General features: G+C 42.3%; 1 protein-coding gene across 1 annotated transcript; it reads right to left on the reverse strand.

Annotated features, from left to right (window-relative positions):
- Positions 1 to 2,461: 2,461 nt before the first annotated feature.
- Positions 2,462 to 38,512, reverse strand: IRS1 (insulin receptor substrate 1). The gene is made up of 2 exons (XM_075861483.1): positions 34,503 to 38,512; positions 2,462 to 3,495 (listed from the first exon to the last, which is right to left on the reverse strand). Exons 1-2 carry the CDS (start codon positions 37,732 to 37,734, stop codon positions 3,491 to 3,493), a joined length of 3,237 nt encoding a protein of 1,078 aa, XP_075717598.1. The 5' UTR covers positions 37,735 to 38,512; the 3' UTR covers positions 2,462 to 3,490.
- Positions 38,513 to 72,089: the final 33,577 nt, after the last annotated feature.

Below are 72,089 nucleotides of genomic sequence, written 5' to 3' on the forward strand. Positions count from 1 at the left end.
TGCGCGATCCAAGGAACATCCCCCTTCTTATTTTCCCCTTGAATGCCTTGGTCAATGCCCCACTCTAGACAATTGTGCACACGGTCAACATAATGTGATGCGGCCGGCACTAAAGACAGAACATGGGGGTGTTTTGCAGTGCCTTGTCTTCAGCGTCGGCACTCATTAGTGCAGTGCCGGCCGCATGACATCATCCTGATCGCGTGCGCACAGTTGTCAGGAGCGAGGTAATGGCTGTACACAGCTGCAGCCCTGCTCTAAGTACATTCATGTATATCAATACTAAGTCGTTTGGCTGCGCAGCGAAGTGTTGAAATACATGAATTAAAGGGATGGTCCGAGATAAAAGGAGTGTGTGTTAATGCTTGTCATTTATAAATGTAAATACATTTGTAATATACTTACATTTTCTAAAGTGCCCCGTTTCCAGATCCTGCCATGGGGTACTTGACAGGTGACGTCACACTCTGCACTGGCTCTGGCCACTGTGTTGATCTTCAATTATTTTCTGGGTTTACAATACGTCACTTGTGACGTGCCGTGTATGGGCTGTTCTGTTGTAACGCGCATGCACGGTCCCTGCCGTTCTCTCGAGAACAGCAGGGACCGTGCATGCGCGTTACGGTCTTTACAGCAGAACAGCCCATACACTGTATGTCACAAGTGACGTGTCATATACCCGGAAAAGGATTGGAGATCAACACAGCGGCCAGAGCAAGTGCAGAGAGTGACGTCACCCGTCAAGTACCCCACGGCAAGATCTGGAAACGGGGCCACTTTGGAAAATGTAAGTTTATTACAAATGTATTTACATTTATAGATTACAAGCATTAACACAAAGAATTTTAATCTCGGACAAACCCTTTAACCGTTCGAGGGTGCATGGCATAAAAAAAAATTGTATCTATATTTCGATGCATCGTGCAACCCTACTCTGTAATGTGTGATAAAAATAGCTTTTTATATGCCACATGCTTCAGCATCCACGCTCTGAGTTTTCGTGGTCTACCACTTTGTGGCAGAGCTGTTACTCTTAGACACTTCCACTTTACAACACTAGCACTTACAATTATAACTGGTGCAGATCTGGCAGATCAGACATTTCACTAAGTGACTTGTGGTACAGGTGGCATCTTAGGACAGTGGCCAGTTTTAAGTCATGGAGCTCTTCAGTACGACCCATACTACTTTCAATGTTTCTCTCTGGCGATTGAATGACTGTGTGCTTGATTTTATGCAGTGGGCGTGGCTGAAACACCTGAACTTAATCATTAGGAGGGGTTTCCACATAGCGTATGATCCTATAATTTTCATCAGTGTGGCTTTTACGTAAGGACTTGATACCTGAATGGGCATGCAGAGAATATGGAGCAAAAAATTATTAAGTAAAAAATAACACATCCATTTGGAGTGGAGAGCATTTCAGGACCATGATAAAGATGTGTTTTATTATAGGAGCACTATGGAAACGGCTTCTTGATCGGAATGGTTATAGACACTGATGAGTGTCTGGCACAATGATCTGTTCAACTGTGTCAATCCTATTAATGTGCTGGCACTATTATTTGGCATGCATACAGTGTCGATTAGCTGCAAGGTGGCACTACTGTGTGGGTATTATGTGGCCACAATAAAAGAGGACAGTCTGATGTGAGCATTACAGCTTTGAGCACTCAGGATGGGAACACTAGATTGTCTAGAGGCTGTAACTATGATTGTTTTTGGAGACGTGACAAGAAGACATCCAATAACGTTGCTATGGCATATGCTTGTATAATTTCATGATTGCGGCTCCTGTATGGTAGCTAGCCTATTGTACCTCCAAAAAGGGATATAGATTATACATACAGGTCAACCTAAATTATGTATGTGTGTAAGACACTTGTATAATTGCCGTCTATGGTCCTTTTCTTGTTATATGTAAGGTGGGATTCACACAGATTTATTTTTTTTGCCCCAAACCGCTGTAGCCAGATGTTGCTTTTTAAGTCGAAAGTAAAAAATGATAACTCCTAAATACACAGTATTTTTGTTCATGCCCTTTTTGTAGTGCTTGGGTCAGTGTTTTTTTTCTTTTTATACAAAATGCTCTGGGTCTGGCATTTTTCCATAGGAGTTAAAAAAAAATGTCATTAAAAAATGCATGAAACGCAAGTGTGTGGAGCCCTAAGGGCATGTCCAGACGTGGTGGAATTTTTTCCGCTGCAAATTTGCGGCAATTACGCAACAAATTTGCAGCAACATTTGCATATTTGACAGGTAATTCAGACGTTGCGGCTATCACAGTGGACTTGCCGCAGATTTCAGCCTTAGCATTGCAAATTCAACAACAATTCCGCCAAGTCTGAACATGCCCTAAGACTTCTAACCTTCTTACTAATGCACCAACAATTCCCATCTTATATAAAGACCTCTTATCCTTTAGAGACGGACAACAAAATACAACACATTTACCAGAAAAAAAAATTAAACAGTATCTAGTTTATTACATATAGAAAGATTTTCCAGAATTTACAAACAACCACATTGCTCATTCCAGGGAGTTCTCATTTATAGAGTTCAGCCAAGTTTTAATTTTTTATTCCCCTTTTCTCTTTTTTTTATTTTTTGTTTTACATTATTATATACAATGGAAGACTCTTGATTTCATATTTTAATTTTCTTGTACCTGTGCAATGAAAAGGTCTGTTTTTTTTTTTAAATCTTTTAAACCTGTGTAGGGTCGACAGTTCTGATAAACATTTTAAAAGAACTGGAGCCCTAACTGGCACAGAAGGAGTTAAAGCACATCACTGCCGGGAATGCAGAACTGATGCATTCTTACGTACGCTTATATTACAAAGGGTCACTAAATAGAACCCCAAAAAACAGTCCTAGTAATCTAGGACCTGCTTTTGCTTCATAAAAAGGAGGATAGTACCCTATGTATTTCATTAGCCATATTTTAGCAATTATCCAGTCTGTTTACAACAGAATACCTCAAATTCCCACATAAAAAATGGGCTCTAACAGAAGAAAGAACATGTATAAATCAAAACCTATGTTAAATATTTAATTCTCGTCAATCATTAACAGTTTTTTTTCGTACTTCATAATTTACACCAATGATCTGTAATACAGTTTTTCTTTCTTGAAATTTTCAGCAGCAAAAGTAAATTGAATGAATTGAGAACAATGTGCGAGGATGCAAGTCCATGCGCACCATGAGCCGGTGCTGGGAGGATCGGATCACTGAGGTGGTCTCCAAGGATGTAGAAGGAGCAGATTGCTTCTGTCCAGACGTCACAGTGCTTTTTGCTTGGCACAACAGAGAAGGTGCGGTACAGTCAGCTGACTCCTGAGGTTTGCGTGTGTAGTAAACAAAGTGAAGTGGATGCAGCGTACCATCTATTGAGGAGGATGTGAGGTCCTGGTTGTGATGTGTGGAGGCTACTGAGAGTCCATAATCCCTTGAGATTGAACGGGTATCTTGCTGAGGTTGTAGAGGTTGTTATTCTGGAGTGGGGGAAAAAAAAATATATATACAAATATTAATATATTAATTTAACATCATGTGTGAAGATATAAACTGTAAACTAGAATCAAGTCACTATAGTCTTAATAAAAGAGAACATTACTAAATCAAACAGGCACCAAAGACATTTGTTTTAGAGAGCAGTTTTAATCATTCTGTCCCTCTATTAAAGGGGGCTGTCTATCGAATAAACTTCATTCACTTGGGGTCCGTCAATATCGAAGATCAATTTAGGGCAGTGGTCCCAAGAGGCTTCAGAGCCACATGTAGCTTGCCACAGGAACCCTGAGTTATAACCATATGCTCTTACTACAATATGGCATCCACATTAACAATATGACAGACATATCCTATCGCCAAAAAAGTGACAATCTGGGTGGTGGAATACCAACGTGTTATTTACCTGCAAATTGAAATTCAATGACTGTTTCTCTACATTTAATATGTTAAAATTTTTTACTTAAATGGGGCTCCTGGCCATCACTCAAAATTGGGACTCTCAAGGTATAGAATGTTGGGGCAGCAGTGGATGCACCATGTATCTCTGTGGGGGGGGGGGGGGGTGACAAAATAATACTAAAAACAAACAAGGGCCCCCCTCTATAAGTTGATGAGGAAATAATTCTCGGAGTAACTCATATATGGATCACCAATGGAAAACAAGATCCGTCAACATCAATCTAACGTGTAGAAGCTGTGAGATGAGGCTTTTACAGTTTTATGGAAGTTGAAAGTTCGTATCATTGTGGTATAAAAATAAAAAAATCAGAGAATATAAAAAGCAACGTATGTTTCCTTAAACATAACATCCAATGCAGTCGTCACTGCTTATTACAGACTTATCAAGCGTTCAGCAACAATAGAGACGGGGAGTGCTAAACTCCGTGCTTAGATCAGTGTCTGGACTCACCATTGTTTCTCATCAACAGTCAGTATTTCCTTAACAACCTATAAAACAACGCTCAACACAAATGGCTTAGTGAGGGGATCTGGGGCTACAGTGAGCTCAGCGAAGGATCATTTAATGTCACTGACATCACTGCTGGCAGCTTAGGAACAGGGGAAACCTGTGTTTAATCTATCTCCTACTAACCGCCAGCAATAGCTGGAGTCCCCGATAATGCAGCTTTGTGGTTGGGCTGGACATTTTTGCTGGCTTACTCAAGCCTTCCTGGCAAGAGAAATATGTAACTGAAGGCTACAAAGGGTCGCATTTTTGCATTAGTCTTATGTTTCACATCTGCTTTAAGGTGCGTTTTAAAGGAGATTAAACTTTATTTCATCTGAATGCTAAAATATTGCAATTACCAAATAAGAAATGACTGTTTTGTGCACTATACGAATCATCATCATGCCATGGACCAGAAACGGCATATGCTGGGTACAAGTGACAAGTCTAGGACGTCTAATCCAGATTCAGATTATTTCATCAGTGCTAATTTCATAGGATGGTTGAGGCTGGAACGATGCTGGTTAACACTAAAAGCTACAGGCTCCTGACCCCCCGAGGTGGTCTCCGCAAGGCTGCTGAGAAACCTGCTGTACCAACGCAGGAATCTACTAAATCTTTTAAGCTTCTCACACGCTAAACAAGGTTGCCAATGTTTAGCTTGCAGTTTAAATGCTAAAAGAAATCTAATAGGTAAACGCGCTCGATAACCACTTCCTACTAAAGAACAACATTTATCTTACAAGCAGCCTAGTTGGTCAGTAGCCTTAGACATCAAATGATATATATATATATATATATATATATATATATATAAACCCCACACACACCACGCTGAGCTCATTCACAACTTTTGTAATGTGCAATATATAGGGAAAAAAATCGGAATACATTTGTTTTCTTTTAGCAGAGCTGGATCCCAGACGGCTTGAAACTCCTTTGTAATGCTATCGGTATGCATTTCTGGCAAAAAAGCAGAAGGAAAACTCGCCAAACCCTAATGATTTACCATATCATGTGGCGACATGCAAAAATAAAAACAAAATCTAAATGTTTTAAATAGTATAGGCAGACATTGTTCATTTAAGCATGGATGCCCTCTGCAAGCAAATCAAGAAATGACTTGATTCCCTCCATGTTGTGTTTTTTCCCCTCTGTTCAATACATTTATTTTTAATCTAATATATATATATATATATATAGCAGCTAATGTGGAATAGAGGGAACTGTCCCCCAATGCACCAACGGGAAGGTGGAAAGGAGTGCTACATGATGAAGTAGCGCGAGGACTCCAAGTCTTGCTTGCAGCACTTCTTACCTGAAACAAGACTATGGAACATAGAAGAGCACAGACATGAGCCCTATGGCTTCCAATTCATTAAGAGGCAGTGGTAGCATGCGCTTTTTTTTTTTTTTTTTGCATGAAGGCCATTGTCATCAGAAGAGATGCCTATAAAAGAAAACACTAGTACTCCTCCAGATGTTGACCTACATGGATCCAATGTGGAGTGTAAAACGAATGTGGACATCTGATATGATGCAATATTTAGGTAAGTAGCTTGCTTGTTTCTATGAGGAATGCATTTAGCAGACTGGCATGTTTAATGCAGATCCCGGTTATGCCCCATAATTCAGAGAAACTACGAATGAGGCCGAGAAAAGACGTCATGTCCGGCTTCATCTAGCCATCTTTGAAAGACTTGCGAAAGTGATCGTTAAAGTTCGGTTTCCATATGCGGAAGCCTTATCCTGGGCATTGCCTAATAACTTGGCCATTACCGCAGTGAAAGCTTGCAGAGCGGCAGACTTGTACCGTGCACAATTACGATTTTGGTTACAGTCTGCCAGACAATGCAAGCCTAGCAAAAGACTTACCAGAGGAGCAAACCACATGTGTCTAAAGGTTAAAAAAAACTTTATTTCTGGATACTGTACATTGCCTGACATCTAAATCCAGCTGGATAGCCGCTGCAGTGCTGGTTTTAAATTTACTTTCTAGCCGCCCGCATTTCCCTGCAACTGGACCCAGTACTTTCCGTGACCAGTTTGAGTAGGCCGCCAATTGGGCAGTCACCAATCCTCAATGTCTATGACAGAGATAGATATTGAGCGCTGGGGACTGCCCACTTGACAGTCTATTTGTACAGGTCACGGAAACTAACGGGATCGATTGCAGGGAAACGCAGGCAGGAAAAAAACCCGCGCAGTAACCAGTGCTGCAGCGGCTGATAAGCTATTCAGCTGGTCTTAGATGTCAGAGGACGTGACATGTCCTTCGAAGAAAAAAAAATCTCAGACCAGGTTTATTCACCTCTATCATATGTTTTGTATGTTTTCTATGATATGTTTTGATGGATCCCACGCAGTTCGCATATGCTTGCGATCAGTGGATGGAAACATTCTTGTTTACGGTCAGAGGTTGGAAATCCATTCCGATCATATGCTGCTCACACAACTGCAGGGCTGGTTAAAGGAGAGAACACGGAGGGCTTAAACAAATACTACAGGCAATCATCTCACACAGCGGTTCTATTTGATTTACTTTACATCAGGTCCTATACTAGGCGTAACACAATGCACCCATTGTGTCTAGCGTGTGACTTCAACAAGCCATGTCCATGGATGAGCTGGACAGGTTTTCATCCACTGACAGCAAGAAAACATTTTCATGAAGAGGAATAATGATTAGGCTTTATTTACATAAAACTAGAAGACTTCTTTAAGTGCATGCATGACAAAGAGGTTCTTAAAGAGTTAAACTAGGCGGCGTCTATCAAAATGAACAACCATTTGCCACATGGAAAGGCCTCACTGCAATGCGGACTGCCCAAAAGCAGCGTGTCCAATGTATTAAATAAGAGGAAGCAACCCACACAAGCGATCCAAGGAATCTGAAAGATGGAACAATATTATCGGGACGGAGGGGGATCAGTCTATGGTCACAGATAAACTAAAATACTCTACAACCCAATATGTTACTACAAAGCAAAGTGCAAACACAGACTCCTCAGATGAAAGCAGTCTTGCAGGTTTAAACTAGAAGCTGAAAGACTATATATAGAAGTGATGCCTCAGCGCCAAAGCTTTGTAACATGCAGCATCTTCAGCGCCAGCAAATGCCAGGATAAACCTCCAGAGGAATAATTGATGCAGGATAAACAACATAAAACAAGAACGATACACTATCCAAATTCAATGAAGCTTCAGTTCATTATCTACAGCACAGGGCGTTCTCACTAAATCACCCCGAAGGATCAATCATTTCCTGTCCTCTGGTGCAAATAGCAAAATCACAGCTGTCAGATAGTCGCATCCAACACATAAGAAAAGCGAAGTCTGGTCACATGCTACATATAGGTGTACAAGGGATCTATCGCACCAAGTATATGGACAATCCGTATGTAATCTAGAGATGATCAAATCCAAGGACCAGGTAACTAATGCACCGAAACAATTGCGGATAGATCCTTTTTAGGTTAATTTCTAAAAAAAATTAAAAAAAAGGATGCATAAAATTTCTTATTGTCTGGCTAATAAGAAAACAAAACAAAAAAAAACAGAACACAAACTGGTTCTTGGAATAATCTATTTGGCTCCTACAGTAATTTGACCACCCCCTCTGTGGCAGAAAAACGGACACACCCTGTACAAGAAAGCATTTTTTTAATAATTGACAAACGATTGGTGGTTAAATAAAAGTAGTTCTTAAGGGTCTCATGGACATTTCCATCAGGACGATCCTCACAGACGCGAGTAAACTCCTCCATGCCCAACTAGCGGCATCATGGTTACCTAGTCGTGTGCTAGTCAGCAATGCCTTCTGTAAAGATTTCTATAAAGAGTATTTACATTCACAGATCACGCTGCTTACAATGATTTTGACAGATATAAAAGTGCAGGACTTTTACTCCGTCCAAAAAAATAAACAGATGTCTAACGGATGGTTTATTTTTATCATGGATAGCAATGTAAAAACGGATATCAAACGGATTGCAATCAATTTAAAAAAAACGGACGCAATGTGATTTTTTTTAACGGATCTGTTTTTATTCCTATTCTGATTTATAAATGGATCATAGTAACGGATTATATAACGCAATTGTGAACTTAGCCTAAATGGGCCTTAAGAAATAGCGGTTTGAAAAGAACTTTATATATCCGTGCAAATACACCAAGCTTTAAATAAGCAACAACATTTTTCTTGAATTGCGCTAAGTTTTGCGAATGGTCATGCTACCATGATATCTCGCACCATCCAGTAAAAAAAAAAAAAAAGTATACGCTAAACATATACTTTTTTTTTTTTTTTTTAACATGGTAAGACAGATGAGACAGATGGCATCTGCGGGAGGTATCGGTTGTTTTTTTGCATGTTTGTTTACCATCTCACCCAACACACATCGGGATATATAGATCTCAAACAAACAAACAAAATAGCATATTTACTTGGGTGTGATTTTAATTGGTCAGAATAAAAAGATACCATACATAAAGTATTGTTCACAGATGACTGTTCTATACAATATACACAAAAGATTCAGAGTAATAAGCGATACATATAGCATAACACAAAAGCAACAAACATTCAAATGAACTTACAAAATTACAGGAACACGAAAGCAATCTAGGTGACATAATGACATCACCGCGTATGTCAACGTATGGATCAACAAATCCCAGACTCATTAATATGCCATATCCGTGTATACAACTCACCAAAGTTACCCACGTGAAGTGATCCCTGAATGCCATCTGGCATTGTAAGTCACATCTGAAAAGTATTTGTACCAAGCCCAAAATATGCAAAGGAAAAGTACATCATGAGAGACTCAAATTACTCCGTGGTCTCAAACGACTACAGCAAAACACTGCATTTATCATCAACAGCAAAACGTTCTCATGCCCCAAATATGTCAAGAAACTTTCCATACACAAGGAAAGGAGAAAGCCAAACAGCCACTTAAAGGGGCTTCAGCCATGTGCTATGAAAGCACCCTTAGTAGTAAAAAGAAACACTAGAATGTATAATCCAGACCAGCTCTGAAAAGCCACAAATCCAGCCCTACATCAAATGAGTAACAAGTGTCCCCGGGCAAGTGTGTATACCTGGTGCATGTGATCTTGCTGGAAAACCTAGGAAGAACTGGTTGGAGTTGGTTGGTAATCCATTCTCATTACTTAAGAAGCATAAACACTAGGAGAGCAACGTTTAGAAAATAAAATTATCTCGATAATGACTTTGGGTTAGGTGTGTTATGGCTAAAACCCTTGTATAATATGTTGCTTTAATAAAGGTTCAGTAGTTTTGTGATTAAACACACACATATAGTGATAGCTGGAAGGTAGTACAAAGCCCAAAACCCGATCTGCCAATAGCAGCATGCTAGAAGAGTTATCAGGTATTGGCCATTTTAGAGGTCCAGATAAACTGCAGGAATTTATGAATTCTGGAACGTGATCTTACTGGATCGCCACCAAGGACATGGCCGGCGTATGGCTGTGTGGTCGCATAGGGCACATAAGCAGTCCCTGATGATGGGGCACCACTGATGGCCTGGCACCTGAGGCTTGTGACCACCACAATTCTTGATATTAATTGTATTGCAGTATTTTTGAGGCATTGTATAGCATGGCCATTAAATTACTTTATGCATGGGGCTGCAATTTGATCACTATATGTTGCTACTTAGGCATTATGTGCATTGCTATTTAGTCACTGTGCTGTATTTTTGCAGTGGCCAATGTATGACACTGTTGTGTAGGCACCATTTGTTATGACACAGATCATTTAGGACTGGTATAGTCATTTAAACCAGATGATCGTTTACCATAGACGGGTGCCAACAGAAGGTACCCAAGAGCACCGTGCAACCTACAGCACTTCCAAAAAGATTTGTCCGGTTACCAAATCAGACCTGGTGTATTTACACCATACGATGAATGATAATGGATGATTATTGGGACAATACCAGAGAACATGATCAACATAATCTTGCTGTATAGAACGCCCCTAACATGTGCTGACAAACAGCTAAAGTGTGCTCCAAACGTGTACTTTCCAGAAACCAGGGACAAAAAAAAAAAAGAAGAGGTATATTCCCACAGTGCGGTCAATTGTGGTTAGATTCTGCAGTAATAAACTGCAATTTTACCGCACCGTGTCAATATACACAAATACTAAACTTCAATGGAAAGCAAACCAAAAATTTGGAGACCAATATATGATCCCCTGTGAAAGCTTCCCTTTAACCACCAGCATGCTCTGGTAGTATACAATGCAGCACAATTTAACAGATTTACATAGAGGACTAAAAGATCAAAAATCAGCCGAAAACTCGTGTTGCTTGCCACTAGAATTACGGTTATCAAAAGCGTGCAGTGGAGCTTACAATCTAGTCTTCCGATCATACAGATACAAGCCAATGCCTCCGGAAATCAGATAACTTATCAGTACAAGGGAGGAAATTGAAGCACAAACAGAAAGAAGAAGAATGGGGTGAGAACATACAAGCTCCTGTCTTATGAAAGCCATCCCTCGCCATGGGTCAATGATTGATCCACTTCTGAACATTTAGCGGTGCAATAAGCAATACACACTTTTTATCTAATAAAGTTTTTTAAAAAAGGGATAGTAAGACGTAAGAAGCCAAATGCATGGAATTATGTAACAGATGAAGAACCCGATAGGAATAGACGTCCGTGTATAATCACTAGATAGTCATTACTTCTATTGTACATCACAGGAGAGGGCCTTCCTATGTTTGACTTTGAATTGTGCTGAACTGCTCCTGGGATAAGTTCACATACAAAGTAAGGCAGGGGGCAGAGTGGGAGTGCGCCACCAATGCGAATTCTCATCTGACTATGTCAAAGCACTACTGCTGGAATGCTGCCAGCCGGGGGAACATGACGCACTCTCCAGCATCACAACGCATGTGGCCTCACAAGTGTGACAGATGCATTATTTTTAACCATCCTGGTGAGTGGTTTAACGGATGGGGGAAGGAAATATCCTATAACTGTTCATTAATTATGCTGTGAAAAAAAAGAAAAATGATGTGAAATGCAAACGGATCAGCAGTAGAACAAATCAATTACTTATTGTGCAACATGTGCAGGGGAAAAGTCTCCAGCCAGTGACTAGCGCGGGCAGCACTGAATCTTAGTTGACAGGAAAGAGCACATTTCCTACATACATCTTCCTAAAAGACGTAAACAAAAATAAATAAAAAATTATCTTGCACATCTTAAAAAAAAAAAAATATTCTACCAAAAAAATAAAAATCAAAGGCTTAGTACTGGGTAGTGTCCAGTCTATAATATCTCCAGACTACTGTCAAGACACACAAGACATATTCCAGGCCATAAGACTGCATGACTATTTCTATTCCATCTAGTTCTAGGCAAAGTGCTAATATATATATGTACACACACGCGCACACGCACACACACACACACACACACTTCTGGTACATACGATTTCTTGATTGCTTTTTTTAAGCACTAAAAAGGTGACCAAAAACGATTCTGATGTTTTAAAAAAACAAATTACGCCGTTCACCATGTAAGTTCAATAATGGTATATTGTAATAGATCAGACTTTTACAGACGCAGCGATACCAAACTATTTTATTTTTTACATTATGCTTGGGGGAAAAAAAAAATTATTTTTAACTTTGAATATTTTTTTACACTCCTGAAAATGTATCTAACTTTTTTTTTTCTTTTTACACATTTTATTAGTTCGCCTAGGGGACTTGAACCAGCGGCCACTTACTTACATGTGGAGTTACTGAAACAGCGTAATTCCCATAGTAGTGAATGGCAGTTATGGAAGCAGCGTAGCATGCGAACAAACAGAACCCGGAAGTCCAAGCTCATGTAGCGCTTTTGGTGACTTTGTCCCCGTTCTCCTTATCGCTGGGGGTCAGACCCCCAGCGATCACACGTGTATCCCCCTATCCTGTGGCTAGGGGATACATGCGTTTTAATGGCCAGGAACAGAGAGATTGCGGTTCCTGGCCATTAGAGCAGCGTCTCAGCTGTAAGATACAGCTGACACCTGCAGTGTATTGATCAGGCTCAGCACGTGAGCCCACTCCATACATCATCCCCCCCCCCCCTGCTCCATGATGTGCCGGCACTTCATGGGTTGGGAAGGGGCTAAGTAATGAAGTTGTCAGAGGGCCCAGCGCAGCCATATCCCCTGACGGCAGACTATAAAAAGCCAGGACTTTTTAGCAAGATTTATACTTGCTAAAAACTGCGTCTGGACAGACACACACACACACACACACACACACACACGTTGTCACCCTCTCCAAATCCAGTTAGTCCAAGCCTAACACTGCAGAGACTGAATAGAAAGACAGGACTTCACACTAGAAAAAAAACTAAAAGGAAATTGCATTTTACAGACAAGCAAATAACCAGACATTCGATACATTGGCAAATTGATTGTCCAGGATAGAGATTTGCTTTAATTGTACGATGAACTGGAAAACCCTAAAATTGGTTGTCCACTTTGGAAAACCACAATTTGTTTGAAGGGTCCCTTGGTTATAAGCGGTTCACAAAAATGCCTTCCTGCTGGGACTTCCAGCGATCAGCTGTTATCTTTGGGAAAACCAGACAGTAAGTGTTACATTTTCCTGCAGCGCCACCACTGTGGAATTTAAGCATTACACAGTGCCCATTCAAATCAAGAGAGAGACACCCTCTATAACTACTCTCTAGTCTAGCCAAGAGATAAGGATCCTGAAAAGGGGACCCCCCTCTATTTACTCCAGACTCCCTAATAGAGAATATGAAAGTGGGTTTTCTCAATTAGATGAATACTTTAAGCAGCAAATTGGCGAAACAGATGAAGCGGTTCAATGATCTATAAGATACTGTGAAATATAATGCAGAAGTAGGAAAAGCTCTTGGACAAGAAACATTTACAGACAAAACATGCTGCTCAAGTGCCACGAAGATTATGTAACGTAACCTGCCTGATCTAGAAAGAAGAGACGGTTTTACCACATAGGGAGCGGAGTTCTTTAATGAGGAACATGTATGCAGATCGTCATCCTTTTCCCCCATAATCACAACAGCTGCTACATGTTCTGAAACATTAAACACTAATTAACAGATGCCTCCTATTGTGCCTCGAACGCAGGCAGCACCATCCCAGTGCCATGAAGCTGTGGCATGTGATCGTTTTATAGCTAAAGCCATCATGAATGGGAGATCACAAGAACAGGCAGGCACATGCCCACAACTCTCTGCTGAGAGGTGCTGCAAGCTTCAAAGTGAACCTTCTCTTCAGAGCTGCCATCACACAGGGAGGGACGTGGAGATCTGCCAATGCTGCAACCCATTTTACCACACTGTCATGTTGGCCAATATTTACTTTTCTCATCTTTATCCAGAACAAAAAGGTGGAAGTAGACACAGACGCAAGTTACTGCAACGCTAGCTGTAATATAGCAGAAGTAAAACCACTGTAACGTGTCACCATTTAAAGCCTCAACGTAAAAGCTGCTGTGCACTATTTGTGTATACAATAGAGCGCAGGTAACCACACCGCAAAGCTCACGTAAAACAATGAACGCACACAAATAACCGAGGTTATTAATTTCAGAAATTTAGGTTACAAAAATAAAGCCAACAAGCGACTGCACATGTTGTTCAGTTAACTGCCACTCAGCAAGCTGCAGCGTCGAGATACGACTATGTATGATCCCAAAACAGGGCAAATGTTTAACTAAGGGCTCTGTTCACATCTGCACTCTCCTCCGGTCAGTCTGTTTTTTTACAGCAAGAATGAGGTTATTCTTGGCACTAAAAAAAAACCAAAAAAAAACAGAAACCCACCCATTATAAGCCAAAGCAGTCATGGATTCGGTAAGAATGTAAGCCATGACGCGGCTAGAACCACACGGGACAGAAATGCTGCGGATTACAGTCCCAGCCATGTAGATGAGATTTAAAGAGGCTCTGTCACCACAAATTTACTGCACAGCAGGTGTAGTCTCGCGAGATTACGCTGCAAACGTTAGTGAAGTGTCAGGATTCTGAATAGACATCCCGTCCTGGCTGGAGGTAATGTATATTCATTGTCAGGACACTTGATTAACGTTAATGTGTGTGTATGTGGCTGCACATAGTGATCTAGTAAGAACACGATGCTGCTGTGTAAATGAATTGAGAGAAAAGTGTATGACACGGATTAGTCAGCGTCATACACTTCTCTCCACAACGCCCACTTGGCCAAAAAAGTAAAACACGCCCAGTTGGGCATTAAGAAACTCATTAGCATAAAGCTAAAATAGGTCATAACTGTCAAAAATGATCGTTTTTCTAAATAAAAAGCACTGTTGTCAACTACATTACAGCGCCGATCACATTATGTACAAGATAGGGCACTTATAATGTGGTGACAGAGCCTCTTTAAAAACAAATCTCATCCACATGCTGCTGAACATTTTCCAGACGGAAATCAGAGCATGCTGCGGATCAAAACCAGGTATGCTCATTCCGTTCTGGATGTTCACTGTGGATTTTATACTTTTCAACGTAGAAGGGATGAAATCCGCAGAAAAATGTGCACAAATCTGTGGGGGAAATCAAATTTACAATAGTTTTACCAGACACGGTTCACAACTGTCTGTATACTGGAGTGCTGTGAGATGGTGTTGCGCATGCTGCGGGGCGTTACAAATACCCCCGTAAAGTAGCGGTCTTTTCCCACTGGCCTGCAGGCTTCTAATCAGGACAAATGCTTATAAATGGGTCAATTTTGATAAAACCTTTATATTAGGAAATTGCTCATATTGCAACTACCTCATATCATAAAGTAGCTCTACATCTGAAAGGTAAACGCAGATGAAGGTCTAAAGATTACCACTGGAATTTCTAAAGAAGCTTTTAAGAAAATGTAGTAGAATAATAAACTATACTCCACTTTGTAGCAGAAAGCAATTTGCGGAAGCATCATTCTTTAATGGACCCCAAAGCCAGTCATCCCTTAACTCCTCGGTAGTGAAATAGGCGGTTATCATTACAGGTAAAGCCCAAGGATGTTGAACTGAAATAAATGGAACTGCTCGGCTGCACAGGATTGCTTTCGTGTTGGTGGCCATTTGTAACGTGTGGATTGTGTGTATGAATATTTTATTCCAGCCGTTTTTTTTTTTAGATTGCGAACTTATAGGTCAAGTCCTGGCAGTTTTCATGTAGCAACCTTTAGAGGCCCTGATGGGTTTAATGCCATTCTTCATACATTCGCACCAACCCAAAAAAGCTGCAGTCTCACAATGTAACAGTATCTGCAAAACAGGGAATTCAGCTCCGCTCCCGGCGTCTAACATTGTAGAACATTCAGGCTGCCTGTGCTTGCTGCCTCCATGAAAACCAATACCACCAAGCTGCAATGTGTGTTGTTTATGTGGAGCTAAAGTTAGTAGCTGAAACCGGCACCGTGGAAAATAAATCAAAATGGTGCGTAGATACGATACAGATATGTTCCGAAGAGAGATATGAAGCTGAAAATAGGAGTAAAGTAGGAAAAAAATAAGCAGCCAATGTATCCAATGAGGGCACATGCCATGCTGCACAGGATAAGATTTTCCTATAAACTAGATACAATGGACCACATTTACCCAGACTGGTCATTTATTTTTATTTTTTTACCAAAATTGTCACCGGTTTCACATATTCTTAATAAATGTTGCTCAAACTAGGTCTCCTTGGAGACCATGGCAACTTTTCTAATCGCTTACCAAAATTTGTCAAGCGACGAGAAACAAAAGTTGAATTTTTACTTGCAAATTTTACAGCTAATTTATCACGTCACTAAAGTAAACTGCTTTGTAAATATGGGCCATAGACTTCAAATCAAATACAAACAAATTATCCAGTGATCCTTTATTTACTGAAAAGTAGATTATATAAAGTGTTGGGCGTTTGCTCAGTAGGAAACTTTTAGACGTAGTGGCCAACTAATTGTACATGGTAGAACTTGTATTTTACATTTACTCTTTACTATGTATTAAAGATGCATTCTAGAAAATAGGTTTAGATCATCAACGATATTGGTGTCGCTACTTTCCCCAGAGCCTCGCCGTAAACCCATAGAGATCTGGCAAGCTTCAGGACCTGTTCAGTAATACTCAGGATTCTCTGTAACCTGGAAAAAAGTCTACACAGTGGATGTCGAGAGAAAGTCGCACGCTGGTTGGATGAAGGGGATTTAATTATGAAGGGAATAGCAATAAAATGAGAGGCGATGTTGTACACCAACACCGAACCCCATAGTAAAGTATTGCATTGTACCTATTGAAGCAAAAAAGTGATGAGTCTGGTCACTGCAGCATCAATGAATTCTGCTGTAGCGGACGCCTATGTGCCAATCATTTAAAGACACTCCTTTTATTTCAATTAAAAAATTGCTTAGTAATAATGCGTCTATAATGGTGGTTAGGTCACGACTCTTTACTGGGTGATCTATTGATCCAACATCCATATTTCACCGTATCTTCAAAAAGAATTACCTGGGAGATGGACATAGACCCAATGGTTCAAAAACATTCCTTCATTTACTACACAAACCACTGGTCGCACTAACGGACAGTAAATAGGTACATAATAAATCTGACAGGTGCGTACAAACCATATGTACTTGGCCCACAGCCATTGGCATTCTGGGGCATGGAAGGGGTAAAGAATGGGGAGAGCTGATCTACTGGTTTTCCCAGCTATTTGTATGAAACTCAAAAGTTAAAGTATTTTTGTTAAAGTGGGGGGGTTACTCCATATTGATAGGATACTGTTCAGCCATTGAAGCCAGACGTACAATACAACATGGCACATACGTTAATCTTAAAGGTTTACATCATCCTAAAAACGAGCCGGTTTATTTAAACGAATAAAAGTGAAAACTCCTTTGAACAAGGTGCAATAACAATATATAAATGTGATAAATTTCGGCTAAACACAGAGGCGGTGACATAGCGTTCCCAAGCTGTTTGTTTTGCTCCGCTCCTGACTATTTTTAGTCTTTTCATTGAGATTGCTGCATTTTCTCCGTGCCTTCCTTTTATATCATCTTGTGGTTTTACAGTCTTTAGAAGTATGCAGAGCATTGAGAGCTTTATTTTCCCTGGGAAGAATAGAGCATAAAGCCGTGCCAAAAACATTAGAAGCAAAACCGCATAACAGCACCGTTTGTGCCACGCGTCAAATACCCAGAGTTACAGAGCGGCGAGGCAGCACAGAGTCTCGTCCATGTTAAATATATTGATCACTTTAAGGCAACGTTTGCACCAACTTCCTTCCTATACATTACACAAACTACATTTTGACAAGAATTTGTATACATCTGTGACAATGATGAACATACCATGAAATACTCTCCAGCATATACAGTGAATAACTGGCTAAAGGTAGGTAGCACAGCAGGAGTACGTATACCAAAGACACAAGTAAAGCCATGCATGATAAAAATGTTTTTTTTTTTCTTTTAAATGTATGTCATGTGAGGGGTCAAGACGCCTAGGGGGGGGGGGGGATTTAAAAATGGGACTCCCTATGTCATGTTTTGCCTTGTACCTTCAATATCTGGCATATGTCTGGCCAGCAGAACTCTAGGGGCCCATTAAACGTATGTGCTAAATGTATAGCCTGAATATAGTGTGAACAGAGCCATAATTGACCAAAGAAAACCAAAAGTAGTGGCTAAAGCTGGAAATACACACAGACTTTGTTTGATAGTTACAAGTCACCGTCCATAAAAACACAATGAGCTGTGTAACAGATGTGACTTTATAGATCGATGGTAATGTGCTGCAATTTAAATCTTTTTGCTTACGTAGAATAACATGTACACGTGACTGCCACACAAGAAAATATCACTTTCAATGGGGGAAAAAGAACTATAAAAGCAGTGTGGCCAAAGTTTCATAATGTTGAATAGTTGAGATTTTGGTCACTACTGTGCCTTACAATCGTGTTGTGCATTACACTAGCCTTGGGCTTTAACCGGGAGAATTTTCCAGATCCATATCACTTAAAGAGGCTCTGTCACCAGATTTTGCAACCCCTATCTGCTATTGCAACAGATCGGCGCTGCAATGTAGATTACAGTAACGTTTTTATTTTTTTTAAACGAGCATTTTTGGCCAAGTTATGACCATTTTTGTAGTTATGCAAATGAGGCTTGCAAAAGTCCAAGTGGGTGTGTTTAAAAGTAAAAGTCCAAGTGGGCGTGTATTATGTGCGTACATCGGGGCGTTTTTAATACTTTTACTAGCTGGGCGCTCTGATGAGAAGTATCATCCACTTCTCTTCAGAACGCCCAGCTTCTGCCAGATCACGCTGTGACGTCACTCACAGGTCCTGCATCGTGTCAGACGAGCGAGGACACATCGGCACCAGAGGCTACAGTTGATTCTGCAGCAGCATCAGCGTTTGCAGGTAAGTAGCTACATCGACTTACCTGCTAACGCCGATGCAGAATCAACTGAAGCCTCTGGTGCCGATGTGTCCTCGCTCGTCTGACACGATGCAGGACCTGTGAGTGACGTCACAGCGTGATCTGGCAGAAGCTGGGCGTTCTGAAGAGAAGTGGATGATACTTCTCATCAGAACGCCCAGCTAGTAAAAGTATTAAAAACGCCCCGATGTACGCACATAATACACGCCCACTTGGACTTTTGCAAGCCTCATTTGCATAACTACAAAAATGGTCATAACTTGGCCAAAAATGCTCGTTTTAAAAAAATAAAAACGTTACTGTAATCTACATTGCAGCGCCTATCTGCTGCAATAGCAGATAGGGGTTGCAAAATCTGGTGACAGAGCCTCTTTAAGTATAGGACAGGTACCGTGTACAGAGTCAACATTAAGCCATCGAGCCAGTAATATATGCATATTCCTATATGGCTGTATTTATACATGTATTCTATATTCAGATGACTTAAGACATAAAAACAAATAAAAGCACTGCAACAAAATGGAACTGTAAGAACGCTATATACGAAGCTACACGCAGAAAAAAACAGCAATATGTTGGGTCCATATTTTCACTTTATTTTAAAGTTGCTTGGGAATCCTTAGTTAGCAACTCTCAACAATCAGTGACGATTCTGTATACACCATGTGAATGGCGATTAAAATAGAGTAGGGCAGCACCGCGGAGTTCCCACAATAGGATTATAATATCTAGTATCAGCTACTAGGATATGGACAGCGCTCAGTGCTAACAGATAGCATATTTATAATGCGTAAACAGGCATTTCCAGCTCAGTAAGTGGTAATGTCAAGTTGTATGTCAACCTACGATTGGCATCCCATTGCCTAGGATATCATCCTGATCCACTTTTCTGCCAAAAGTTGAATAATAAGCAATTAAAATATTGGCTTCCCTCTAAAGGGTTAAAGCTTAAATTAGTAGACATAATAAACAGCGATGCGCTATAAGGGAGCAACAAAAACTCAACGGGAACCCTATAGATAAAAGTTATTTTGCCGCCACAGGAATTCACAAGATCTGTCTCCAGAAGATCCAGTTTATGCTTAAACCTCCAGCTTTGTGGGGGCGGAGAGCGAGCTATCAGATAGCTGTGAGCCGTGGCTCACAGCCATTAAATTCTTTGCTGCTCCCTGCTTTCCCTGCGTATCGTTTTCCGATCGCACAGAGCTTCCATCAGCTGCGTGACCTCACGTTTGAGGACACATTTTAAAAGTAAAGTCCTCTTGGGGTTTCCAGCTCACAGCCATCGTGGCTACACACAGAGCCAAACATGTGCGCTCCAGAAAGATGTTTACAGTCTAAATTCCAGTACAGTTCAACTGTATTACATTATGCTCAATTTTGATCACAAGTTACTAGGCAATAAGGAAAAAAAAATAGTCACATTATAAAAACGCTCTTATTTAGTGCACACGTCCTGCAAAGCTTACCTTCCTCCTTTACAGAGACTCCACCTTGGCTAATTTGCATTAGAATGTAAAATTATTCACATTTGGTACATTTAGTTCTTAGTTTTGTCCTATTGAACTACATAGTAGTGAAAAAGAAATGTAAAAAATTGTGTCAAACGACTCCCCTTATCTCAGCTTCCTGGACCTCTATAAAAGGTCAACTGTACTCAATCCTCAATTTTCAGGTTTCGAATGGAGTTAGATTTTAAAAGAGGTTGTCTCATGAGGACCCCTTTTCAAAAATAAGCCAACGCGGTGAATAGCGGATTGTCAGGGGTGAGAGAAGCCAGACCCTTGGCAATCAGGCGTGATCGCCGGGGGAAGCGGAGGCCAGCCACGCTATATCCACCGTAGCGGGACCAGCTCTGACACAGAGGCAGGGTCCCAAGTAAGGGAACCCTTTATGACAACCAAATACCCTAAAAGAGTATATTAACAGAAGTTGTCCTGTAAACATCACTCATCCACATTGTACTGAGCCAAGGTGCTTGTTGCCTTCCATCTGGAGCTGGTTGTTCTCCAACGCTGGACAGACACAGGTTTTCTACTCAACTTCATGGTTTACTATGAAGCTCACGGGCACATGGTTTAATGGCTCGTTACTGAAACCACACACTAGAACATGAAAGATAATCCTCATTAAGTCTAAAGGATACTTAGAAATACAGATCAGAAATGCCGGCACCTGTGCAGCGCTACGAGCCAGCACCACGCAGCCATTACGCCTTCTGTAGGGTGAGCAATCCCCGGTTACATCTTTTAAAGTCTTCAAATCTGAACAGCTGTTTAACTACTTTGTAGGTGAGAAAATAACAGGCATTGCAGACGATCCTAAATAGCTGAAACCATTGTTATGGAGTAGCTACAGCCACTTATTTCTACTCACAGAATTTGGCTCATTGCAGCGCAGATTGAACATTCATCACATAATCTGGACCCTTGGAACATCTATATTAGTAATTCAATTGCACAAATGATTATTACAGCACTCTGTCAAAGAGCGGCAATGGATATACATTGACAGAACGTATATTCAGGTCCATAATTACCAGTATATAAAAAAAAAAAAAAAAAAAACACAACCTACAAACAGGGAATACAGGAGGAGTAACTCACATAAACAAGCACCCACAGTACTTTAAGAATTAGAGTATTCCCCTCTTAGATATTTATGGCATATCTATAGGTTATGATAGGTGGGGCAAGCTTAGAAATGAATGGAGAGCGCTGTGGACATGCAAAGTCACCTCACCCGGTGGAATAGAGGGTCAGGGGACCCGAGGTGAGAGACCCCATCTTATCAGACTTATGGCTGATGACTAGATCCTGTGGATATGCCATAAATAGGAAAACCCCTTTAAGTCATAGGATGCATGTTATGTTTAAAAGGAAAACTTTCCAATCATTTTGCAACTTTAAATCTACTTAAAATGTTGTGGTTTTTTTTGTGCAAATACTTTGCTTTACTAATGCTGTACTCATTTTTTTTATTCTAGGTTTTATTCTCCATTTAGACAATGGTAAACTCAGAGTTATGCAGAATTCCCGTTACCAGGGAATTGTGGGAGCTTAGAAAAGTTACACAGCTAAGCGGTAAGGTCACATGACTGTCTACAGCCTAAAGATAAACCGCATACAAATTCCAAGAAGGAACCTGTATACTTTTTACTTTGGATGTGAATGGTATAGAATACATAGCATAAAATCAGCACAAGGCTCGGAATAGAAATCTACATAAAAAGTGGAGTAACTTAGTACATTTTAATTATGACATTTTGTGTGCAGTTTTCCTTTAAAGCACAGCTAGTTGGAAGTTAGGAGCAAACTGCCATCGCGCCGGTTTACTTGGCTGAATTGGAAAAAGTATTTAACAGGGAAGAATTAGAGATCTGTCAATTTGAGTCCTGTTCCTAGGGCCCCGCAAAGTCAAGGAGTCCGGTTGATACACCATTAATTTCATTACAATATCCCTAACCTAATCTCAGCCTTGTGTGTCTATACTGGCCTGCGACCAGACTGCTTTCTGCCAAGATGAATCGAGGACACGAATCACAGAAAATGTGTAATACCGTCTAGGAATTCAAGGTCAGACTGTTTAGAAAGGGTGGAGGGTAGTAAAATACTTCATGTTTTACATACTGAAAGAGAATTTAAGAAGGAAAAAAAAAAAAAAAGTGAGGTTGTTCAAACAAGATACACAAGTCCTGCCAGAACGTTAGGAATCCTAAAGCTTCCTCATATAACCCGATCTGAAATATGTTCCAAGACCACACAAACTGATGCTTTAAAGGGAACCCGTCACTATGTTCATGTCCTACATGAGTGACAGGGACATTGAGCTGTAGGTTTTAGAAGATACCATACCTTTAACAATGGCACGTTTGGTGCAAGCCAACAGGATTGGGCAGAGGTGTGCAATGGGTGGCTCTCCTCTCTCCCACCCTAAACACGGTTTTTGACAAACCTCTTCCTATACACATAGTGCACAATCCCAACCACGCAGCGACTTTACTGAGGAACAAAAGGTTTACATAAGGTTTCTTTATGGGAGGACGCACTCTATGTATATAATAACCTGCTCTCGGGCACCAAATTGTTACACATCAGACAGGTCACAGTTTGAGCACAAAGTCTGCTTACTTTTAGAAGGGTTGCTAGTCTCAGAGAACTCCTTTAATACCCGGAGTGGTGTTTTTTTTTTACCACAGTGGCCACATACTACATAGTAGTAAAAAAATGTAAGATATCCCATTTACATTAGGAGACAACGTATCTGCACTACTACCCCAAAGTGAGGTTAAAACAAACATGCACGTCCCTATAGGAGTATAGTGATCATCCATAAAGCATATATAGTTATATGCTGTATAAAGTGGACCGTGATGTTGCAGTAATGGACCTGCTTAAGCCATAGAAGCAACAAAATATGAAAAAAACTAAAAAAAACTATTGGCAATAAAATCTTCCGGAGTCTAGAATCTCCAAAGGTTATCTTTAAATGAATTATGAAAGGACACATTGCTAGGAGGCAAAAGCCCTGCACAGCTTCTACATAGTCTGAATACTAGAACAGCAGGACAATGGATGCTGGAACACATATGGCGAGTTGGCTGGACGCCATTTGTGCAGTCACTCACTACTGCTCTTAGTTTTATATTCCAGTCTCCAGCGATGTCCATTTAAAACTTATGAGGAAGCAGCATCTTCCACAGCTGCCTTCTCATTGCTTTTATGGCCCGAGACTAAAGATACATTTCCCTTGTAATTATCAGCGCATCAGATCTCTGGTACCACAGGCTAAAACACAAACCGGCAAGTTGGCTGGGCCCGGTAGTTGATGTGGTTTCTGACAAATGCTCTTGATAGACGTAGGAGAGGAGATTACAGTTCATTTTCAGTTTTTACCTGGACTACGTGTTTTGCAAAAAAAAATAATTAAAAAAGTATAAATCCATATAAAAAAGACAAAAACTCCAAAAACATCCACCGCTATTCAGAGATGATTTACTAAACTCAGATTCCAATGCAATGTCCTACTGAATAAAACTCTGAAGCCCTGAGGATGAATAGACATTGCCACCCAATTAGATCAGAATGGGAAGGCTTGAGGGACTTTGTGTGCGCCTGATAATAGCAAGCCTCTGCCCCAGAGATCCGGCCCAACAAAGGCCTGTGTGAAACAAGCTTTGAAGACACAATAACATTCCTCTGCTGAGCTTCAAGCCCCGCGGGCTCAGCAGCGCCAAAAACAGCCACTCGCTCTTCCATATTCAAGCACATTCCTAACCAGAAGTTCAAAGGACTACAAGATAACATGACAAAGCTGCACCTTTCTGCTGAAAAAATTAAACTGTTAAGAGCAACACGGCATCCCTCTAACATATTAAATATCATGCAACTGCACTTTTCTTACATCAGAAACTTAAAGGTGTTGTCCCACCATTAAATATCATTCAAAGATCCTAAAAAATTAACAGTGTTTGTCATTTCAATGATGTGAGAAAAAAAAAAAAAAAGAGATAGTGAAGAGATATGACAAATTACATAATATGGCACCACCTGGTATTTAAAGTGCAAAGCAATGTGCACGTCCACATACTGAGCAGAGCTGCCCAATCGGCTTGGTATAGTATTCATCTGTTCACTGCAGAGCAGCTAACAAATTGTTCCTTCCCTGACAAGCAGGGAAGAAAGGAGAGTCTCTGCAGTAGCATGGTAGTATAGGGGAGGAGACTCGTTAATATAGTAAAGCTCTGCTTCCTGACCGTAGATATTAACCCTGCACATGCCCACTCAGCCTTTGTTTTACGTCACTATATTTTTAGGATTTTCTAAGGCATTGCATTCGGCAGATGTTAAGTCTATATCTTCACTACTCTGGATCCCATTTTACATCTGCTTGTCTGCAGGGAAAGTAAAAAGGTACTATATTGTCAGCTGCCAGAAGGGGAAGGAGACTCCCCTCACAGCACCAATATGAAAAGGATTCCTGGGAGAAACCCTTTAAGACAATTCTCTCTCAATACTAGATTAGGCTTTGTTCACATATCCATTCCGTCAGAATAGAGCCCCGACTGACACAAACGGAAGCCATAGGTTTCCGTTTCCATCACCATTGATTATAGTGGTGACGAATTTGGTTTCAACGGTTTATATGGGCTCCGTTCCGACGGAAAGCTCAGACGGAACGTCAGAAAGGAGCCCTGGTGCAGAGGTGAACGAAGCCTAACCCATTATCCTGTGCAAAACGACTATTGGTCGTTTATGGCCATAACCATATTTTACTCACATTCCAGAAAGTTTCTTGGTATTTATAAGCCAAAACTGGAAACTGAAATGTTTGCTTCCAATGACATCACTGCAAATTCAGCTGCAGTCATCCTGTCATCATGAAACAAATATATGTCACTTGACCACGATGATCTTGCCTTCAGTGACAGCACTAAGGGCCGCGTGTTAGATGCCCGTTGGCTGCTGAAAAGACCCAGTTAACTCTGAAGTGCAATAAAAGGAGACACCGATAGCACAAATAGATGATATGAACACAAAACAATATCGGCTTATTTAATTTTCTACATGACAATGCTCTGATGGCCAGGACAGACGGCATGAGACAAAATGCTACATTGTGTGGTGTTGAGCCGTATTTGTTGGCTGCAAAATATGTGGAGGAACATGTTTAATCCCCAAATTGTTGAGCATTTATATTACATGATTTTGCATCATTAGGCTATGAAGCAATGGGGGACGTTGAAACCATCATATTGCCACAGAGGAAAAGGCTAAAACCATAGAGACTGATGCAACTAGAACATTAAACCCAATTGTATGCATTATTCTGCCCATTGATGTCCCTTTTTGATATATTTATCACTGACATCAAAAAATTGACGGGCTTTGCGTTACTCATTAAATGTGATGCTAAATTTAAATGGGAAGTCTGCAATACATTTTTCACATTCTCCAGTTTTTATAACCTGTTTCCGTTTGTGGAGGGATCTCACTGTAAAGCATGCCCCAATCCACATTCAATAGGAGCATTGGAGGCTCCTAAGCAGTCTGCTCCTCTGGACGAGGATCTGGGCCTCAGGGTATGCCTCAGACAGGGCACCTCTTATTACATACACATGCTATAAAAAGGAATTTGAAGAGTGGTTGTTAAAATTATACAACCGCAATGTTTTCTACACAAAAAATGAGGTATCCGACTTTTTGGGAGATCCTGATTGTCGTTAGTGCTTGTAACTTAGGGCCTGTTCACATCAGCGTTGGGTTCCGTTGACCTTTCCGTCTGAGGAACCCATCAACGGAAAGACAAAACGTAAACCATAGCTTCGTTTGCATTACCATTTCAATGGTGATGCTTCCGTTGCTAATGGTTTCCGTTTGTCTCTGTTCCGTAAGGTTTCAGTTTTTTTGACGGAATAGCGCAGTCGACTGCACTATGGTTTACAGCAAAAACGGAACCGATTAGCAACGGAATCATTACCATTGAAATCAATGGTAATGCAAACGGAAACTATGGTTTCCGTTTGTCTTTCCATTGATGGGTTCCTCCAACGGAAAGGTCTGACTGAACCCATCAACGGAACCGAACGCGGATGAGAACACCCTAAACGTGCTTTGTAGAGCAAAAAAAAAAAAATTTAGAGGATGTTCCGTTTAAAAGATACGCGACTGCAGACGCCAAGTGCCGACTTTAATCTGCTGGGAAGATCACTTAATAAAAGATTATATCTTCTCATATCTGTGGCAGGGGGAACCGCTGCCGCCTGCCTGACGAACCCTTTGTAGCAATGAGGGATTTTCTCAGACATTGTGCTAATTAGGTAACTGCAGGTGGGATGGCAATGTGCAGCTGGCTGTCAGCGTTGGGAAGCGCAGATGAAACCAGTGAAGCCCGGCACACGTGTAGCAGGAACAGACAAGCACAACCGCCCAGCAAATCTGACTTGTAAAGGCTTCGTTCCAACATACAGTATTAGAGGGCTAGAACAGCTGGACATTGGCTGATAAGTGGGCACATTTCACACGAATAGTCTGTGGTTTCCCGTACAGGATTCTCAGCTTGACAGTTGCATCCGCCCATGAATGGAAAGTGATCAAGTGATCAGAAATGCTCACTGTGGTGCAATGAGGTTCTAGGACAAATTAGTTAACTCTTTGCAATTACACGTTCCTTCTGTTTATTCACAGAAAAGATAAGGATAAGATCCATGCTGTGCCGGGAAAGGAGGGGTATAGAAAAAACAAATATGAAAGCACAGGAAATACGAATCAGCAAAACAAGGAAGCAATCGTCAGCTTTATTCACGTCGTATTATAAAATCGTGTACTGTATTAAAAAAAAAACACTAAAGAACGTGCCCAAATGTTTAATTTATAAAATTGGAATCTCTAATAGAACACAGATTTCTAACATAGCAAAACATTGACAAGAAAAATAACACAAAAAGAGAACATCTCCCAGCTACTTTAACGATAAATCTCTAAAGACATCTTCTGAGAGTGACCTAGATCTGTCAGATTTAATCAGAAAATTGCACGTCAATACATCTCCAAGCTCCCCAGCAAATAAAGTAAACAAACGAAACGCTCATTCCCATCTCACAAGAAATTAGAGATTTATGTAGCAGAGGGCAGTTTCCGGAGACGTGACTTTAAACTAAACTATTTACATTTTGCTCCTTTTTAAAGAACTGGAACGGTTATTTTAAAGGACCATTTACTGAAAATACATATAGTGCTAAATATAGCGAAATCGCTCACGCAGCTGAACGTACCAGAGGTTACTTTTGCTCAGAAACCAAAATATAACCAAAAAGCAAATGCTTGTTTTACCTTAAAGAAGCGAACGTTCCTCGCAAAAGCGGTAGCTACACAAAATGTAAGGAGGTGGAAACTAAGTAATCAATAGAAATAGTGCAGGTTGGACAATTTTGGAACTGCTACATTTAATGATGCCAAAGCGTAGCGCCGGATGGGCATGCTACATGGATGGAAAATGATGTTTTACACTCCGAGCTGGGCAGCTCGGAGTGTAAATTACTCTTTAAAGCCCAGATCTACTTGAAACCTGAGTGTCTATTCCCTTAATAGCATTTGTACAGGGTTAAGGAGTTAAAAATAAAATCTTAGTCCCTAAAGAAAGTTATTTATTTTTTTTAGCCATGGAAAAAATAAAAATCGCTGGGGTCGAAATTGTTCCCTCCACGTCAAAAGGTAGACACAAGGATGTCTAAAGCCGCTCTACAGTGTGAGGATCGCATCAAACATCTAGAATCCTGTGAAGGTGACATGAGAGGAGCAGGATGCCTGAACTTTTAGGCTTGGAGTGGAATTAGGCTTTAAAGATCAGTCAGTAGCAGTTTTAGTACTTCCAACCTACATGTCATATTTATACATGACAAAACTTCGTTAGCGCACACTAACCTCAGATACATCATTTTAGTTTTCCTCCTTCGATTTTTTTTTTTTTCTCTAGTACACACTGGGAATTGTCACCGTAATAAAGCAAACTAGACTGGGATTTAATCTTACACCAAGATTTGGATGAGGTTTCCTCCATTCCACCAAAAATAAAAGCAGAGTAAAGTATCCTCCTCTCTTCTGTGTGGTGAAGAACCTAATCATTGCTTTACAAGAGAAGGAATAGCCTGCCCAAGGCAGAAGATTACCTAGAAGACAGAGCCGTAGACCCATCACAACAGAGCATCAGGGGGCTGGAGCTGGAGCCATTATCCTGCCATTATCATCCAAAAACAAATCAAGTTTTAGTGCTGAAAGTTAATGGAGATGCTCACCTTTCCACATGTAAAAAAAAAAGATCTAGATGAGGCCGGATGCCAACTGTGCAGTAGATTGTTGACTTTCGCCAAAGGTCATGTTATGCAGCCCTCCAATTGCATGGGCTACATGACAAGCTGGGTCAAGTTACAGGAGGTTCCCATGAGAAAAGGACTAGAATATTTGTTGTAAGTGTTAATAAAGTCAGTCTATGGTATAAAAAAAAAAAACCTAAGAGGATATAGGTCATTCTTATTTAATATGATGGCACCGGATAAGGATCAAAATCAGTAAACCAATAAGTTTCAATTCAGGATTTTGCTCTCCACATTCCAACATATAACAACTTAACAGCATTTGTTTGATCTAGGAAACACCATATCGGTCAGAGCGGAGGAAGAACTCCTCTCCACCCCCTGGTCTCTTACTGACATCTCTACATCCATCACCGGATTTCCCTCTAATAATGGAGAAGCCCATCCTCCACAATGGAAACACAAATTTATCTGGACACAATTACTAAAACCTCCAGAGCATGCAGATACCTTTCCAAGAAGTCACCGAGCATGAGGTTTGGATGTCCCTCTATTTTAATTTGTAGTTACGGAAATGTCATTCTAACACATATGGACACACAACGAGAGGAAACCGAAGCAACTACAGCTATTATAGCAGATTTAATGGGATTCCATAGGCTTGTGCCCAGGCTATATAAAGCAGCTAAAGTATGATCAGAAGAAAGTGTCAGATGCAGCCATAACCTGCCACATGAATGCAGTAATAAGACCCCGCAGGTGTCAATGGAAATTTCCACTAACGCATAACAGTAGTGCAACATTCAAATCAGACTTCTATGGGCAAAGAACAACCTGCGAAAACTCCCAATCGGACTAGAGCTGTATGATAATCTGGAGTTGTGTACTGAACAGCAAGTCACGGTCTAGTCTGACCATTATATAAAACTCTGTACATGTACTGCCCATATAAAAATCACATAGTCCAATGATCAAAGTCTGGCACAACATATAAAACGCTATATAGTAATGAATCTTTACTAGGTAAACAGTAGCAAACTGAGTTTTCAGTGAGGATTGCATTAATTCATGATCTCAGCCGTTTTTCTTTTCACAACAATGTGGCAGAAGTATAATTCTAATTCATGCAAAAAAAATAATAAAAGAAAACTCCTAACCAATGCTGATCAGAAATATAAAATCTCTTTTAAATGGCAATTTTGGTGTCCCCCCCCCCCCCCCCCCCATTAACAGGCTGAACATAAAAATTACAGTGGATGTCTCATCTAGAAAGTGGCTTATTAAATTGAGGCATGGCGATCAGTGGTTGGTTATACATTGCCCCTGCAGGAGAAATGTATTATTACATGCAAAACTTGGATTTGCCAGAACGAGAGACACTCTTTGTTAGCAGCTCTTTGCTTTGCCAAATAGAGTGGTCCTGAGTGGAAGAGCCACCTCTGAAATCCTTATGCCCTAACAGGTCATAAGAAAAGGGTTTGTCTTCATGAGATAACCCCCTTTAAAACAGCCTAAAGTTTGGACATTGTAGACCGTTTGAGCAATCATATCGGTTAAGCAACTTTTATAGGTGTAAAAGACAAACTGGATAGTGGATTGCACTGTATGAAGTTATTAAACATAAATAAATCACATATCAATGACAAAAGCAAAAGATCTTTGTCTGCAGAAGATGTGAACGAATTCATAGCACTGTTTGCTCTAACAATATTACAGAGGTCTGGGAATGGAATGGCATTCCTGCGGTTTAATTAAGTAAAAAAATACTCTAGTAGATTGGCCTGAACATGGGAAACTGATATACCATTCTCAGCAGTCAATCACGTCTTTAGCCTTTTGCTGGTTTGGAAAGAGAAAAGAGCATGGCCTATGAACAGAGGCTCAAAAAAAAGGAAGGCGGCTTGCAAGCTACTCAAAACAAGGAGGAAAACAGCATGTGACAAGTTTAGATCGATCCAACATTCAGCAGAAGTGGAGAAAATACAACAGATCAGCATCTTTGCAGCTACTTTTATACCAAAAGCCAGAAACAACTGAACGGATATCACAGTCATGTAAACGAGCAATAAAACGTCACTGCAGTGCATCAGATTACATGCAAACAAAACCTACGGGTTTATTTGTAGCAATTACCGCTATGATCTGACCGATCTTATGAATGATCGATTCCATCCTAAAACTTACTATGGTCCTGTACACCACGACTCACCAACCAGCAGAACGAGGACATGAATCAGTAGGTCAAGCACTAGGGAGAAGTAAAGTCATAGAAATTTGATATAAGTTGGACATAATGACCAATTTCCACTACATCCAAATATCAGCTGGAAATCTCACGACCATTCAGAAATTTTCCATCCATGCCCGATCGGATTGTGTTCCGGAGCGATTGTCTTCTGACAGATTATCAGGCTAACCGCAGGTAGTTTGGCGTTTGAACCTCCCCTGGCTGTGTTATCGGAAAGCGTCCAATGCTAACATGTATTATTCTAAACAATACTGTACAGTAGAAGTATGTGAAATACAAAATACATTTTTCACCTAAAAAGGAAAATGTACCCATTAACCCACTATTTGACAAAGGCATAGACACAAACCATACATCGTGTCAATATAATCTGCAGAAACTATATCTAACTTATTATTTGCTCTGGAGATACAATGATTTTGTATTATTGTTCATGCAAGAAAATGTTAGCTGGCATGGAAAGTATTGCCAACCTGGATAGAAGAGTTCTAGAGACAGTGTTGCTATTAGTTTATATGAACGATTTGCATTTAATGGAGGAAGCCCCTACACAAATACTAAATACTTTCACGCTTTACATTAAATTCAGAGTCATGGAGCTCGAGTTGCTCTTTTCTAAACACAACTAACTTCACAAACTGCTAATTTGTCCGAATCTAAATGATTAAAAACAGACTCTGCCAGGACCACTTCTGTCTAAAGTTTTCATTTAAGGAAAAAAAAAAAAAAAAAGATCAATTTCAAAACTCAACGCGGCCCTGACTGTACTCCATAGGCCTAGCATCAGATTACCTTACATGACCTTAACTCATTAAATCAGTTATTTCTACTGATAGGAAGAATCTGATGTCACAGTGAACATTATTTTATATTTGTTTACCCAATACAGATTGCAATGTGAGCATCCAAGTAGGACAGGCCGAGATAAGCTATCAATAGTTATAAAGGGCATTTCACATGTGATAAATATTGACAGCAAGTCCAAACTACAAGAACATTGTTTGTAGGATCACAATTTTTAAAGCCAGGTCCGACCCGTTATGATCTGAACATGCTGCTTTCTTTAAGGTTACAACGTGAACACGAAAAAAAACGTTTAACCACTAAAGTACATTCAGACGACAAAACACGTCACCTCTAGTCCTAAATAGTTACAACTCAAATATATATATATATATATATATATATATATTTTATTACACACACTACAAAAGCAAGAAAAAGCCATCTAAATATAAAAGAAACAAGCAGTTAAAAGCCGCCTGCAATGTTCTGCTGAGGCAGGACTTCAGCTCAGACCGTACACCAGTAAACATCAATTCCCTCTATATCAGACACAAAAAGCAGACAGGGTGTCTCCTACGTGCACGCTGTAAAGGCGCACACCTGCCGGCAGCCACAGCACATGCAGCTATACAGGACGCCTGGCGGCTTCCATGCTGCCCAATGTGGAAAGGAAGGGTGCCAAGTTATCGGACAAGACAGTGTGTGAGGGACAGAAGACTAATGGGAACACAATGTGTCAGGCTGCCCCAGGACAATGCATTAAAAGTTAAATGAGAGACCTCTATAACTAATCTGAGGCGTTCTGCAAAAAAAGATCATCATCTTGAAAAACCACAATAAGATGCACGTGGGAACAGATGTGGTGTTGTTTAGCCAACTGGTGGAGCTTTCTGTTGTCAGCTAAACGCAGTGGAGTCAAAAGTGCTTACAATGGGTCAAGTAAGTAACAGCAAATGATGGCTTATCAAGACAGTGTAATGACATACAAAAACAAGGAGCACACGGAGCGGATTCAGGAGGAGGAAGAGTAAACAAGTCGACACAGAAGAGCATGCTGCTGCCAAATGGTTAGAGAGGGGTTAGGGGGTTAAGCGGATGTGTGCTAAGGAAGAGAGGGCAGGATGGAAGTAATGATAGATTCCCACACTCAAATGTGTTCATTCATGAAGCTCCGCTGGTCCACTAAAGAAAGGTGCAGGATTACATCATCAACCTATTACCTTACATAGGTCTCTTCCACAACACATAGTAAATTCCCCATTCACACGCACTGTCACTTTAAAAGTTTGAGAATTAAACAATTTGGTATTGCACTCTTGGATGATACATTGTTTCAAGTGAACTTTGAGGTTTAGAGTCTACATTTAGATGAACAGAACGCAGAGGTTTGCAAAAATAAATCAGATATTATAAAAAAAATTGGAAATGTAGTGAATAATAATGCCAAAATTTCCACCGTGCAAATAAAACACATAAGAGAACGGACAGAATCTATTTTTCTAATAAACGCCAGGAGAAATGAACAAAACATAAAAAAGAGAGAAGTCAGGGCTTTATGTTATCAAACAGCAAAACACCCAAATAATGGACGTAAAGCCAGAGAATACCAAAAGGGGAGATATTCACTCAGATTTTAGGATTGACTTCTCCCATGTATGGGGGCGTCAGTCAGACACAAAGACATGTGAAACAAAGGGAGCACTGGAGGGTCTAATGACTGCTCCTTACTACATCAAAGCCTTCCACCTGCTGACAAGCTACAACGTTTACATTTAGCATATCCCACAGAAATTCATGCTGTTACCCTGTAGATACCAACGCCATGATGGCAACAAGCCACCAACAGGCAAACAAGATTCTTGACCTCTAGACATGAGCTGCCTCCGAACACACAAGACCACTCCGCAGTGCTGCAAATACCTCACCCTGGCAAAATAAAACACGTGGCTTCACTACAGTAACTTTCTATAGCATTACACGTTATTACGGAGAGAAGTTTAACATCAATGGTAGACCAGCACACATGGTGAACACACAATGAAGTTACACATTCAGCTCTGCTACATATCTAAAACACAAATTGCAATTACAATAGAAATATAAACACTAAACAAAAAGGTTAAAAATCATAAATACATTTTGACACAATTACAGGTCTCTAGCAGATCAGAAGAATGCAGGAACTGGACGACCATGCCCCACCTTTCTTGACCTCTGTCACTATTTGTACAACAGTGAAACTTGCATCACGAGTCCCATGTAGTGACCAGTTTACAAAGTTCTACCTTTTCTAGTAGCAAGGGGCACCTTAAAAATGGGAATTATTACAGAAATACACAAATAACCTCAACATGGATAAAACAGATAAGCCACCGCTTATATTAAATCCTGGTTCACCCATAACCATGCGGCACTACCACTTCTGACACATGGTGCGGTATGAAATGAACACCGTCTTAGGTACTGGATTTATGGTATGGTGTATAATGCCAGGATCACACACAGTTTTAATGCGGTTTTTGACTGTGGACTCAAAAGAAAGGTGATGTGTCTGTTTTCTCTATACCTTACCTTCCTTTTTGATCCACTTCTATGGCTTAAAAAAAAAAAAAAAGCCAAAAACTGCACCAAAAGAGTGTGTGTGTGACCCTGGCCTTAGTACCTTGGTTATAGAGTAAAGTTTCCGATAGTTTTAGGAGCTGTAATTCTGTAACCTACCTTCTGTCTCTGCCTGACTCCTGCGTCCATCCAACTTGTGGAAAGTGATGCTAGCATAAGCACTCAGATCATCTGAGGGGTGGGTGATGCCAGTCTGATGGGGGTTACAATGTTCCAGGCCACTAAAATCTTTAACTAGATCCAAATCAATGTAATTGAGGCCATTGTGATGGTGATCTAAAGGTTGCTGTGACTCTCTCCTGACAGACTCTCCAGGCCTGAGCCAGACATTCTCAAATGAAGCAGAACTATGTCTCTTTACATCATCTCCAGAAACAGGTCCGGCACTGACTCGGGCTGTGGTAGGGGTAGAAGAAAAGGTCTCCGAGCTGTGTCGCCTCCTACCCTGTGGGTCACCTGCCCTGACAACTTTGGCACTCTGGTTGCGATTTGGGCTTAGGCTTACACGGGTAAATGCACTTGGGCCAGTGCCCTGGCCCAGGAGAGAGCAGGAGGTTTCGGCTAGGCTTGCAGAAGGTGGGGGAGCAGGCAAGATATCAGGTACTCCACCAATTGACATTTCTGCATAATTACTGTTACAAGATGGAGAAATTGGTTTAGGAGTGGTCCTGGCAGGTGGTAATTGACTGTAGTCTGAACAAAGAGAACCAAGTTGCATGCTCATATAGTCCCGCTGAATGGGCTTTCCTCGAATAGGCGGACGACTACTACATAGGTCTGTTGAACACACAGTACTGACAGGTTTACAAGAGTATGCATTTTTTGCCCTCCGGTGCTTGAGGTCCATGTTCATGTATTCAGATAAATTCTCTCTCTGAGGAACCACTCTACTCTGCACGTACGATGGTGAATGTACAGCAGATATCAGTCCCCCAAGGAATATCTTTTCATTGAACTCTATGTTCACATACTCCCCGGGGCTCTTTGGCTCCGGAGGTAAAGCAGGTTCCCGAGCCCTAGGCAACGTGCTGGCCTTACTACTACTTTCTAAAGACAACCGCGTGGGCCTGGTCAATCTGCTGCTCCTTCCTTGGAGACAAATTTCACTTTTTCGGCTCTGCTGGGGTTCTTGTCCCCCAAGACTATCACTGCTTGTGGAAGAAGAGGAGGATTCCTCAGTGTACAAAGGATGACCCGAGCTTACAGACGTGCGTAAATGGCCGTCATCATTCTTCCGGTGAGCATGCTTAAAGGACCTTGGCAGAGAAAAGTAAGAATAGACAGGTTTGGATGGCTCTTCAACAGAATTTAGATAGCAATCTGGGGGAGTGCTAGTAGTAGAACCACTAGCTGGTGACATATTAATATAGTCACTGCAAGCCAATTTGCCATCATTGCTCTCTATGGACAACTTTGGGTTGGCACCATTTGTCCAAATTTTGGTATAGTTACAGCTGTCTGGAGAGCAGCTGCCACTGGGAGACATCATCATATAGCCATTGGAGTCGACTTCTGTATGTCGCCTTGGGTTGATAATCTGCTGTGGGGCAGACACACTTTTAGGACTCATGGGCATGTAGTCACCATTTTTAGTAGGCACAGGAGCAACACCTGGTGACATTGGCATATAACCATCATCACTGTGGTTTGGTCTGTTATTTTCCAGATGGAGATCTAGGCACTCTTCTGGATATGAGTAAGTGGGCACAAAAGCAGAGTGCCTAAAAGATGAGAGTCGTAGAGGATAAGAAGGCATCATCTCAGTATATTCCTCTATTGATGACTGTGAAGGAGTCTTCTGGTGAGAAACAGTGGGAGGGGAAGTACCTGAGGAATGGGTCCTCTTTCTGAACACTTTGTCAAGGTCGGAGTTCTCCTCTCCCCTACTTAATTGGTACCTCTGCGGTGTGCTTCTCTGTATTAGATTGTTGGTTTTGCCCATGCTGATGTAGTTGTTCAAGTCTTCTTCTCGAGCTGGAGGCGTATGCCCTAGAGAATCTGGCGTCACGCTTCGGAAGGAGCTTCTGAAATCACAAGGACTGGATCCATACTCGTCAGAGGAAATAAAACCACCATCACTAGGGGAACCTGAAACTGAGGCACTGGATCTTCGAGGACACAGGCAGTCAGAAGTGGAGCCATGTCCACTTGTGCTGCTAGAGGATAAACTTACAGGACTTGTAGCAGAGGGTGAGCAACGACTGGCTGGCATGGGAATGGAGCGACTATGGTTCAGAGGTGGGTGAAGCCGTGAACCGCCCTTGTGACGATGCGACTGGGCCCTGCCAGCACTGGGGCTAACTGGACTGCCATCCATCGAGGCGGGCCTTGACATTGTACCCTCTCCATCGCTTGAAGCTCGAACTCTAAATGAGGATGAAGATCCATGTTTACCGGTTCCTCCAGCGGGAGAGGTGGCTGTAACACTTTCTGTGCGGGCTCTCCTGTTTAAACCTACTTGGCTTGGTGGAGGATGGTTAAGGTGATGCCTCCGAAGAGGTACAGAAATAGGGTTGGAGCAATTAGAAGATGATTGACTCTTACTGCGAGGTCGAAATTCGTCACTTAACGCTTTCATAGCTTCAAGGATGGTCTCGTGCATATTTTGCGCCACTACGGAGTCGTCCACTTGCATCCAAAATTCTCCAGCACCTGTAACTGCAGAGCGACCAACTTCGATAAAGAAGAAATTTTCCGAGTGACCACATCGCCGGATGTTCATGAGCTGCAACACTACGGCTGCCGCATCAGAGTTAAGTTTAACCAAACTGATTGTTCGGTGGGTCAGGCACAAACGGTAGATTCCAACAAGATTTTTAAGTTGCCCTAAACCCTTGGGCTTCATTATCACTTGCCACACTTCCTTAAAGGCCAGACCAGGGGGGTTCACTTCCCCATACACATCCTCTCCATTTATTCCATCATGCACCCCATTGGCAGCTCCTTCACTGTAATGATGGTGGGGATGAGCTTTACCCCGGTTATGCATGTCCACTAAAGCCTGATACCATCCCTCCTGTTCTTGATCACAGTCTGCAGCAATGGCAAAACACTCATCTTTCGTGTACAGGGCGACTAAATGTTTGTTCTTTGAATCCGCCCTCTTGTTGATATTAAAGCAGCTTTCCAGTGGAATGGACCTTTTTGGGGCCCCAGATTTGTGCCTCCACTTTTTTTCATTCTCATAGTACTCCAGACGGGCTAAACCGGACTCGCTGGCAGCTCGGAGCACGAAAAATCTTTTGTGCATGCTCTTAGGTTTTCTAAGGTAGCCCACCTTCTTGACATCAGAGAAGTTCTCTTGAGGCGGAGGGTCTGTTGGGCTGGCCATGGTACCAAAGTATAAATAATAGTACAAAACAAAAATATAGTCCTTGTAAATAAAGTCACTATGCAAATTCACAGATCATTCAGCACCACTGTGGAGGGGTAGAAAAGAACCGCAGTAACGTGAAGCAGCAGCAGAAGCAATACGTCCACTTTGCAGAGTTGTATTCCCGTTGGATCAAGAAATCCACAGAGTATCGGAGCCCACCGGCAATAAGCCCAATGTAATCCTGTGCAGGGCGACTTGTCCACACCCGGGGAGCCTCATTGCGGGTTACATGTGTCGGCAGAGCAGGGTCTGTCTGTCTGGATGGACGCAAGCACCACTGCGGTATCTGGGCAATCACTGTGAACTCGGCTTAATCCTCCCAGCGGGCTGCAGGGACCAGACACCCCTCCAATGTCACTGCTGGGAGGGGATCAGTCTATGTGTGTCCCCATTCAGTCCCAACGCGTTGCAGAAAGTGGCATCTGATGAGAAGAGGAGAGCAGGTAGCCGTACGCCCACCCCCGCCTGATCCTCCAACCCCGGCTGCAAACTAGAGACTTATCCCCCTCCCTCACTCCGGGGTGCACGACCGGACCGTAGCTGCAGTGAAGGGAGGAGGAGGTGCGCTGATAAAGAAGTGCTCAGGGGGAGAGATCGGTCCAGGAGTTGCCGGAGTTTCTGCCAGGCTTCCTCTCTCCCCCCACCTCTCCTTGCGAAATAAACCAAAACAAGCTGTGTCTGTGTCTGAGTTCCCGGGAGCGCAGCCCCCGCCCCTTCTCCCAGCTCCCGCCACCTCCTTCTCCCTCACAGCAACACGTGACCGCTCTAGCAGAAGAACCACACACACACACTGCGTGGAGCAGAAGCCGCCAGCCTCACCCTACCCTGCTATCTACAGTGCGCTAAAGACACGCCCTATTTACTTTCCTACTATGGAGCGGCGAGAGGCGTTGGAGGGTAATCCCGCAATCTAATTGGCCGTTCCTATCTATCAATCTTTGCTGCACCGCCACTCCTCTCTTCCAAGGAGAGGTTTGGTTGAGGTGTGGCGTAGTAAAAAGGCGTAGACGCCATTCAGTTCAATGTTATTTATTTAAAGTGAATGTATTGCGCGGTGTATTGGCGTGCCCTGCTGCTGTGCCGTGTGTAAGGCGCAGTCCTGTCCGTGTGCACTGAGGACACCAGGAGTTCTTGTATAACACACGCGTCGAGGAAAACGTGTCACTAAACCTAGAGCAAACCGTATGACAGCAATAAATACGCAATAAATGTATAACGTGATGTCTGCCGTCACCTCGTATACATGTCCTGTAAGCATAACTGCTGACTGGAATTTTTTTAATTTTTGCTTATATTATGCACTATTTACACAATTTATGGCAGGCTGACAAAATGATTCCTCAGAAGATTTAGCCGATGACTGCACTAAATTATTTTTATAGAAGTTCCTTTCAGAGATTAAAGTCACTGCAAAGCATCGTGTGTCTATTGTAGTTAGAAGTGTCAAGACCCTATCTGCTACGTGTGACTGAAACAAACGCACGGACAGACTGTAAGGGTATGTTCACACGGCCTATTTACGGACGTAATTCGGGCGTTTTTGCCCCGAATTACGTCTGAAAATAGCGCTGACAAACATCTGCCCATTGAAAGCAATGGGCAGACGTTTGTCTGTTCACACGAGGCGTAAATTTACGCGCCGCTGTCAAATGACGGCGCGTAAATAGACGCCCGCGTCAAAGAAGTGACCTGTCACTTCTTTGGCCGTAATTGGAGCCGTTATTCATTGACTCCAATGAATAGCAGCGCTAAATACGGCCGTAATGGACGCGGCGTTCAAGTGCCTACACATGCCGTTACGGCTGAAATTACGGGGATGTTTTCAGGCTGAAACATCCCCGTAATTTCAGCCGTAACGGACGCCCTCGTGTGAACATACCCTAAAAGTGTATTATACGTGGAAGGATCCTGACTACACGCACAGCCGCTCCTATGGTGTCTGATAACGGGTCGTGCGGCGTGGAATGTGATAAATAGGTGCTGTACCTTTAAGTAAATGAGGCTGAAATACCAGAGTACATGTAAATGTATCGCCCTATATACCGTGTACTGGTTTACAATCACGTCCTCCAGTTCTGATCTAGATATGAACTACAGGTCAGTCGGGTAAATTCAATTGAATGACTGACCATATTGTAATCGTTGGCCAGGCCAAGTAAGAGTTGCTCTTTCGCAGCTCTCTGTTCTGGCTAAAGCCTCATTCACATCATGTTTATGCCCTATGTCGTGAAAACTCCCAATCCACAGGCTAAAAATGTCTGTAGGGCTTTAGTATAGGATGTAGACTTCATTATTCCATCCTGAGGAGCCCTGCAAAAAAAAAGTATACAGCGCGGTGGACATTTTTTTGATCATGGAAGCCTATGTGTGACGGATGCCACTGTATGGCATTCATCAGAGGTATATACTGTACCTCCGGGAGCTTCCCCAGATCGGGATTCCGCCTTAACTACGTAGTCCCTGGCCGGGGACTTTGGGACTGGAGAAGCGCCTGATGTCACTGTCCATAAATGGACAGTGATGTCAGAGGATTCCAACTACAGAATTACCGATCCTCTGGCAGGGGACTAGACAGTCCCAGGGTCCCCGACTCGAGCACATCCAATGCTCTGGCCTGGGACTCCGTACTTGAAACCCCTGACATCAATGTCAATGTATGGTCAGGGGCACAATCCCCGGCCAGAATGTTGCCAATGCTCCTAACGTCACTGTTCAGACATGGAGAGTGATGTCAGGGGCACAACGCTTCAGGTAGCTCTCAGCGGGTTTAGGCGATGTATCCCACCCTATGCCTATACGATGGTGTAGGTCGCTACCTGTCGTCAGAGTTATACGTCGGTCCTCCAACGGACAGGAAAAAGTGTGATGTGAATGAGGCCTAATACAGCATGGTTCTAAGGCTATGTTCACACAGAGTTTTTTGACACGGAAACCGCGCCGCAAAACTCGTCAAAACCGCCCGAAAATGCCTCCCATTGATTTCAATGGGAGGCGGACAAGTTTTTTTTACCGCGAGCAAAAAAAACGCGTCGCGGTAAAAAGAAGCGACATGACCCATCTTGAGGCGGTTTCCGCCTCCAAAACCCCATTTCAATCAGTCAGAAACAGGAGAAAAACGCCTCGACGAGTGTTTTGACGCGTTTTTGTCAAACCACTGTGCAAAAACCATCTGGAGCGGTTTTTGCAGGAGGAATTTTCCTCCTGCAAAAAACTCAGTGTGAACACAGCCTTAAAGGGCATAAGCACAGGCGTCGTCTTATTTGGACAACTCTTTTGACTTCTATTTTGTGGTATAAAACGAACACATTTTTCGGTTTCATGTTTTACAAGCAATAAAATTCCATGCTTCACATTCAGTGCAAAATTGTCCACATCGATATATGTGATCCGTCTTACTAAGAAACGTTTTCCAAAGTTTTACTTCAATAGTCTGCACGACCTTGCCATTTTACATTGTCACTTACGACTTTTACAGCAAACCAGTTTCAAGATAGTTGTTGGGGATGAGGAATTCTAAGAGGTCAACAAAAACTTCTTTCAAGCATCAGTAGTAGTACAAAGAACATATGTATCAAAGGCTGGTAAGTGATGGACAGAACAACTCACTGCATCAGTGCTGGACAGTCATTATGTCTTCTACATGACATCATCTTACAAAAGATTCTTTACAGAAATGTTCTGTGCATATCCATGAAACACACTATGAAAGTGCATCTCCGCCTCTCAACACCATTTTACAGTTCACGTAAAGAACTCATCTACACACAATGTTTAATAACTTTGTAAATAAATTGCATTGGTTATCCTGTACTAATGTGAGTTACATACTGTTTTGTAGTCCAAAGCTCCATATACAATTCTACAAGCTTCAGAGCTGAAATCTGCTAGCGTCCCTGGCTGGCTCAATGTCTGCACAGTGTTTGCTCTGCTAATTTTAATACTCAGAAATACAGTCTTTACATCAGACACTTTACTGTAGTCAGATGTATGACATAAACTCACTGCATTATAGGAGCGATGTTAAGCTGGTTGGCGATTTCCAATGACAATGAATGAGCTGAATTCAGCTGTGGACTATGATACAGGCTTCAAAGGTGGACATACACCTTTACAGGGAATGTGTGCTTTTTTTTTTTTAACATACACTGTCATGTCAATAAGCACCTAAAATGATGTAATGATGCCACATACACTGTGTCTTGATGAGGCCACTATATATATATATGTATGGAGATGCTGCTGTTGTGGACACGCCGACATCCATACAATACAGCACAGTCTAAGGAAATTAGACTTATGAGATTCATAGTCTGTTCTGTATACGGGTGTCGAAACAGGCTTCTATATATAGTGACAGTCCCCTAGAGGGATTAAAGTGTACCTTAAAATGTATCATTTTATGTTCTCATGTATATTAGTTCATGCTAATCAATTCTGTAGAAGCTTTTTTATTTGAATGATTTTGTGGACTGACTTTCCCCTGTAGCTGCTATAATTTGGTTTTGATGCAATAAGCTATTTATTTTCATACTATACATATTTGCCTACTTTATACTTGACTTATTGCACTTCCGGCGTCTCCATTTCGTCTTAAATCATGTCTTCTTGGACTTCAGTTCCAAGTATGAACTTCTTTACAGAGGCTCTGTCACCAGATTATCAAATCCCTATCTCCTATTGCATGTGATCGGCGCTGCAATGTAGATAACAGTAACGTTTTTTAGTTTTTTTTAAAACGATCATTTTTGGCCAAGTTATGAGCAATTTTATATATATGCAAATGAGGCTTTCTAATGGACAACTGGGAGTCTGTTTTCTCTTATTTCCAACTGGGCGTGTATTGTGTTTGTAACATCTGGGCGTGTTTACTTGTTTTACTAGCTGGGCGTTGTGAATAGAAGTGTATGATGCTGACGTATGATGCTGACAAACACTTCTATTCACAACGCCCAGCTAGTAAAACAAGTAAACACGCCCAGTTGGAAATAAGAGAAAACACACGCCCAGTTGTCCATTAGAAAGGCTCATTTGCATAAATATAAACTTGCTCATAACTTGGCCAAAAATTAAAGTTTAAAAAAAAACAAAAAACGTTACTGTTATCTACATTGCAGCGCCGATCACATGCAATAGGAGATAGGGATTTGATAATCTGGTGACAGAGCCTCTTTAAAGTCCATGCACATGTGTTGTACAGATCTGTCACATGGCGCCTATCTGCTGTGGGCCTATCCTGTACCTTTGTGTGCCACTGACTAGTCACGGAGGCACAGAGTCTTTTTTTCTTATTCATGTTGTGTTATGAAGGAAAATTGCTTCTAGGGAAGAATACAGTGCCTCAGAGAGGCACCAGAATACAGGACGCAACATGCCTACGGGTACATAATACAGACCTATAGGGACTCCATGTGCCGCTATACATTGTCTGTGCATGTGGCAATGCCGTTCACATATACTTTTAGAACATCATGAATGCTAATATTGTGTCTCTGACAAAGAAAGTAGCTGTGTATTTTTAGATGTAGCAGTAATGCAGCTCTCTACCACACCACTACCAAAATCCTCCCCTAACCAAATCCCTACTGCCAGCTTGCTCTTTCTAGCTGCTGAGACTGTATCACTAAATGCCACCAACCTTTCTGACAATGCTGGATCGTCACAAGATTATGGCACCGTACAGCAAATATATGATTCATTAGAAAGTCTGAAAGACACGTGTTCACATTTACACGTTTTTTTAAGGCCAATAGTCGAGACTGTCTTTGTGCTGTTTTATCAGGATTTTGAACGCACATATTCATTGATAAATCCATGAGAAATACGTTCGTTCAATGCAGAACACAGACTCAATGCTGCCATCTTTTGGCCAGTTTGATATTACATGCTGATCAGTACATAGGTGGAAATGTTAGGGTATGTTCACACGAGGGCGTCCGTAACGTCTGAAATTACGGGGATGTTTCAGCCTGAAAACATCCCCGTAATTTCAGCCGTAACGGCATGTGCAGGCGCTTGAACGCCGCGTCAATTACGGACGTAATTGGCGCTGCTATTCATTGGAGTCAATGAATAACGGCTCCAATTACGGCCAAAGAAGTGACAGGTCACTTCTTTGACGCGGGCGTCTATTTACGCGCCGTCATTTGACAGCGGCGCGTAAATTACGCCTCGTGTGAACAGACAAACGTCTGCCCATTGCTTTCAATGGGCAGATGTTTGTCAGCGCTATTGAGGCGCTATTTTCGGACGTAATTCGGGGCAAAAACGCCCGATTTACGTCCGTAAATAGGCCGTGTGAACATACCCTAAGGGTATGTTCACACGAGGTCATTACGTCCGTAATTGACGGACGTATTTCGGCCGCAAGTACCGGACCAAACACAGTGCAGGGAGCCGGGCTCCTAGCATCATAGTTATGTAGGACGCTAGGAATCCCTGCCTCTCCGTGGAACTACTGTCCCGTACTGAAAACATGATTACAGTACGGGACAGTTGTCCGGCCGCGAGGCAGGGACTCCTAGCGTCGTACATAACTATGATGCTAGGAGCCCGGCTCCCTGCACTGTGTTCGGTCCGGTACTTGCGTCCGAAATACTTCCGTCAATTACGGACGTAATGTCCTCGTGTGCACATACCCTTAGGGTATGTGCACACGTAGTGACCAAAAATGTCTGAAAATACGGAGCTGTTTTCAAGGGAAAACAGCCCCTGATTTTCAGACGTTTTTTGAGCAACTCACGTTTTTCGCTGCGTTTTTGACGTCCGTTTTTGGAGCTGTTTTCATTGGAGTCTATGAGAAAACGGCTCCAAAAACGCCCAAAGAAGTGTCTTGCACTTCTTTGACGAGGCAGTAATTTTACAGCTGTCAAACGACGACGCGTAAATTACAGGTCATCGGCACAATACGTCGGCAAACCTATTCAAATGAATGGGCAGATGTTTGCCGACGTATTGGAGCCGTATTTTCAGACGTAAATCGAGGCATAATACACCTCGTTTACGCCTGAAAATAGGTCGTGTGAACCCAGCCTTAGTGTCACAGAAGCTAATCTTCATCTTTATAAGCAACATAGAGGCTATGTTCACACAGGGCATATACGCTGTGGAAAAGTGTACAGCATGCATAACACAGAACACACAGGGAAGTCCAGCAGAATTTTCGCATTAAATGGTATGCGTATATTCGGACAGATTTTGTGCTGCAGAAAACCGCTACAAAGTGAAAAATAATAATTATATTTAGTTGTTAGGTAGTTGTCTAGCTCGTCTACGTCAATTAGTTGCGTCAGTCAGCGGCAATCCGTCGTGTCAGTTCGTCAGCATCAATCCGTTGTGTCATTTATCAGTGTCAATCCTTAGTGTCCGTCGCGTCACTTGTCAGTTAGTCAGCGTCAATCTGTCACTGTCAGGTGTATGCCATGATCGCATCTGATACAGACTTAGCAAGCGGCGAGGAACCAGTGTTTTTTCTGTCGACCTCCTCCAGTGACAGTGAGGAACCTCCTCGTAGTTGAAGGATGGTTAGTTCCCAGGTTCTGCCTGACCCTGAAACTGCCGTTCTGCCTGACCCTGCTACTGACAGCAATGATTGATCACCCCCAACCAATTTCACCCCCAAACCCCAGAATTTACTGCTCTGGCAGGAATTCCTGTGCAGACGGAAGGGCTGCCCGTAATCGGATTTTTCAAATTGTTTATCACAGATAATTTGATCCAGTTTATGGTGGACCAAACCACCATTTATGCCAACCAATTCATTTTCGAACACCCCAACTCCTTTTATGTGCAGTCCAATCATTGACAAAAAACAAATTGTACAGAAATGCAAAAATATTGGGGTTAGTCCTCAACATGAGTCTCACTAAAAAGGCCAAATTTAGGTCCTACTGGTCCACGGGCATTTTATATCATTGTCCTTTGTACCGCAATACTATGACCAGACCCCGCTTTGAGGCCCTCCATATCTAATCCTATCATGTGTGATACTGTCTGCTGAGCCACTGTATCTAATCCTATCATGTGTGATACTGCCTTCTGAGCCACTGTATCTAATGCTATCATGTGTGGTACTGTCTGCTGAGCCACTGTATCTAATCCTATCATGTGTGATACTGTCTGCTGAGTCATTGTATCTAATCCTATCATGTGTGATACTGTCTGCTCAGCCACTGTATCTAATCCTATCATGTGTGATACTGTCTGCTGGGCCACTGCATCTAATCCTATCATGTGTGATACTGTCTGCTCAGCCACTGTATCTAATCCTATCATGTGTGATACTGTCTGCTGAGCCCTATATATAATCCTATCATGTGTGATACTGTCTGCTCAGCCACTGTTTCTAATCCTATCATGTGTGATACTGTCTGCTCAGCCACTGTATCTAATCCTATCATGTGTGATACTGTCTGCTCAGCCACTGTATCTAATCCTATCATGTGTGATACTGTCTGCTGAGCCAATGTATCTAATCCTATCCATAGTTTATAGGGTCGTAGTGCTATAGATATGCTATGCTGTCTCCTATACACACATTTTTTTTTGGGCGGACACATATGTATTGGGGCTATTTCCCCTGACATTTTAAGCCCTGAGGGTATGTTCACACGGCAGCGTCCGTTACGGCTGAAATTACGGTGCTGTTTTCAGGAGAAAACAGCACCGTAATTTCAGCCGTAATGGCATGTTGAGGCGCTTTTTGCTGCGTCCCTTACGGAAGTAATTGGAGCTGTTTTTCCATGGAGTCCATGGAAAACGGCTCCATTTACGTCTGAGGAAGTGACAGGCACTTCTTTGACGTGGGCGTCTTTTTGACGCGCCGCCTTTTGACAGCGGGGCGTAAAAAAAATGACCGTCGGCACAGAACATCGTAAGACCCATTCAAATGAATGGGCAGATGTTTGCCAACGCTTTTGAGCCGCATTTTCGGACGTAATTCAATGCTAAAACGCCCGAATTACGTCCGTAAATAGGGTGTGTGAACCCAGCCTTAGTGACGCCCCGGCTGCTAGTGCTGCGTTGTTGGGTCACATAGGAGACCCAGCGATGCAGCTGAAAGCTGCGGACCGTCGACCATGAGGAGTTTGCGGGGGGGGGGGAATAAAAACTTTTGCATCCGGGCCCATGAGCCTTTAGCTACGCCCCTGCGGATACACACATACTTTCTGGATCTATGAGGATAAGGACAGGACAATACAGCCCACAAACTGTCCCACACCCACACCCTGCATAACGACCATTGGGAAGAAAGTGCAGGACCTCCTGCACCCACTGTTTGATCAGGGGTACAACTTGTACTTGGACAACTGGTAAAGAAGTGTACCCCTGTTCAAGTGTCTAAAAGACAAAAAAACAGTGGCGTGTGGGACGGTCTGAAAAAACCAGAGGCACCTTCCCAAGAGCCTCATCAGCCAATCCCTGCAAATTGGCGAAAGCAGCGCATTGCTGCAGGATGGGGTCCTGTGTCTAAAATACAAGGACAAAAAAAATGTACGCACGTTGACATCTATGCATGACGCCAGCTGCACCCCTGTCCCCACATGTGGATTTGCATCGTCCACAATGAAGCCTATATGCATTCAGGCATATAATAAATTCATGGGTGGGTTGACCTAAATGATCAAATGTTAAAACCGTATAGTGCCATACGGAAAAGTAAAATCTGGTACAGGAAATTGGCAGTGTACCTTGTCCAGAAGGCACCATACAATTCATTTTTAAATCTCCGTAAAGCTGGCCACCTGGGTACATACTTGGAGTACCAATAAAAAAAATATAACATATCTTTTACTTGGAGACGAGGTGGGGGAAACTTCTGCTGCTTGAAGTAGTTCTTGCCGTATCGTTCCTGGGCAGCACTTTCCAAGTGAAGTGCCTGCAACACCAAAAAAACGCAGGGCACAAAAAAGGTGACGTGTCTGCTCGAAAAGGGGTATCCAAAAGGATACCATATATCAGTATGACACATGTCCATCAAAACCCTGGCTCTGCATAAAAGACTGCTTCCGAATCTACCACACCTCTCTGGATTAAATATTTTATACTTTTAAAACCCCCCACCCTTTATCATTTTGGTCTTTTACCCATTTTTAAAATTGGACACTCTAAAAAACCGTATAACAAAACTAAAAATTCTCATTATACCCCTAGATGAATACCTAATACTATAATAAATGTGTATGATCTGCACAATTTTTTAGGTCTTATGCTTGTGGCCAAAAATCATCCAAGTAAAAATAAGGCCTCAAAATCCTTGTGGTGCTCCTTCACTTCCAGGCACTGCTAAGTGTCCAGACAGCATATCTAGAGGGTATTTGGTGGTATTTCTGAACTCAGAAGAAATAGCCCAATAAATGTTGAGGTGCTTTCCTTCACTTACATGACCTGTGCCTGAAAAATCTGTCCAATAAATGACGAATTTGTGAAAAATGTAACATTTTATTTTTCATGCCAGATATCCACAAAATTCAGCAAAAAAATCTATGGGGTAATAAAAGTGATCACACCCCTAAATAAATTCTTTGAGGGGTGCAGTTTTCAAAATAGGGTCACTTTTTGGGGATTTCCACTGTACTGGTACCTCAGTAGCTTTGCAAACGCGACATGGCGCCCGAAAACTATTCCAGCAAAATCTGTGCTCCAAATAGCACTCCTTCTCTTCTGAGCCCTGCCGTGGCTCCAAACAGCAGTTTATTACCACATATGGGGTATTGTCGTAATCGGGAGAAGTTGATTTACAAATGTTGGGGTGCTTTTTCTCGTTTATTCCTTATAAAAATGTCTATGTTTTTTCAGAAAAATAGTAGATTTTTATCTTCACAGACTAATTCGAATAAATTCAGCAAAAAAACCTGTGGGGTCAAAATGCTAACTATACCCCTAGAAAAATTTCTTGAGGGGTAAAGTTTCCAAAATGGGGTTACTTTTGGGCCATTTCCAGTGTTTTGGTCCCTTCAGTGAATTGCAAACGTGACATGGCACCCGAAAACCATTCCAGCAAAATCTGCGCTCCAAAATCCAAATGGTGCTCCTTCCCTTCTGAGCCCTGCCGTGGGTCCAAACAGCAAATTATTACCACATATGGGGTATTGCCGTAATCGGAGAAATTGCTTTACAAATATTGGGGTGCTTTTTCTCCTTTATTCCTTGTAAAAATGTAACAAATACTACATTTAAAAAGAAAAAAAGTAGATTTTCATCTTCACAGACTAATTCCAATAAATTTCGCAAAAATCCTGTGGGGTCAAAATGCTAATTATACCCCTACAAAATTCCTTGAGGGGTGTAATTTCCAAAATGGGGTAACTTTTAATGGGTTTCCATTGTTTTTTTTTACACCACAAGACCTTTTCAAACCTGACATAAAAAAAAAGGAGGCCCCAAAATCCAGTAGGTGCTCCTTTGCTTCTGAGGCCCGTGCTTCAGTTACTTACCACACTATAGCCACATGTGGGATATTTCTAGAAACTGCAGAATCTGGGCAATAAATATTGAGTTGTGTTTCTTTGGTAAAACCTTCTGTGTTACAGAAAAAAATTTATTCCTAATTTGTGGGATACTATATACAGGGGTGGACTATATCTACAGGAGGGTTATATACACGGGTGGGCTATCTGTGGAGCAGTATATACAGGGGTGGACTATATGTACAGGGGGGCTATATACAGGGGTGGGCTTTCTGTGGAGCGCTATAGGGGGAGCTATTTGTGGGATACTATATACAGGGGGTGGGCTGTATCTACAGGGGGCTATATACTATATAGCCCCCCTGTAGATATAGCCCACCCCTGTATATAGTGCTCTATAGATCGCCGACCCCTGTATATAGCCCCCCTGTAGCTATAGCCCACCCCTGTATATGGTGCTTCATAGAAACGGAACGTGCCCGGTAATTCATTGCTTCTAATTGTACCTGTGTCCTATAGACACAGGTACAATTATAGTGCAGGAGGAGGTGGCGCTGGTGCCCCCCTCTAAGTTGCGCCCGGGGCAGATGCCCCGCCTGCCCCCCCCCCTAGCTACGCCCCTGAAGATGTTGTCATATATCAGATACTGTTAGATTATTTTTCATAACTTATTGATTCTATTGACTTCTCTTTCAGTCTTTGCTCTGCTGACAGCCTTTTATCTGGTGATTTTCTTAACTTTCTTTGTTGTGCTTGGCTGGCTACATATAGAGATACCGCTGCTATCAATAGAATCCCAGAAATCAATGACTGGTATATATATATTAATATACTGTATCTCACAACTAGCAATTACAAACCTGTTAAATGAAAGGGTGCAAGTGTTCTGGTGAGCGTTGTGCCCTTCAGCACCCATCTGCAATTGTCAGCTCTCTATTCCAAAGAGGAACAGCGTGCAGCAGAGCACGTTTACCCCCCCCCCTCCCATTCTATAGATCGTGGGGGTCTCAGCTACCCTGCCACCACCAACCTAAACGTCTGACATGTCTCTATTACATGTCAGAAGTCTTATGAAAGTTCTCTGGACCTTTAAGAATTTTATTTTTTTTTTAACAAAGACAAACCTACTGAATATTTTGAGGGTAAAATGTTTTAAATGCTAAACAATTCCTTAACTCCTCAGTCTAATAAAACGTTTCCTTTTCAGCTCCCAATATTCTTCCAACCTGATGATTTTGCTGCTGTTAGCCAGCTACACATTTCTTAACAAGAATATTGTCTTTTTTTTCCAAGAACAGATATAAAATTGATATTTAAGCAGTTTTAGTTTGGAATTTATAATGAATTTTTATTTTCAATTTGTCTAAGCCCTAAATGGGTTTTTATTGTAAAACGATAATAAGGGAAGAAAAAAAAAACCAGTGATTGAAGCTGATATTTTTCTGTAAATTGTAATTTTTTTAGGGCAGAGTTCTGTTCCTACAAATGTCTATAAAATATCTTCTAATGTTCAAAGCACAAGCAACTAGAAACAGCAAAGTTGTGTAAAAAAATGGTTCATTCTGGTTTTTTTTTTGAGCCATTACAATAATGTGCAGGTATCAAAAACTACATTATAAATGTCCACAGTGTCTAAGGCTCTGTTCACATAACAACCCAGTTACAGTTTTTTGGTATTTGATAGGGGCTGCAGAATTTTTTGATTTCAACAATAACGAGGTCTGCAGCGCTTTTCTTGCAGTCAAAAATACCGGAACCCTGATGGACTCCAAGTCAATGGAATCTGTCAGGCTTCGTTGGGATTTGAAAATTGGTCCTCATAGCTATTGAAGGGAAACAATGGCGCTAACATAAACAGAGCCTTATAGAATATATGTATTATTATTTTTATTGTCATTTATATTATTGGGGGTTTGAGGCAGTAGCATGGTACAGAAGATTGGCGTGGATTCCAAAACAATTGCTGTGTCATTTTATGTGGCTTCCTGTTTGCTTATGTCATTGTATAAAAGTAACATTCCAATGTCATTCAAAGTGGTTTCAATATTGGTAAATACAGCATTGGTGAGTATGATTTCACCAGACTTGTGTTCATTTGGTCAATGGGAATCTGTCAGCAGTTTTGAGACCGACGTTTAATTCCCCCGGCGCCTCGGTTGCAAGTGCCACCCTCTGCTCTGAGTGACAGCTCTTGCAGAAAGGCTAGAGCCGTCACTCAATGCAGAGGGGCGGGGCTGGAAGTGTGCAGTGCGGAGAGCAAAGGAGCACTTCAAGTCCCCGCCTCAGTGTAACCGCGGCAACGGGGGAATTAAGCATCTATTTTCCAGTCATGCAAATTTACATGACCGAGACAAAAATTTGCGTTACACTGTCCTCCCCCTCCTCTATATAGCGTTGTTAGCCATTTTTAAGGTCTCAAAACTGCGGGCAGATTCCCTTTAAGAAAAAAAAATGAAGCACATCTAATATTTGTTTATTTTTTATTAAACGTTTGTCAGTGACAACATTTACTTTGTATATCCTGTAGTTGATCACTAGACAGAACTTGGTACTGGCCATTTAGTGCACATCAGCTATACTGCAGGTATATTCGCTAAAGAATAAACAGGTAATAATAATACAGGAGGTTTCTAACTTGGTGCATTCCATTAAAACACACGGTGGCTATTGGCTTCCCTAATTTATTAGGAATTTGAAAGGAATGTTGAAGTTAGTGGAAAATAAAGCAGAAACAAAGTAATGAATGTCCAAACAAGTGCAAAGTTCATTTTCTGTATAAAGGGGTATTCTGATGACTCAAGTGCTAAAAATCCACGTCCTCTAAATAACTGTAAACGACTGGGGAGTCTGAATGAAATGGCCCGACTAGATATCCCATAAAGATAATAGGGTGGGCGGTGGCCCAAGGGTTTGAGTACCTATGCCAAATATCTTGTACCATGGTCACTGTACAGTACGGTACTGTATAGTAACAGCTGCAGAAAGGGAAACCACATTAAAAATTAACAAAGTTATGGAGATTTATCAAAACTGGTTCAAAGAAAAAGTGGAGCAGTTGCCCATAGCAACCATTCAAATTCCAGGTCTTATTTTTTAAAGGCAATTTGGTTTCTATGGGAAGCTTCTCCACTTTTCTTTGCAGCAGTTTTGATAAATCTCCTGCCGTGCCTTTAGTTATACTACCATTTGCCTTTTTGTTTTTCTATAGTCTATCTGAACTACAACATTAGTTAAGAGAGTGCGCCTCTCCCTAGATACTGGTACATGCTACTAGTCTCTTTTCACTTCCTCTTAATGCAGATCTTTTATCCGTTAAAGGGCACATGCACAGGGGCGGATAAAGGGTACCATGGGCACTTTTTGAAGTCTGGGCCCCCCCCCCCCCCCACCCCAACTATGAAGACAGAACTCTGATGGCATTGTACTGTATATATTTGAAGATTTCCGTTTTGAATTTGCTCTAAAAGATGAGCCATACGGAAGAGAGAAAGCAGAATACTTTGAGACCCTAAAGAGTCAGGAGCTTTAAATTGTTTATGGTTTTCAGAAAAAAAATCTGCTTTGCGTGAATATAACCTTAAAGAACCTGTCTCTGTTGTTTAACCCCTTAAAGTCGCTGCCTTCCTAGAGCCATAACTTTTTTTATTTTTACGTCAATGGAGTGGTGTGTGAAGGATGATTTTTTTGCGGGAGGAGTTGTAGTTTTTATTAGCACCGTTTAAAGTACCATATAATGGTTGAATTGGAAAAAACTGAGATTCCTCTATGTTTTTTTGAGTTTAGTTTTTACTGTATATATATTTACCTTCTCAAGGTAAAATTAGATTTAACATCTACTTTTACCTTCAGATAAGGTAAATATATACAGGCCCAGAACCAAGCTCAGTACATATATACAACACCACAACCGAACTCAGTACATATATACAGCACCAGAACCAAGCTCAGTACATATATACAGCTCCAGAACAAAGCTCAGTACATAAATACAGTAGCAAAGTCAAGCTCAGTACATAAATACAGCACCAGAACAAAGCTCAGTATATATATACAGCACCAGAACAAGCTCTCTACATATATACAGCACCAGAACAAAGCTCAGTACATATATACAGCCCCAGAACCAAGCTCGGTACATATATACAGCACCAGAACAAAGCTCAGTACATTAATACAACACCAGAACCAAGCTCATTACATATATACAGCATCAAAACTAAGCACCAGCACAAATAGAGCTCCGTACAGAGATGATTTGCAAGTTCACTTTAACCCCTGCCATATAAGTTTGTACGACATAAAACGACAGCTCCCAGTATAGCCTGAATAATGGTTAGGATATGCTGGGAGTTGTTTTTTCACAAAAAGGAACCCATCATCTTGCTGAAGATCATACAGTTACTACAGTACTGATCAGTCACAGGGAGAATAAACATTTACATTGAGTGACTCACAGGTGATTATTTTTAGTTATTTTTATCTTTTCTTCTCCATCCGGTCCAGGCCTCTATAATGACTTCTCCCGGCCACAGCCCATTTTTGCAGAGTTTGCCGCACAATGTCTTCGGCGCCTCACTTTTACAACATTTCCGCACCTATAAACGAAGATGCCACACACTACGCCCTAAATATAATAGTATCACATACTGCGCCCCTGAATATAATAGTGCTACACACTGAATATAATAGTACCATACCCTGTCCCTATGAATTTAATTGCGTCAAACACTGTAAGGTAAAACATCACACACACTAACAATGCCCCCTGTAGATAGCGCAAGTCACAATGCCCCTGTAGATAGCGCCAGTCACAATGCCACCTGTAGATAGCGCCAGTCACAATGCTATCTGTAGATAACATCAGTCTGTTACGTTGTGTACGTGGACCCACTGGGCCATACCGCCTTGACGGTATGGCAGCTGGCCAACAGGACACAGGTCACAGTCTATAGTTTGCAAGGGTGTACCTGTGGTAGCTCAGGCAGTAGCAAGACAGGCTCGGCTGGGACTTAGGCAGCAGGCAGACACCAGGCGTGGTACTCAGTGCAGCACGACTCCAACTCAATACGGCACTTGACCAGGATAGCACGGGATACAGGTTACAGGTAGCAGGAACGGGAAACACTGGGAACTGGAAAACTCTTAGGAGACCATTTGCATAGAAAGACTAGGGTAACGACAACAAAGCTCAGGCAAGGCAGGAAGGGGCTGTGCCCCTCTTATAGTCCAGGGTGCTCATGGGCTAATTTGGCACTTTAACTTAGATGTGCGCGCTGGCCCTTTAAGAGCGGGCACGAGCGTGCGCAAGCACTCTACGGGACCCGGCCGAGAGAAGCGGAAGTGGGTGCTGGCATCTCCTGAGGAGGAGATGGTGGCCAGCGCTCACAGATCCATGCCAGTCACAATACCCCCTGTAGATAATGCCAGTCACACTGCCCTTTGTAGATAATGCCAGTCACACTGCCCTCTATAGATAATGCCAGTCACACTGCCCCCTGTAGATAGCACCAGTCACAATGCCCTGTCTAGATAATGCAAGTCACAATGCCCTCTGTAGATAATGCCAGTCACACTGCCCCCTGTAGGTAGCGCCAGTCATACTGCCCCCAGTAGATAGAGCCAGTTACAATGCCCCCTGTAGATAATGCCAGTCACAATGCCTTCCGTAGATAATGCCAGTCACACTGCCCCCTGTAGATAGTGCTAGTCACAATGCCCCTTGTAGATAATGCCGGTCATAATGCCCCTGTAGACAATGCCAGTCACAATGCCCCCTGTAGATAGTGCCAGTCACAATGACCTCTGTAGATAATGCCAGTCACAATGCCCCCTGTAGATATTGCCCAGTGTAGATAGTGCTCCCTGTAGATAGCGCCCCAACGCTGCCCACCGAAGACAAAAAACCCAAAACACTCTTACGGTGCAGTTGGCGTGATGACATAATCATGCCGACCGCGTCATTGCTAAAGAGCCAAGTAGCGAGGTGGGAACTGAAAGTTCCCATCTCGCCAGCGCAATAGTAATCAATTGTTTTCGTGTCACTTAGTGAGAGGTCCTGCTTCACCCTGGTTCTCTGAACCGGCTGTAATTTTTACAACCGGTTCAGGAGAACCGGGGCGAACTGGGCCTCCTTTCAGCCTCGGGCTCTTGCCCAGATTGCCCTCATGGTAATCCGCCCCTGCACATGCATACAGCCGTAATACTGATCAGGGGCGTAGCTAAAGGCTCATGGGCCCCGATGCAAAGGTTCTTCTCATTTTTTTTGTCCTTGTATTTTAGACACAGGACACCATCCTGCGCGCAATGTGCTGCTTTCGCCAATTTGCAGGGATTGGCTGATGAGGCTCTTGGGAAGGTGCCTCTGGTTTTTTCAGACCGTCCCACACGCCACTGTTTTTTTGTCTTTTAGACACTTGAACAGGGGTACACTTCTTTACCAGTTGTCCAAGTACAAGTTGTACCCCTGATCAAACAGTGGGTGCAGGAGGTCCCGCACTTTCTTCCCAATGGTCGTTATGCAGGGTGTGGGTGTGGGACAGTCTGTGGGATGTATTGTCCTGTCCTTATCCTCATAGATCCAGAAAGTATGTGTGTATCCGCAGGGGCGTAGCTAAAGGCTCATGGGCCCCGATGCAAAAGTTCTTATTGCCCCCCCCCCCCCGCAAGCTCCTCATGGTCGACGGTCCGCAGCTTTCAGCTGCATCGCTGGGTCTCCTAAGTGACCCAACAATGCAGCACTAGCTGCCAGGGGCGTCACTAAGGACTAAAAACATCAGGGAGAATAGCCCCAATACATATGTGCCCCCCCCCCCCAAAAAAGAATGTGTGCGTGTATGAATATGTGCATATCTATAGCAATACAACCCTAAAGCTATGGATAAGATTAGATACAGCGGCTCAGCAGACAGTATCACACATGATAGGATTAGACACAGTGGCTCAGTAGACAGTATCACACATGGTAGGATTAGATACAGTGGCTCAACAAACAGTATGACACGTGATAGGATTAGATACAGCGGCTCAGCAGACAGCATCACACATAATAGGATTAGACAGTGGCTCAGCAGACAGTATCACACATGATAGGATTAGACAGTGGCTCAGCAGACAGTATCACACATGATAGGATTAGATATAGGGCCCAGCAGACAGTATCACACATGATTGGATTAGATATAGGGTCCAGCAGACAGTATCACACATGATAGGATTAGATATAGGGCCCAGCAGACAGTATCACACATGATAGGATTAGATACAGTGGCTTAGCAGACAGTATCACACATGATAGGATTAGATATAAGGCCCAGCAGACAGTATCACACATGATAGGATTAGATGCAGTGGCTCAGCAGACAGTATCACACATGATAGGATTAGATACAGTGGCTCAGCAGACAGTATCACATATGATTGGATTAGATATAGGGCCCAGCTCGCTGACATTGCAGCTCCAGCGCTGTAGCCAGGAAAGGTAAGAATAATAATTATTTTCCTTTTTGACATGATACTAATTATTTTTGTGTGTTTGTTTTTTTACAAGTTCGGTTGTTGGACTACTTCAGATTCGATGACTACTTCGATAACTGCGTTTTTTTATCCTCAATAAAATGGATAACGAGGGTTGTCTGTAATTTTTATTTCAATAAAATATTTTATCTATGTCTTTGTATTTGTTTAAACTTTGTAACTACCGCCATAGTAATTGTCGCTGGCTGATTCACAACGCCCATTACTAAGGGGAGGGGGAACTTAATGTTAGACATGAAGAGGTTAACACTAATCCACATTATTACCCTGGTACCCAGCGCCACCAGTTAGAGCCGGGTATGATCTAGTACCCGACCATTTGTAGTGACAGAGGGGCACTGGGGCGGCCGCAGTCTGGTATTATTGGGCTGGGAAAGGCCAAAAACTGGGACCCTTCCCACCCTGGTAATGCTTTGCTGCTGCTGCTATGTTGTATCTGGCTGGTTATAAAAATGGGGGAACCCAACATTGTGCTGTCCAATTATTTATGAAAAAAAAAATGACGTGGGGTCCCCCCCATTTTTCATAACCAGCCAGATAGAACACAAAAGCAGCAGGCTACCATTACCAGGATGGGAAGGGCCACTGTTTTTGGCCTTTCCCAGCCTAATAATACCAGCCTGCGGTCACCCCAGTATCCGGCCATCACTACAGATGGTCGGGTACTGGATCGTACCCGACTCTTCCTGGCACCCCTGGTGGCGGTGGGTACCAGGGTAATAATGGGGGTTAGTGTTAGCCTTTTCACCGGCTAACACTAAGCCCCGCCTTAGTAATGGACACTGTCAATCTGTCCATTAGTAAGTTGGCAGCGATAAAGTAAAAAAATAAATACAAAAACATAGAAAAATAGATTTATTGAAATAGAACACCCCCACACAACCCTCATTAACCATTTTATTGAGAATAAAAAATCCGTCATCGAAGTAGCCCTCGAATCCGACGTAGTCCAACAACCGAACCTGTAAAAAAACACTAAAAAAACCAAAACATTAATAAGGGCCTGTTCACATCAACGCTGCCCTTCCGTTGATGGGTTCCGTCGGGTTAACCCCTCAACAGAAAGGCAAACTGAAACCTTCGCTTCAGTTTCCCTCACCATTGATCTCAATGGTGATGGAAACGTTGCTAAAGATTTCCGTTTCTCACCGTTGTGGCAGGGTTCCGTTGTTTTGCATTGTCGACTGCGCTATTGATTCCGCCAAAACAACGGAACCAGTTCAAAACGGTGACAAACGGAAACCATTAGCAAAGTTTCCATCAACATTGAGATCAATGGTGATGCAAACGGAAGCTAAGGTTTCCGTTTGCATTTACGTTGAGGGGTTAACCAGACGGAACCTCTCAACGGAAGGGCAGCGGTGACGTGAACAGGGCCTTAGATACAGGGCCCATGTGCATGTGTGATACTGTTTGTTGGACCCTGTATCTAAGCCTAATGTAGGCTTAGATACAGGGTCCAGCAGATAGTATTCTTATGCAGTATAAGCTGGGGCCCTGTATCTAAGCCTAACACACGGTAGGCTTTAAAGGTTGTCCAGTCCCTAAACATTGATGGCCTATCTTCAGTATAGGCCATCAATAGCTGATGGGTTGGGGTCAGACACCTGGGACCCCCGCCAATCAGCTGTTTTGAAGGGGTTGCAGCCGCTCGTATTTCCCTCACTTGCTCACACTGTAAATCGCTGACACGTCCGTGTCGGCGATTCAGTGTGAGAAAGTGACCGGAATGAAGGGGAAGTAGTACTCGTACGAGCGGCTGCAACCCCTTCAAAACATCTGATTAGCGTGGGTCCCGGGTGTCTGACCCCAACCCATCAGCAAGACATTAAACTTACCTCCTCTTCGGCCGCAGGTCCTCACTCCATCAAGTATCGGGATGCTGTGCGCACCGCATAGCATCGTGACGTTATGCGCTGCGCACAGCCCTGTGGCGTCAGAACCTCCGATGCGCTCCAGGAAGTGGAGGGGTAAGTACTGTCAGTTACTATAGTAACAGGGGCCCGTGTAGTTTAATTACATAGACCCCAGTTACTATAGTAACTTTTCAATGATGTGGTGCGGAGGGGCTGCGGGCCCCCCTGGCTTCTGGGCCCGGTCGCAATTGGGACCGCTGCGACCCCTATAGCTACACCACTGATACTGATCCGTGTTGTACAGATCCATAATACAGAAATGTATGGGTTCCTATGCTATACTGTACCTCCATGTGCCTATGATTCATTGGTTCTAGAAAACATTACAACCTATGGCTCTGTAATACTCACCTGTTGGAACTCCGTTTGCCATCATACAGGTCTGTGCATGTTGCCATCATACCGGTCATGTGACCTTATGTCTGCAGGTCCATTTGCAGGACATAGGCAATGCAGTTCTGTCGCGGTTTTTGTCACGATTTGCAACAAATCTGCAATCTACTTTGGGCTCCCACGGGAGCCTCTTCGCCTCGGGTGGCCCGTCCCTATTATGATCCGCCATTGTGTGTGATACTGTCTACTGGGCCCTGTATCTTATATAATGTGTGATACTGTCTGCTGGGCCCTGTATCTAATACTATAATGTGTAATACGTTTGCTGGGTCCTGCATCTTATCCTATAATGTTTGATACTGTCTCCAGGGCCCTGTGTCTAAGCCCATCATGCGTGATACTGTCTGCTGGGTCTTGTATCTAAGACTATAATGTGTTATACTGCCTGCTGGACTGCTGTATCTAATCCTATCATGTGTGATACTGTCTGCCGAGCTGCTGTATCTAATCCTATCTATAGGGGTCGTAGTCTTATAGACATTCTGTCTCTAATATAATACAAATTGGGGTGGGGCAAAACATATGTCTTAAGGACTGATGTCTTAAGACCTTAGCAACGCCCCCTGGCTGCTAGTGCTGCATCGATGGGTTATTTAAAAAGCTAAAAGCTGCAGGCCTCGGCCATGAAAAGAAGTTGGGGGGCCAAAACAAACTTTTGCATGGGGCCCATGAGCCTTTAGCAACGCCCCTGGTTAATAGTATATTAATACCAACTGTATTGTGTCTTTTTACTTTCTAGATATCTTTAGACCTGTATCCCATTCATACAAATGTGCATGACATTTTACGGGAACTGTTAACATTGTTCCATTTTTTAGCAACTGTCTAAATTCCTGCAACTACAGCAGACAAAAAAGCTAAATATGGTGATAGAAACAAGCAGATACACTATAAATTCCTGTAGAACATTAAGAATATCGTATTATAAACATTCCTACAAATGCATTATATAAGAAGTTTACTCTTTTGTCAATAGGAAGCTAACGGCAAAAGTTCAAATAGTCCGCTTGAGGCATTATTTTACAGGGAACTCACTGTGTGCTGCCTTGGAATTATCTGGCTATAAACTGTTGTACATGCACTTTGATATTATAGTGATGAGCTGTTAACTGCAAGAAGAAGATGTACTTTCCCAGCATACTGCCTGCTCCAACACAGCATTTGTTCTGAGACCAGAACACTCAGGTCATGGGGGATAGATGAACTTTGGATCATAAAAGACCACATGGAAGCAATAAGCTTAATTCATTATGAGCAGAATGTTGACAATGTCACAAATTGTTCACTTCACATAAACAATCTATTTTGTTTGACTAGCCGCTTATAGTAATCTGCACAAATCTATCATTAGTTTGCCCTTAATCATAATACCACAGCTGGAAACTAAAATAGGACTTGAATTCTCACTTTGCCGTTCAGCAGGTGCATGTATGTGAAAACAGCTGCTGCAATATCTTTCTCCTTTTTATCATCTGATTTAGTTCATCCTTTATTTACATGTATTCATAATATTTAGACATTCTCTAGAAACTGGTACAGTGCCAAAGGACTGGCGCAGGGCTAATGTAGTGACGATTTTCAAAAAGGACTCTATGTCTTCCCTGGGTAATTATAGACCAGTAAGCTCAAAGGGTTTGTCTAGTTTGGGGGCTGTTTTTTATACTGATGACCAATCCCGTGGATAGGTTACCAATATAAAAAAACAGCCCCCAAACTGGACAACCCCTTTAACAACCATTGTGGGAACAATGTTTAAGGGGCTCTTAAAGAGAACCTGTCACTAGGTCATATAAGTTGAACTGGTTAACTGACCTGAATAGCGCTGACTCCCTGATTCCAGCAGTGTTTTTTTAATTTTCCCAGACCCTCCCATTCCAGAGATATGGACTACTGTTGTGTTGGCTCCCTTTATGCTAATTTAATGTGGTAAGCCAGGTGAAGCTAGCTTCCCTGCCTCTGATACTGACCAATCAGCACAAGGCATCTTGAGGGTAGTTCACGCCCTGTTGGCTAACTACAGCAAATTTGCATATTTAGAGCCAACGCAACAGTGGGCCATATCTCTGGAACGTGAGGGGGTCCAGGAAGAAAAGAAAAACAGCACTGAAATCAGGGAGACCGCGGTATTCAGGTCAGTTAACCAGTTCAACTTATATGACCTAGTGGCAGATTCTCTTTAAAGGAATATATACAGGAGTGTATGACTGAAGAAAAAGTATTATAAATGACAGCCAGCACGGTTTTACTAAGGACAAAAGTTATCAAACCAACCTGATTTTTTTTTACGAAGAGGTGAGTAGAAGCCTAGACAGAGGGGCCGCTGTGGATATAGTGTTTTTGGACTTTGCAAAGGCATTTGACACTGTCCCTCATAGACGTCTAATGGGTAAATTAATGTCTATAGATTTAGAAAGTATTGTTTGTAATTTGATTGAAAATAGGCTTAAAGACCGTATCCAGAGAGATGTGGTCAATGATTCCTACTCTGAATGGTCCCCGGTAATAAGTGGTGTACCCCAGGGTTCAGTGCTGGGACCACTATTATTCAACTTATTTATTAATGATATATGGGATGGGATTAATAGCACTATTTCTATTTTTGCAGATGACACCAAGCTATGTAATATAGTTCAGTCTATGGAAAATGTTCGTAACTTACAAGCCGACTTCTTAGGGCATCCACTTGGCAAATGAGGTTCAATGTGGATAAATGTAAAGTTATGCATCTGGGTACTAAGAATCTGAATGCATCATATGTCCTAGGGGTAGCTACATTGGGGGAGTCACTTGTTGAGAAGGATCTGGGTGTACGTGTAAATCATAAACTAAATAACAGCATGCAATGTCAATCAGCTGCTTCTAAGGCCAGCAAGATAGTGTTGTGTATTAAAAGAGGCATGGACTCACGGGCAGGGACATAATATTACCACTTTACAAAGCATTAGTGCGGCCTCATCTAGAATATGCAGTTCAGTTCTGGGCTCCAGTTCATAGAAAGGATGCCCTGGAGTTGGAAAAAATACAAAGAAGAGCAACGAAGCTAATTAGGGGCATGGAAAATCTAAGTTATGAGGAAATACTGAAAGAAATATACTTACTTAGCCTTGAAAAGAGACGACTGAGGGTATGTTCACACGCAGTGTTTTCAAGCATTTTTTGGGACGTAAACGCCTCGAAAAATAGCTGAAAAAACGGAAGCTGAACGCCTCCAGACACCTGCCCATTCATTTGAATGGGAAAAAACGGCGTTTCGTTTTTGGAGCCGTTGTTCATTGTGTCAATAGAAAAACAGCTCAGAAAACGGCTCCAATAAAACGCATCAAAAAACGTTTGATGATTTAAAAAACTACTGAAAATCAGAGGCTGTTTTCCCTTGAAAACAGCTCCGTATTTTACAGGCGTTTTTACTTTAGCATGTGAACTTAGCCTAAGGGGGACATGATTAAGGCCTCATTCACATCTGCGCCAGGGTCCCGTTCCGTCAGAGTTACCTATCGACTACGCTATTGATTCCGTCAAAACGAACCCTTGTACAACGGAGACCAACGGAAACCATTGGCACCGGACGCTGTTGGTTCCGTCAAAACGACGGAACCCTTGCACAACGGAGACAAACGAAAACCATTGGCACTGGATCCGTCACCATTGGAATCAATGGTTTGCGTTTGTGTCAGTCAGGGCTCTGTTGTACAGGAACGGAGCCCTGACGCAGATGTGAACAAAGCCTAACTTGCACAAGTATATAAATGGTCTGTGAAAAAAATATAGTGAAAACCTGTTACATCTAAAATCCCCTCAAAAGACAAGGGGAAACATCCCTCTGTCTGGAGACCAAAAAGTTTCATTCTCCAGAGGTGATAAGCCTTCTTTACCATAAGAAAAGTTAATCTGTTGAATATCCTACCGCAGATACTGGTCACAGCAGGAACAGTAGATGGCTTTAAAAAAAGACTTAGATCATTTTTTAGAACAAAAAAATAACAGCTCCTATGTCAATGTGTAGAATTCTTGTTTGAATGTTGATCCTTACTGATTGCCACTTAGGATCAGGAGGAACATTTTTCTTTTTAACCCCTTCCCCCTGCTTGCATTCTGGGCCCTAATGACCAAGCAATTTTTATAGCTTTTCCATTGTCACATTCGAAGAGTTATAACTTTTTTATTTTCACGTTGACATGGCTGTATGAGGACTTGTTTTTGCGGGAGGGGTTGTATTTGTCAATAGCAGCGTTTTGGGGTATGTAGAATTTTTAAATGAACTTTTATTAACATTTTTTGGGGGGGGGGGGTGATATAAAAAAAACAGCAATTTAGCCATAGTTCTATGCGTTTCACATTTACACCGATTACTGTGCGGCATAAATAACACCTTTACTCTACTTTTCTACCTATCTACCTATATTCTATGGGTTGGTACGAATACAACAATACCAAATATGCATAGTTTTTTTTATGTTTTACTACTTTTGCAGAATAAAAACACTTTTGAACTAAAATAATTTTGTTTTGCATCGCTGCTTTCCAAGAGCCATAACTTTTTATTTTTCTGTCAATGTCGTCATATGAGGGCTTGTTTTTTGCGGGACTTCATTGCTACCATTTTGGAGTACATGGGACTTATTGATTAATCTTTTATTATTATTATTTTGGGGGAAAATGGGGAAAAAAATAGCAATTTTGAAGTTGTTTTTGCGTTTTTTTTTTACGGGGGGTTCACCTTGCGGTTTAAATAATATGCTAACTTTATTTTTGGGTCATTACGATTGCGGGTATACCATGTATGTGTCGTTTTTATTTTATTTTTACACTTTTACTAAATAAAAAAAAAATGTATGGCAAAAAAATGGTTTTCTTTTTTTAATGTGTACCTTATTAATTTTTATTTCACATTAATTATTTTTTCAGCCTCACTAGGAGACTTCACTATGCGATCTTCAGATCGCTGCTATAATGCTTTGGTATACTTCGTATACCAGAGCATTATTGCCTGTCAGTAAAGAATGGACAGGCATCTATTAGGACATGCCTCCGGCACGTCCTAATAGGCATATTGCCAGGGCAGACCTGGGGGCCTTTGCTAGGCCCCCGGCTGCCATGGCACCCCATCGGATGCCCGCAATTGCATTTGCGGGCCGCCGATGGGTGATAGAGGGAGCTCACCCCCTCTGTAAACAACTCAAATGCAGCGGTCGTTAATGACTGTGGCATTTTAAGTGTTAAACGGCCTCGATCTAAGTAAACTTCGATCGCTACCGTTGGAGCAGGAGCCCGGCTGACGTCAGACAGCCGAGCTCTGGCTCCAGCCTGCACAGAAGACACGTGCAAGACAAACGTTTATTAGGCCGCAGTGAAATGGCGGCGGCCTAAAATAAAGCCCATTAATGACCGCCGTGAAAAGGCGTATCGGCGGTCATTAAGGGGTTGAGTACAGATTGGTTATGCCTTCTAGGTGTTTTTTTTTAACCTTTCTCTGGATCAATAGGAATGAAAGAAAGTTTTATAATTTCTCCCAGCTCTTCCCTTTCTCCTATCCCTTGGTTGAACTTGATGGGCATATGTGTTCTATCAACCGTACTGACTGTGTGGGGTTATTTAACTTTACATGGGTTCTATTAAATAAAATATATTTTGATTAAAAAAATGAGTTTGGTTTAAATAAATGTTTACAATACTATTTATTTTTATATTTATTTTACATACTTATATATGCCAGTATATTGTGCCTGTGCACAAAAAAATATGCACAGGCACCTGTTAGTGCAAACAGACATAACAATCCTTATCTTAACTTGTTACCTTGCTGCAGCGTGATAACTTATCACTTAAAGGGAGCCCGTCAGCAGTTTTGAAGTCTTTAAAACTGCTGATAGGGTAAAGGGCATTTTAAACGTACCTTTTTTGCTCAGTATGCAAGTTGCATGTCCCAGAAACCTACATTTGATTCCCCCAATGCGGCGGTCGCAAATGCTATTCTCTGCTCTGTGTGAAGACCACTAGAGCCATCACTCAAGAGTAGAGGGGTGGGGCTTGCAGCATGCAGTGCAGGAGCACTTGCACATCAAGTCCCGTCTCAGTGGCACTTGCAATCAGCATGTTGGGGGAACTAAACATCATTTTCTCGGTCATGCACCTTGCATGACCTTCCCGACTTAGCCATTTTTCAGATTTTCACTTTCGTCTTTTCCTCCCCATCTTCCAAAAGCCATAAACTTTTTTATTTTTCCATCGACATAGCTTTATGAGGGCTTGTTTCTTGCAGGACAAGTTGTAGATTTTCACGGCACCATCTATTGTACCATACATTGTAGTGGGAAACTGGAAAAAAATTCTTTGTGGGGTGGAATGAGAAAAAAACAGCGATTTCTAAATTTTTTTGGGGAGTTTAGTTTTACGGCGTTCATCGTGCAGTAAAAGCGTCATATCATAAGAAATATTTTTTTAATGTTTTACTACAAGGAAAAAATTATTGTTAAATATAAAATTTGTGTTTTGTCGCCATAACTTTCTTTTTTTTCTGTTGATTGAGCGGTATGAGGGCTTGTTTTTTTGCGGGGATAGCTGTAGTTTCTATTGTGGTGCAAGAGACTTTTCAATCACGTTTTATTCCACTTTTTTGTGGGAGATGAAGTGACCAAAAAACAGCAATTCTGGTGTTTTAATTTTTTTTTTTCACAGTGCGAATTAAATAATACTAATATATTGTAATAGTTCGGATTTCTACGGACGTTTCAGTCCATGTGACCGCTGCAGCCTGTGATTGGCCTGTGATTGGCTGCAGCGGTCACATGGGCTGAAACGTCATCCCGGGAGCCCGGACTGTAGGAAGATGCAGGGAGTTCTGGGTAAGTATGAACTTCTATTTTTTTTACACGTTGATTTATATTGTGATCGGAAGTCACTGTCCAGGGTGCTGAAACAGTTACTGCCGATCGCTTAATTCTTTCAGCACCCTGGACAGTGACTATTTACTGACGTCGCCTAGCAACGCTCCCGTAATTATGGGTGCACACACGTAGTCACCCGTAATTACGGGAGCCCCATAGACTTCTATGGGCCTGCCTGTGCCGTAATTATGGCCTAAAATAGGACATGTTCTATATTTTTCAACGGCCCGGGCACCTTCCCGTAAGCATACGGGGAGGTACCCGTGGCCAATAGAAGTCTATGTGCCCGTAATTACGGGCCGTAATTACGGCCCGTGATTACGGGCGTTTTTACGTTCATGTACATGGGGGCTTATTCAATTACTATAGGTATGGAGCTGCTATTTGGTCACTGTATGTCTGTATTATTTGAGCACTATATGGTGGTTTCTACGTATGCTTTGTGTGGCATGTGTATGTGTATATATGTATATATAAGTACTTCTCAATTAATTAGAATATCATCAAAAAGTTAATTTATTTCAGTAATTCAATTCAAAAAGTGAAATTCATATATTATATAGATTCATTACACACAGAGTGATCTATTTCCAGCATTTTTTTCTTATAATGTTGATGATTATAGCTAACAATTAATGAAAACCCAAAATTTAGTCTCTCAGAAATTTGGAATATTATATAAGCCCAATTTAAAAAATGATTTTTAATACCGAAATGTTGGCCTACCGAAAAGTATGTACAGTATATGCATTCAATACTTGGTCGGGCCTCCTTTTGCATGAATTACTGCATCTATGCAGCGTGGCATGGAGGCGATCAGCCTGTGGCACTACTGAGGTGTTATGGAAGCCTTCAGCTTGTCTGCATTGTTGTGTCTGGTGTTTCTCATCTTCTTCTTGACAAAACCCCATAGATTCTCTATGGGGTTTAGGTCAGGCGAGTTTGCTGGCCAATCAATCACAGTGATACTGTGGTTATTAAACCAGGTTTTGGCAGTGTGGGCAAGTCCTGCTGGAAAATGAAATCAGAATCTCCATAAAGCTTGCCAGCAGAGGGAAGCATGAAGTGCTCTAAAGTTTCCTGGTAGACGGCTGCGTTGACTCTGGACTTGATATAACACAGTGGACCAACACCAGCAGATGACTTGGCTCCCCAAATCATCACTGACTGTGGAAACTTCACACTGGACCACATACAACTTGGATTGAGTGTGTCACGTTGGGTACGTGGACCCACTGGGCCGTACCTCCTTGACGGTATGGCAGCTGGCCAACAGGACACAGTCTATAGTTCGTATAGTGTACCTGTGGAAGCTCAGACAGTAGCAAGATAGGCTTAGGTGGGACTAAGCAGCAGGCAGGCAAGCGCCAGGCATGATGTAGCAGGACAGGCGTGGTTCTCAGCACAACACGACTACAGCTCAGCACAGCACTTGACCATGATAGCACGGGATACAGGTTACAGGCAGAAGGAACGGGAAACACTGGGAACTGAAAAACACTAGGAGACCATTTGCTTAGACAAACTTAAGGTAGGACAACAATGCTCAGGCAAGGCAGGAAGGGGCTTGGCCCCGCTTATAGTCCAGGGTGCTCATGGGCTAATTTTGACTTCAATTCAGGTGCGCGTGTTGGCCCTTTAAGAGCGCACACCCTACGGGACCCGGCTGAGGTAAGCGGAAGTGAGCGCTGGCCCTCCTGAGGAGGAGTCTGGGGCCAGCACTCGCAGATCAATGGCTGTGGCCATCAGGAGGTGAGTGAGCCTGACGGCCCGCAGCCATGGGCATGACAGAGTACCTCTCCACTCTTCCTCAGACTCTGGGATCTTGATTTCCAAATGAAATTCAAAATATACTTTCATCTGAAAACAGGACTTTGGACCCACTGAGCAACAGACCAGTCTTTTTCTCCTTAGTGCAGGTAAGACGCTTCTGACATTGTCTCAAGGAATGTGACAGTTATAGCCCATGTCCTAAATACGTCTGTGTGTGGTGGCTATTAAAGCACTGACTCCAGTGCTAAATTAATAAAAGTTATGGCAACGAGGGGGGATGGAGGCGGTTAAACCAGTAGGCTGTGGCCCACTGCTGGTAGGGGGGGTATGGGAGAAATGATTGAACAAATTGTGATCCAGCAGTGGGCAAATAAGGAGCGGGGTAAGGGGCAGGATTGCCTACATTTTGTCTCTGGGTGGCGGTGGAGACCGCGCCAGAAAATTTGCCGTGACGGGGACCTAAAGCCTGCCGGAAATGGGTGAGCTAGAAGTCTGCCGCCACGCCGAAACAGAAACACATAAAATCCTCTTGCCTTTCCGTTGGCAGGAAGATGCGAACGTGTGACCAAAAAGGTCAAACCTGTAATTGGCGTCCACCCTCTGGATAAAGGACAAGGCCTCAGATCACTGACCTGGGTGGCCACAGGGGGGGGCACAGTCATGTTGGACTGACACTGGTGAGGAGACATTTCTGTGGCCACCTAGCGTCCCGCCAGTTCTTGTTCCCCCTCCGCTTCATGATGGGTGGAAGTAGAAGGAGTGGGTTCCCTCTCATCTTGATAATTGCCTTCAGTTCTACTCTACTAAACATTGTCCTGCACACACAATTTACTGATCCACCACTGGCTATGTTCAGATGTAATGTATTTCCTAGTGGAAAATCTGCAGCGTACAGTAGAAGCAGAGGGGATGAGATTTAAAAAAATCTCATCCACACGTTGAATAAAATTCAGAAAAAACGTATGTTCACACAGGACGTATACGCTGCGCATAAGCGCCGGATAACTACGGTCTACTACTCTATTGCTTCCGGCAAAAAGACTGATCCAGTCCACAGAGAAAGAGAAATGTAAACCATGGCACCGGCTCCGTCACCATTAAAATCTATGGTGATGGAGACGGAAACCTCTGGTTTCAGTTTGTGTCTGCTCAGGGTCCCATTCAGGCGGAAACCTCCGATAGAACGTCAGAACGGGACCCCAACACAGATGTGAACAAAGCCTAACCTAGTTAAAAATGGTGTCCATCTGCCACCGTTGTGACAGGGTTCCGTTGTCTTTGACAGAATTAATAGCGCAGTTGACTGCGCCATTCATTCCGTTTAAAATGACTGAACCCTGTGACAACGGTGGCAGATGGAAAGCTAGGTTTCTGTCGCCATTGAGTTCAATGTTGAGGAAAACTGAAGCGAAGGTTGCCTTTCCGTTGAGTGGTTAACCCAACAGAAACCTACGTTGGAACCCCTCAACGGAAGGGTAATGGTAGTGTGAACACAGTGTATCCACCCTGTCCACTACAGGGAATTCCGACAAAAAACCACACCAAATAGTGGTGCACTTTTTCAAACAGAATGTCCCCTGGTAAGTTTTTTTTAATATATATAAAAAACAGGAAAAAAAAAACCTCGGACATCCTGCAGCCATGCCTTCTTGTATGACATTGCTGCTGAAATTCCCTGTGGATGCCTGGGCAGATACGCTGTGTACATTAGACTAGGTGTATCTGCCCTGTGTGAACATGGCCTAACCAAAATCAACTTAAAAAAGTCTAGCAATGCAAATAAAAAAAACATACATTAGGATTAGTTCACATCTCAGTCAGGGCTCGATTCATGAACAAAGCAAGCTGAAACAAACAGAAACCATTGTTTTCTGTTTGCATCACCATTGACTTCAATGGTGATGAAATCCGTTGCTAATGGGATTCCATAGACTATGGTATTGCTTCCATCATAACGACAGAGCCCTTTGAACAACGGGGACAAACGGAAACCATTAGCAACGGATCTGTCACCATTGAAATCAATGGTGATGCAAACGGAACTTACTTTACATTTGCCTTTCCGTTGAGGGGTTCCCCTGACTGAAAGTTTAGACGGAACCCCTCAGCGGAAACCACGCTGATGTGAACAGGCCCACATTAAAAAAAAACATTGTACACTCACTTCTTGAATCAATTTTCCGACATCTATGTCAATTCGGTGGTACGCCTCTCCTGATAACATTTCTGTTCCTGAAATGTAAAAAAAAAGAAATTATATACATGAACTACAGAAAAAAATAATTAAAAATTAAAGAAAAAAAACATTTGCACATTTACATACATGCACTTACTTTGATTTAATTTGGATGCAGGACTTCAGATTTGTCTGTATCCCTCAGGGGAGTTCTTTTCATTCAGTCCACATTCTTCTTTCAGCTAATGGCTCCCTCCAGCTACCACCAGGAAATGCCAGCCCCTTTTTGGGTTGGGCTTTAGCAACAGGAAGAAAACTTGTCCAAATAACTCATCAAAAAACGCCTCGCTGGCTCGAAGCGTTTTTTTTCTGTCTACCATTGATTTCAATGGGGTTTTGGAGGCGGAAACAGCCTCAAGATAGGTCATGTCGCTTCTTTTTGCCGCGAGGCGGTTTTTCCGCTTGCGGTAAAAAAAAATGTCTTCGTCTCCCATTGAAATCAATGGGAGGCATTTTCGGACGTATTTGGCGCGTTTTCCGACGTGGTTTCCGCGTAAAAAAACTCAGTGTGAACAGGGCCTTAGAGATAGAGCCTGCAGAGGGAAGAACTGCAAAAAAAATGCAGAATACAAGTCACATAATGGCCAGAAATAGTGTTATTCCTCATGTGTACGCATATGACAGCTTATTCTGAAAAGTCACCTGAAGAGTTAGGTACACTTTAAGTAAGATAGATAACACTTCTCATCAACTGGTTCCCAGGAAAAAAGGAACAGTTTGCTTTCACGCGGTCTTCAAATGATTGTGACAAGTAAAAAGTATCCTGGGGCAAAAGACAAAAACAAAGATAAACATTTGTCATCCTACCTTCATGTTTGTGGAAACTATAAATATCCTGGTTCTTGGGAACCATTGTGAAGTAAATCACATTTGGTTAAATTAGAATTAATTTTTTTTTTTATGTACAGGCGTGTTCTAGCCTTTTTTTTTTGCATGGTCCTCTCCCTTGCCAAAATTGCAGATGGGAAAGTGAAGGGATAAACTGTGTGTCTGGCAGAATGCTTTCCTGTTGCCACTGAAGAAGCTTCAAGACTCCGCATAGAGTGTGGGTGTTGTGTTAGTTATTAGGGAAATCCGACAAATGGAGCATTTTACAACCCCTCTACAAAAGGGATTGGCGTACTTTGATACTTGGGGGACTTTCTCATTGAATCTATAGTTTGCCGATTTACTGATTCCTAATTCCCTATCCCCCCTATTTTTCCTCTGTACCATCTTTATCTTGTTGATGTCTTGTTTGCCTGTCCCCTGCTTGAGGATCCTTATGGTATACCGCTTTTGCATCCTTTTTACAAAGATAGATGCACGCAGTAGAACTTTATTTGAAGAATTTTTATTAATTTTGACTTGAGAAGGTTATTATACATGTTTTTGTTGCTTTGTTCTCCTTTCATACCTGATTTTCTCCTGACTCTTCCTTTCACTGCAGAAGCACTTGTGGCATCCTTCTAAAGTCACACTGGTTATGGTCCAATGTCTTATGTATATGTTTTGTTATTTTCCTCTTTTTGATTGTAAATTTATTTCTTAGATATTGTTTGTTTATGAAAAACTTTAATAAAAACAAAGTTAGGCCTCATGCACACGAACATATTTTTCTCTCCCGTAAATACTGGCGTAAATCTGGGTCCTTGGTCACACGTATTCGACCTGTATTGCACCAGTATTTACGGACCCGTGCCCGTAAATACGGGTCCGGTGTCACCCGTATTCCACCCGTATTTGCGGGCACGTTTTTGCTGCAATCGGCAGCCCTTCTCTCTATCAGTGCAGGATAGAGAGAAGGGACAGCCCTTTCCGCAAAAAAAGTAAAAGAAATTCATACTTACCCGGCCGTTGTCTTGGTGACGCGTCCCTCTTTCGACATCCAGCCCGACCTCCCTGGATGACGCGGCAGTCCATGAGACCGCTGCAGCCTGTGATTGGCTGCAGCGGTCACATGGGCTGAAACGTCATCCCAGGAGGCCGGACTGGAGAAAGAAGCAGGGAGTTCTGGGTAAGTATGAACGTCTTTCTTTTTTTACAGGTTGATCTATATTGTGATCGGTAGCCACTGTCCAGGGTGCTGAAAGAGTTACTGCCGATCGTTTAACTCTTTCAGCACCCTGGACAGTGACTATTTACTGACGTCGCCTAGCAACGCTCCCGTAATTACGGGTGCACACACGTA

The sequence above is a fragment of the Rhinoderma darwinii genome, chromosome 4, assembly GCF_050947455.1.
Source record: "Rhinoderma darwinii isolate aRhiDar2 chromosome 4, aRhiDar2.hap1, whole genome shotgun sequence".
Taxonomy (NCBI): domain Eukaryota; kingdom Metazoa; phylum Chordata; class Amphibia; order Anura; family Rhinodermatidae; genus Rhinoderma; species Rhinoderma darwinii.

Bases quoted from the DNA above. Each gene is read 5' to 3' on its own strand.
- IRS1 (XM_075861483.1), bottom strand. From the start codon at position 37,734: ATGGCCAGCCCAACAGACCCTCCGCCTCAAGAGAACTTCTCTGATGTC.